This window comes from Aquarana catesbeiana, linkage group LG09, assembly GCF_042186555.1.
Source record: "Aquarana catesbeiana isolate 2022-GZ linkage group LG09, ASM4218655v1, whole genome shotgun sequence".
Taxonomy (NCBI): domain Eukaryota; kingdom Metazoa; phylum Chordata; class Amphibia; order Anura; family Ranidae; genus Aquarana; species Aquarana catesbeiana.
Genome location: NC_133332.1, coordinates 59,928,130 through 59,987,716, shown reverse-complemented (window position 1 = coordinate 59,987,716; position 59,587 = coordinate 59,928,130). Strand labels below are relative to the sequence as shown.

Here is a 59,587-nt window from a genome sequence, read left to right as displayed (position 1 = left end):
CTTGATTTTAAAAAACCAAAAAAAATACAAAACTTGATTTAAAAAAAAACAAAAAAAATAAAAAACTTGATTTTAAAAAAAAACAAAAAAAAAAAAAACTTGATTTTAAAAAAACCAAAAAAAATACAAAACTTGATTTTAAAACAAAAAAAAAAAAAATTGATTTTCTCAAAAACCAAAAAAAATACAAAACTTGATTTTAAAACAAAAAAAAAAAAAAAATTGATTTTCTCAAAAACCAAAAAAAAAAATAAAACTTGATTTAAAAAAACCAAAAAAAATAAAAAACTTGATTTTAAAAAAACCAAAAAAAGTAAAAAACTTGATTTTAAAAAACAAAAAAAAAAAAAAAAAAAAAGCCTGTTTGCGAAAATCAAAAAGCCAAATATATTTTTTTGTGGATTAGGTAGAAATATTTAAATATAATTATATTTTTCAAAATTATTAAGATATCATTATATTTTTGTCTATGAACATTTTATACTAAATGCAGAACTGAATGCATAACAACCATTAATAAAAACATCTCCTTATAGTAATTAAATAAATGTGTGGTTTGTTATTTCAATGCTCAGTATCAGTTTGGTTATAATTGTCAAAAAGTTGTTTACAGTGGCAATGGAGCTTATTTAGACATTTAAAATGAAAATACAGTTGGCACTACAACTGCTCGACCATAACCTAGGAGAAAGCCCAAAAGAAAGGCAAGCAATAAATATAATTCAAGATTTCATCAATATTTTTTTTATTGAAAAAAATTAAATATCCTGGCCCATTGCAATGGCCCCCCTACCCATAAAATAATTAACATATTGCTGTCTAACTTGACGGGCACTTTGGGGGGCCAAGCCAGTACGGACAGTATCCAGGCCCGTAAGGTTGGCATCTATAAGTCCGGCCTCAGGCCCAACTGTGCCTATATAATTCTGAGAATGTTTGTTTAAAAAGTTGTGCAGAATGCAGCACGATAAAATTATAAAATTAAGTTTGTATTCCGCCAAATTAATGGCTGTTTGAAACAGGCGGAACCGGCTGTCCAGAATTCCAAACGCATTCTCAACCACTCTTCTAGCTCTGGCCAGCCGGAAATTAAAAACCCTCCTCTCCGGGGTGAGGGTTCTTTGGGGGAATGGCCTCATGAGGTGCTTGCTCAGAGCGAAGGCTTCATCGGCAATGAAGACAAAGGGGAGTCCTTCCACATTATCCGCATCAGGTGGCAATCCCAGGCCACCACTCTGGAGACGCTGGCAGAACTCCGTCTGGGCAAATACTCCTCCATCCGACATCCGGCCATTCTTCCCCACGTCCACATATAAAAAATCATAGTGTGCCGACACCACCGCCATTAAAACAATACTGTGGAACCCTTTATAATTGAAATAGTATGACCCCGAATGGGGTGGTGGCACGATGTGGACATGTTTCCCATCTATAGCCCCTCCACAATTGGGAAAGTCCCAACGGCTGGCAAAATGGGATGCCACAGTCTGCCATTCCTGTGGCGTTGAAGGAAACTGGGGAATCAAACAAGAAAACCAAAATCAATTAATTTGGAAGCTAACATTGCAAGAAAATTAGACAATTAAAAACATTATTCCCCAGCATCAGTATAACATTAAATAATTTAATTCTTCTGGAATAACTAATATGGAAAGGCACACTTATCAGATTGCTCACCCCCTCTGATGGAACATTGATTACATTTTAGGGGGTTGTGAAATCCCTAAAAAAGATTACTTTTAGGACACGCAGGAATTTAGGGACTAAAAAGGCTACAAGACTGCAGTTGTCGCACTCTGCAGGTGCAGTTGCTAACCAGCTTACAGTAAATGAGGTAATGTAAAAAGGCATTCATGTTGCAAGGAATACACAATCACATGCAAGGGCAATTAATGAAAACACTTTGAGGCTTGCATATGATTTGATGATGGAAATCATCAGAGCTTCTGCTCATTTACTAAAGCACTGGAACAAATGCACTTGTAGAGTGCACATGCATTTTGCAAAGTGCAACATATATTTGCTTTAGACAAATCAACACCACAGAACATTCAAGCAAATTTTTACGAGGGTGGGGGGGGGGGTTGGGAAATCTAGCTAATTGCTAATTAGCAGCACACTAAATACACTCAAACAAAATACATTCAAAATGAGTAGACTAGGTGGATATGTTCCCATCACTGCATGCTGGGGAGGTTATTGAAGGAAAATATACATGCATGACAAAAAATAACAGGAAAAAAATCCAGCATGTGTGAGGATAAAAAGGGGACATTCACACTATATTGCAATGATGGTAAGTAGTGTTTGAAGCAAGAAATACATTACATTATCAAAGATTACATAAAAGAACATGTGATGCTAATAAAACAAAAATATCTTACCTTAATATAGTCCTTCTGCAGGACCTGGATGATGGCAGAACAGGTCTCTGGGATAATGATCCCCAGAGCCTGAGATGCCTGTCGAGAACTTAAGGTCCTGCAGGCTTCTCCCTGTGGCCAAATACCGCAAGGTAGCGACCAGCCTCTGCTCCGGAGTGATGGCTTGCCTCATGCAGGTATCCTGCCTGCTGATATAGGGGGTCAGCAAAGCCACCAAACGGTCAAAAACGGGGTCCGTCATCCGGAGAAAGTTCCTGAAATCCTCAGGATTATTCTCACGGATCTCACGGAGCAAAGGCATGTGACAGAACTGGTCACGCTGAAGCAACCAATTCTTGGTCCATGAACTCCTCCTCGCCCTGTTCATGGACTGGTCTTGGGCTGAAGAATAAACTACAGCACCAAACACATACAATGCACGAGCTCGACGACGAGTACGTACAGGTAACATGGTTTCAAAACGGTGGCTTGTCAGAACGCACTAAACAGAACGCACTGAAGAACAGCAAGGCCTGTGAAGAGCGACCTGAAAATCAGGAACGAGCGGCCAATAAAACAAAGATTTCTCAATGCCAACTGACCAAACGCACTGAAAAGCAGATACAAACCTCACAAGCACAGACTGAACAACAGTTAAAATGAACTGAAAAATACGAGTCTCACAAGCGCGAATCGTCTCTCACCAAACTTCTACTAACACGAGATAAACACGAGATTAGCAGAAGGAGCCCAAAGGGTGTCGTACGGGCTATTGAACTTCCGTTTTATGGTCTTGTCGGACTTGGTGTACGTCACCGCGTACTAGGCTGTCGTACTTTTGTGTGGTCGTGTGTAGGCAAGTCCGTTCGTAAGAAAGTCTGCCGCAAGTCCGCCGAAGGTACGCCGGAAGTATGTCGGACAGGCTGTCGGACTTTTGTAGGTGAAAAGTCCGACCGTGTGTACGCGGCATAAGATTAAAGACCCATCGAAGGACACCCCCAAGCTGGTCTGCGCATGCCCTGAGCACCCCGGAGTTAATGCCATCAGGACCTGCTAAAATTCCTACCTTAAGTCTCCTCAACTGTCTACTAACCTGATCAGCTGTAAAAGACATTGATGTACTTTTCCATAAAGAAGGAGTAGATTTGTTCTTATACAGAGAATACAGAGAACAAATGGTTAAAGTATTCAATAGGGGTGAATCAGAACACACACTAAAGAAGAAAGGACATCTATTATGAGGAATGGAAGATACTTGCCTCAACTCTTCATTCCTACAACTTTGTGTTAAATGTAAAGGAGTCAAAGGCAGGGCCTCCAAATCAAACCTATTAAAAAAATGGTTCAGTTAATTTGCCCTTCCACATCTCCCCCAGTCCCTCCACCAACTGGCTTAAGACCTGTAATGGTTCTCATGCTACTCCAGGCCATTCTAATGCTGCGTACACATGAGCAGACTTTACGGCAGACTTTGCCCGGCGGACTGGATTTCGTCAGACAATTCGATCGTGTGTGGGCTCCAGCGGACTTTGTTTTCTCAAAAATTGGACGGACTTAGATTTGAAACATGTTTTAAATCAATCCGTTGAAATCGAGCCCGGTCGAAAAGTCCGCTCGTCTGTATGCTAGTTCGACGGACAAAAAGCCACGCTAGGGCAGCTATTGGCTACTGGCTATGAACTTCCTTGTTTTAGTCCGGTCGTACGTCATCACGTACGAATTTGATGGACTTTGGTGGATTGTGTGTAGGCAAGTCCATTCATTCAGAAAGTCCGTCGTAAAGTCCGTCGAAAAGTCCGCCAGGCAAAGTCTGCCGTAAAGTCCGACCGTGTGTACGCGGCATTACAGTTTGATGCAAGTCAGTTATTCCTTAATCTTTCAAAGACAGTGCAAATGTTCCTCCAAGTTGTCAGAAAAGATGAGAATATTATCCTTATATGCAGTCACAAACTGGTCCAAAAGCTCTCGAAAAATGAAGTGTTGAAAAGTTGCAGGAGCATTGCAAAGGCCAAAAGGCATAACCAAGGACTTGAAATGCCCATGTCCGGTTCTGAAGGCAGTCTTCCAGACAAGGTTATATGCCCCAGTAATTCTAGTTTTGTAAAGTCTTTGGTAGAACAGAGTTTTTCCTACATTTCAGAGATTAAGGAAAGTGGATAATGGTTTTTAACAGTGATTTTATTCAAATCCCTGTAATCGATGCACAGATGCAAGGTGGAGTCTTTTTTTTCGAAAAAAGAACAGGACTGCCCCTGCAAGAGACATTGAGTATCTAATGAAGTCCTTCTCTAAATTCTCATCAAGCCACTCCCTGAGCACCTTTAATACAGGCTCAGACAAATTGAAAAGGCAGCCAAAAGGTATTTATGTCCCTGGAATCAGTTCATTAGGACAATCATATCTGCGATGAGGAGGTAATTGAACTGCATTTTTTTTATCACAAACATTTCGGAGTTCATGGTATTGTGGAGGCACTGACTACAGTGTGAAACGCGCCAGTTTTCCTGCTTTGTGATGCTGTGGCATGTATTTTTATGATTATACTTAAATAAAGATCGAAGATTACTTTTGAGTGCGGCTGTCCAGGATTTCTCGTTTACTCTCAATCACCAGCATTGCCTGCACCCGTTACTTCCAGCATGGAGAAATGTTTGTTCCTCACAGACCTCTTTCAGAGCGGTGATATTTTTTTTTTTCTCATTGTGGAGGCAGGCTGTCATATGACTGGGTAGTTACTACATCAACTTGTGATTCCTTGGTCGGTTGAGAAAGTGTTTGATAAGGATCTCTACAATGTCCGTCACAATGAGAGGATGTAAAATTTATGGTCCGTGCCCAGTTGATGGAAAGATTATGGGTAGAAAATCAAGGAAGATCCAGAATTACAGGAAACTTTGGTGATGTAATCAGCTGAAAGTTGAGTACCAGAGGATCCATTTCATGAATATAGGTCCTGATGATAGAGGTGAACCATCAATCGTCTTCATTTAAATAGGGCAGACCTGTTTCTTGTTTGAATATTATTGCTTTGGGCAAACTATGTTCATAAAGTTCCCATTGGCCCCACAGTCCAGCATAGCAGAGCAAGGAATTTCACGGCCTACAGAGATAAGTTTAATAGGAATGACAAAATGACACAGTATAGAATTAACCACTTCAGCCCCGGAAGATTTGGCTGCTCAATGACCAGGCCATTTTTTGCGATACGGCACTGCGTCACTTTAACTAACAATTGCGCAGTCGTGTACCCAAACAAAATTGACGTCCTTTTTTTCCCACAAATAGAGCTTTCTTTTGGTGGTATTTGATCGCCTCTGCGGTTTCTATTTTCTGTGCTATAAACAAAAGAAGAGCGACAATTTTGAAAAAAACGCAATATCTTTTATTTTTTGCTATAATAAATATCCCACATTTTTTATCAAAAAAACACATTTTTTCCTCAGTTTAGGCTGATATGTATTCTACATATTTTTGGTAAAAAAAAATCTCAATAAGCGTATATTGATTGGTTTGTGCAAAAGTTATAGCATCTACAAAATAGGGGATAGATTTATGGCATTTTTATTATTATTATTTTTTTTACTAGTAATGGGGGCGATCTGTGATTTTTAGCAGAACTGCAATATTGCGGCGGACAAATTGGACACTTTTGACAACATTTTTGGGACCATTGACAATTATACAGCGATCAGTGCTAAAAAAATCCACTGATTACTGTATAAAAGTTAACACTAGGGGGCGATCAAAGGGTTAACTGTGTTCCCTAGGTGTGTTCCAACTGTAGGGGGGATGGGACTGTCTAGGAGGAGAGAGAGATTGGTGCTCATACTTAGTATGAACACACAATCTCTCTCTACTCCCCTGAAAGAACCGGGATCTGTGTGTTTACACACACAGATCCAGGTTCTCGCTCTGTCACGAGCGATCGCGGGTGCCCGGCGGTCATCGCGCCAGGCCCCTAGTTGCCAAAAGGTGAAGCAGTGTAAGGTAACATCGTTTCACCCAGCCATGCCATTCTGCCACAGTAAAACTGCGACGGCTGGTCGGCAAGCAGTTGACTATATTTTCATGGATTAATTGGGAGATGGACTGGGTAATGGAGATAATTGTTCAGGCGTTATAACATCAGTCACAGCAATTGTTCTTTTGACTTTGTTGGGATAATTCACTGCATAATGCCCACTGCATGAGTCCCCACAATAGAGACATAAGTTCTAAGAATGTCTTCTCTCTTTCTCCAGTGGAGAAATTTATCTCCTAATAGCATCAACCTGCATAGACTCTGGAGTGTCATGCCCCGTACACACGGTCGGATTTTCCGATGGACATTGTCCGATCGGAGCGTGTTGTCGGAAATTCCGACCGTGTGTGGGCGCCATCGGACATTTTCCATCGGATTTTCCGACACACAAAGTTGGACAGTAGGAGATAAAATTTTCCGACAACAAAATCCGATCGCGTCAATTCCGACCGTGTGTGGCCTGTTCCGACGCACAAAGTGCCACGCATGCTCAGAAGAAATTCCGACACGGGACAGCTCGTTCTGGTAAACTTAGCGTTCGCAATGGATACAGCACTTTCGTCACGCTGCAATGTAAAAAATGGTTTAATACAGCGCACTCTCTTCTTCTTTATAATGTGACAAGAATTAAGTAGTTTTGCTGCTCATATTCACACACACTTCTCACAAAGTTTTATTTGTGTTTTTTTAGTGGGATTCCCTCAATATATTGTTATTAGTTGTCACATCTGACAGTTTTATATTTTTTATGTTTTTTTTTTTGTTTTTAAGCCTTTTTTTTTCTTTAATGTTTGGATTTTTTCCAAAGCTGATCTTTGTTCAATGTTATTTTTATTTTTACTCCAGAATATTTTTGTGTGTGTTTTGTGTGGCAAGTTACCCCAACACCATTAATATCTTTTATTATTTAATCTCCATGAGATTTTTTGTTGTTGGTGTCCCTTGTTCATTTCACATTGTATATTAGAAATGTACCTGAATCCTCACAAACAAACCATCATTTTTGAAGTAAAACACATAGGAGAGTATAATTCAAAACAAAAATCCTTTATTAAGGGCTCAGAACCAAACAAAGAGGAAGGCAACACTGGATCAACAGGAGAAATTAGTGAAGCCTGGGACCCCCACGGCAGACATCAATTCTTAAACCTCAAAATTGGTGGCCTGAGGAGTCCATATGTAAGGGAGGGCAGTCTGGTCCGGGATTCACAGAGATCCGGATAGCAGCAGATGACATCAGTGTCCCCAGGCTGTGGTACCACAAGAGGCTGCATCTTTTGGCCGACCAGACTGGATCCAGGGTCCTCACTGTCTGGTCTTCCTTTCACACTTCCTTCCGGGCTGTGGCTGTGCAGTTGGAGATGTGGCAGGAGGAGGAGTAGGACCTGGAGGAGGAGTAGGACCTGCAGGAGGAGGAGGAGGACCATCGCAAAGGTGTGTTTGAGGTGTAATTTGGCCCCTCATACCTTTCGCCAGAGCCTCTGATATGAGGGCCTCACACATGGCTTTTTGGCCCTCCTCCATCCTCTGCATTTTATAGGCTATAATGCAGCAATGTTCTCCTGCCTGGTGTGGGGTGCTCCCAGGACCTCTGTAGCTCTACAAAAAAATCTGATAGCAGCCTCCTCTAGGGTACTCCTCCTACTGCCACTTTCTGTTTCCAGGGGGGGTGGAGGGACCTGCAGATCAGCCAGCCGGCTCGGCCCGGCCACCTCCTGGCTGAGACTTCCCTGTGTATGAAAAAGGGACATGGTTTTAGTTTTTGCATCATCAATCACAATCATAAATTAGTACTCCCAACTAACATCTAGTTAACATCATTGATTGGACAAGCAGAAATATTTAGAGGAATGCTATACCTGGCTCAATCTGGGCTCCTCCACATGTGGCCTGGAAGGCCCAGGTTGGGCGTCAAAAGCCTCAGCCGGGGGGGAAGGAAGCGTGGAAGGAAGACTGGAGAGGGATGGCCTGGGTTCAGTCTGGCCTGCCAGAAAGTGCAGCCTGTCGTAGTACAACATCCTGGGGACATAGATGTCATCTGCTGCTCCGGATCTCTGTGAATCCAGGACTTTATTGCGCTCCTCAGATATGTGCTCCTCAGGCCACCAATGAAAATCTTTAAAAAAGTGATGTCTGCCGTGGGGATCACCTGCTTCACAATTTCACACAATTGCTCCAGTGCTGCCTTCCTTTTTGCTTGGTTCTTGTAATGGGGGTGTTTAATCTCCCACAGACAGGGCAGCTCCCTTAGCATCTCTATGAAGACTGAAATGAAGTCCTGATCTTTCAGTACCATATCCATGTTCACTGCAAGACACAACACAAGACAAAGCCTAATGTCACACCAAACTCTCCTAATCTTGTTACAATATAGGCCTCAATCTATAGAAGCAGTATAGGCCCAAGTTTGTCTCTTACCTTCGTTCTTACGATCGCCGCGTTCAATGCTCCTTCCTCCGCTCACAGATCAAACGTAATACGCACGCGTGTTACGCTTTATATACACTGCGCATGCGTGTAACTCCGCCCGCCCCTGACGTTCTTTCTAGTGTATTCCCCGCCCCTTTTCGTTCGGCGCAGTGGGGGAAGAGCATGATGGCGGACATACAGCAGGTGCGGGCTAATTGTAGCAACGAGGAGGAGGAGGAAAGGGCGGATCCAGGCACGTCCCAATCCAGAAGGAGACGTTTTAAGGCCACAAATATGTCGTTTGGGGAGATGTTGGAGATGGTCGACATCATGAGGAAGTCCGACTATGACGGAAAATATGGGCCTTACCCCAACCCCAATATCCGAAAGGCCAAAATCATGGCGAAAGTGGTCAGGAGTCTAGAGCGGAATTTCGGGGTACGAAGGTCTAAAGATCAGCTCAGGAAGCGGTGGTCGGACCTGAAGTTGAGAGAGCCAGAGCAGTACCGAAAGATCCGGAGAGTGCTGCAAAAAAGTAAGTAGTTGTGCTTTGTTCCTATTCTTTCTGTCTTTATTACGTTCGTTCTGCTCCATATGCTTTGATTAGTTGTAACGTTTCCAAAGGTCAACTTTAATGTTCATGGGCACATTATTCGTTCGTATCAAACATTTTTCTTTCGGCCTCTAGAACACCATTGTTTAGGCCATATGCATTTTCACACATTTTTGGGGGCCTACTTGGATGCCAAATATTTGTTTGTGTAGATGGGTTTGTTACTAGAATGAAATGCAAACTAGATTGTGTGTAAGGAGAGGACACTGAGCAGCTGTTTTCACATCTGGACACTGGAGCACTAGTGTGGGACACAAGAACACCATTTTTATTAGGGGGCCACACAGGTGCTCCAGTGTATACTATAGGGGGGTCTCCATCTGTGAAGCTTGTACCAAACAGGTAAAGTATTGCAGCTTGACAAAGGGCAATAAAAAATATACATCTTGGAACTCGGCTAAAATAGACAATTGTACCACACTTCCAAGCAATGTTTCCTATTTCTATAGTTCTGCCATCAAATATCTGTGTGCTAAGTATACCATTTTTGTTTTACATAGGGGAGAAAAGACTCGGACACCCCTCATCCCAGGAGACCAGAGACCCCCCCTCTCTGGAAGAAGGGGAAATACCAACCCAAGAAGCTGAGCAGGAGGAAGAAGAAGACGTGGTGGAGATTGGCACCACAACAGGTGAGTGTCTGCGACCACAGACTCAGGTAAAAGAGATGGCTGGTGGCAGATTTTTGAGACCTTTTTTTTTGTTCTTTATCTCTTTTTAGGTGATCGTGATGTGAGGGATCCAGAACGCTTTACATCTGAAAGTGCCCAGATACTCATCGGGGAGATCATGGGGTGTAATCTCCAATTGCAAAACATACATCAACAAATCAGTGATGTTATTAAAAAAAATAATAACATCATTGATGTTTTGGGGCGAATTTAAACCCCACAAAATCACCTGTTTTATCGTACCAAACTTTTTTCAATGTTTAGAAAAGCCAAGTTTGGAGGATGCACACAGTGTGCCAACATGTGCTATCTGCCATCACGGGAGATCAATGGACGCGTTTTGGGGGGGCAACCCCTTCCTCAATTATAAAGTAGCGTTGAGGAAGGGCTTGCTCCCCCCAAACACGTCCCTTGATCCCCCATGATGGCAGATAGCACATGTGGACATTTGTAAATTGGTGTGCATCTTCCAAATTTGGCTTTTCCAGGGGTGATTTCCCCCCATCTGAACGCTATATCAAACCCAGTTCCTAAATACTGATGTCTGATATAGCCTTCAGGTTTTACCTAATGTGAACTTTGTAAGTTCAAGTTTTTTGGCTTTCTTGTTGGTTTTACACAGGCCTGTTTTATCTGAAATGGATATTTAGATTTTTCATAATGCTACTGCAAACATTGTTATACAACAAACATGTTGGTTTGTTTTAAAAACCTTTGGTAAATGCGCATGTGATTGTGCAGGTATAAAAAAGTGCCTTACTCAAGAATGTGTGGATTATTGTCTCAACACTACAACACTTTTGGGGTGATGTAATTGTTGTTTTATGCACAAATGGGGGTTATTTCCTAAGGGCAAATCCTCTTTGCACTACAAGTGCAGGTTCAGTGCAGTTGCAAGTGCACTTGTAGTGAAATGTGTTTTTGCATTTAGGAAGTACCAGCCAACACTGTTTTTTATAAGGTTACCCAATCACGACATTTTCTGCACTCAACACATTTCTGTCAGGGTCAGCTAAAACAAACACAAGCAGTAATGTCCACCAAGAATTTCTTTTGGTTGTTTTTTATTTGAAAAAGGTGTCACATATTGTCTGGCATATTGATAGCCCCCCTACCCGCAAAGAACTCCAGGTATCGTAACCGGACATCACGGGTATTCAGGGAGGGCAAGCCAGGACGGCCGCTTTCAAGTGCCGTCATTGTTGATGTATTTGGGATTCCGGCCTCAGGCCCAACTGAGCCAGCATAGTTGGCTGAATGTTTTCGTAGAAAATTATGGAGAACACAGCAGGCAAGTATTATATGGTTCAGTTTATACTCCGCCATATGGATGGGTGTCATAAATAATCGGAACCGGCTGGCCAGGATTCCAAATGTGTTCTCCACCACTCTTCGGGCTCTGGCCAGCCGGTAATTAAAAACCCTCTGTTCCGGGGTGAGGGTCCTCATCGGGAATGGCCGCATCAGGTGGTCCCCCAGCGCAAATGCTTCATCAGCAACGAACACAAATGGGAGACCTTCAACATTGTCCTCTGGAGGTGGCAAGTCCAAGCTGCCATTCTGGAGACGCCTGTAGAACTCCGTCTGAGCGATCACTCCACCATCAGACATCCGGCCATTCTTCCCCACGTCCACATACAAGAAGTCGTAATTAGCCGACACCACCGCCAACATCACTATACTATTAAACCCCTTGTAATTATAATAGTACGACCCCGAGTTGGGTGGTGGGACGATGTGGACGTGTTTCCCATCAATTGCCCCTCCGCAGTTAGGAAAGTCCCACCGCTGGGCAAAGTGGGAGGCCACAGTCTGCCATTCCTGTGGGGTGGAAGGAAACTGTTGAGGAAAAAACAATAAACATTACTATTTTTTCACAGAAACCTGGCAAGCAGATTAGACACAAACATTATGGGTCAACCTCCAGATAGCATTTATTAAGGGGAATTTAACAACAACAAAGTATAAGGTACACCTATCATATTCCCCCCCCCCCTCTCATGGGCCATTTCTAACATTATAGGGGGGGGGGGAACTCTTGGACAGGTAACCCTCTTCACTTCATTGAAAGATGAATGCCTAAATACAGGGTATTACTTGGAACAGCCCCTCCTTAGTTACACTATTGGCAGCCCACTGGACAGGTAAAAAGTGTCATAATACAAAGATATAAATACACACTGTACACTTTTGAGCACATTTGGACATTCTGCTATTACCTATCAAGATCATAATAGGATACAAGAACTTTAAACAGTACCATTGGAAAGTATACAGGCAGGCCCTTGCACTACATGCTTTGGGGAATTAATCCATAAATCTGAGCACTAAAGAGATGGGTATAGTGTGTATGGGTTTGGCAAAGTCAGCAGATAGATGATTGAGGATAGAGAATTGGGATCAGCTGACTTAGCAGTTGGGGGAGGGAGGGTTACAAAAAATTTGGGGACACCACAAAAAAAAGCCTCTGGCCCTCTGCCTGAATTTAAATCAAAAATAACATTTCAAAACATTTTAGGGGGTGTTTGGGGTAAAGCACTACTATGGAGCTGATAAAATACATTGTTAAGTAACTACATGAGGTGAATATAGGGCAGGAGACACCATGCTGGGGAGGTTATTGAAGGGCAAATATGTATGAAGGACCTAAAATAATAATTACATAAAAATCCAGCATGCATGAGGACAAAGGGGACATTCACAGCATAATACAATCATGGTAATTAGGGAATGAGGAAAGAAATACAATATATTATCAAACATTCAATACAATAAAATGTGATATAAAAGGATAAAAATCTTACCTTCATATACTCCTTCTGTAGGACCTGGATGATGGCAGAACAGGTCTCTGGGATAATGATCCCCAGAGCCTGGGGGGAGATGCCTGTCGAGAACTTGAGGTCCTGCAGGCTTCTCCCTGTGGCCAAATACCGCAAGGTAGCGACCAACCTCTGCTCCGGAGTGATGGCTTGCCTCATGCAGGTATCCTGCCTGCTGATATAGGGGGTCAGCGAAGCCAACAAACGGTGAAATACGGGGTTCGTCATCCTGAGAAAGTTCCTGAAATCATCAGGATTATTCTCACGGATCTCACGGAGCAAAGGCATATGACAGAACTGGTCACGCTGAAGCAACCAATTCTTGGTCCATGAACTCCTCCCCACCCTGTTCATGGACTGGACTTGTGTCAAGGTCAGGACCCCAACACCAAGCCCCCGCACAGCACGAACTCTACGAGGAGTACGCATACGCAACATGGCTAGAAAACGGTCGGCTGCTCAGAACGAAGTAACAGAACGCACTGAAGAACAGCAAGGCCTGTGAAGAGCGACCTGAAAAACAGCAACGAGCGGACAAGATCGCACAGAAAACTCCAATACGAACTGACTGCACGCACTGAAGAGCAGATACAAACCCACAAGCACAAACTGAACGGCAGAAAACGATCTGAAAGCCACGAGTCTGAAAAAGCGCGAATCGTCTCTCACCAAACTTTTACTAACACGAGATTAGCAAAAGGAGCCCAAAGGGTGCCTCGCTTGGTTCTGAACTGGCCTTTTCTAGTCTCGTCGTACGTGCTTGACGTCACCGCGTTCTTGGCGATCGGAAATTCCGACAACTTTGTGCGACCGTGTGTAGGCAAAACAAGTTTGAGCCAACATCCGTCGGAAAAAATCCTAGGATTTTGTTGTCGGAATGTCCGAACAAAGTCCGACCGTGTGTACGGGGCATTAGAATCCAGAGAAACTTTTGGATCCCTCTGAACAAACTGACTAGCAGAGAATCGTATGCCACCATTACCTCCAAACATTCCTAGTCTCTCCTTCTTCCTCTCTGTAAGTCTCTGATCAATTAGAATACGTAATTTAATACGAGATTCAAGATCGCCAGACGTTTCTACTCTGTCAAGCTCATCTTTTACTTGTTCAGAGAGCCCCTGGCAGAACTGACACTTTTGTGCCGCTGGGTTCCAGGTGGTATCTGAGATCCAATAGCAGAATTCAGCTATGTACTCAGCAACAAACTGTCTACCCTGCCTCAAACTATGCAACTTTGTTTCGGCAGTAGCGCATCAAAAACCTGATTCATAGCAGCCACAAAAGTCTCAAAATTATTCAGAATAGCACTGTCTTCTTCTACATAAGGGAAAACCCAAGCTAGGGCTTCCTCAGTCAGAAGGTTGATAACAAATAATACTTTCTTTTCCTCAGAAGTAAATGCAGCAGGTTGCATTTTGAAATATATGCAACATTGATTAAGTAAACCTCTGTAATGGCAGCCATTGAATTTGAGTGGTAGAGGCATACATGCATTAGCATAATCTCAGAAATGTAAAGTCCAGCAATTGTTTCTGCAGAGCATGATTTCTTCCTGTTGCCCTTTCATCATACTATCCAGTTTGGCAAATTCGTTTTGATAGGTAACACCAGACGCTTGCAGCTCTGTGATTTGATGCCTGCAAGGAGCCACAGCATTTGCTATTGCGGCCTATAGCGACCATGTTTTGGCCAGATTATTCTGTCACAGTCTGGAAATAGGGTCGGAGGCCAGTAGCTATAGCAGTAGAGCGGAATCCACTGACCAGCTGAATAAGTAAAGAAACAGGTCACCCTGGCGCATGACACAGGCTCACCTGAGGTGCAGAGTCTAAATACTAACTGGTGTTTACCAGAGCTCCTGATGGTGGAGATGGGTTTTGCTGCATGTTAGTATCAGGTCACGGTCCTCAGGATCACCCCACCAGAAGGTGAGCAAGCCGGGTGCAGAAGCAGATAAAGCAGGAAGGGATAAGCAGCCAAAGGCGACAAGTGGTTGCAGGTTGGGAGTAACCAGAAGTGTAGTTGAGGTACAAGCTAAAGGTTGGTAACAAGTGGTAGCAAAGATACGGAAGGCAGCAGGAGTGACACGAGCAATATATTAGCTGGAGAGAGCAAAATAATCTGGCAAACAGAAAGTGCAAAGGCATGGGTTAAATAGGAAGTTCATGGGAGAAGCAAGGAGATCAAAGTTCCACAGAAACAAGGCACATGGCAGGATTGTCCAATAGATCAGATAGGGTGCTGTCCATTATCCCAGTTAGCTCAGCAAGAAGAGACATCTCCAGACGTAGCAGAGGTCCCAGTTTCAGATCCAGGTCTTGAAATGAACACTATTCAGACAGTGGCTCCTGCTACTGTCAGAATACAGTGATCAATGGCTGCAGCTGCTGATTGATAAAAGTTTTCCAGCATATTTTTTTCAATATAGGTCGATCGTTTGAAGGAACATGCTGGAAAACTTTGTTTGATTAACTTTGGTTGAGCAAATATGACCACATACTGATTAAAATTCGGCCAGTCCCTACTGAATCATTTGAATTTTGGATTGTCTATGGTCAGCCTCATGCACACGGGATGTTAAAATAACTTTATGAAAACGCCAGTATCTTTGCAGTGATTTTTTTTTAACTTTTTTCAGCTTTTTTCAATGTTTTTGCAATAGCGTTTTTTAGCGTTTTTTAGCGTTTATTAGCGTTTTTTAGCGTTTTTCCACGTTAGTGTTTTTCAGCGTTTTTTGTTTTTTTCAAATTTTTTTATTTTTTTTATTTTTTTTCAATTGATCAAAAATATTAAAAAACGTTGGTGAGTGACGTTTTTGAGCGTTTTTGAGCATTTTTGACAGTTTATCAGCGTTAGAGCGTTTTTACAGCTGAAAAACGTCTCTCAGGACCCACTGGTCCTGGGTTTTTTTCACAGCTTAAAAATGCCTATGCCATTTGCAGCTCAAAAATGCCTAGGTGGGCATGAAGCCATAGACTAACATAGACAGGCGTTTTTAAGCTGCAAAAAACACTCAAAAAAGCGGCTGTAAAAACGTCCGTGTGCATGAGGCCTTAAAGTTGAATGTTTGGTGGGGGTAGGGGGGGCTCTGTGTTATGAGCAGTTGGATAAGCTGACAAATCATATTTTTTCAATCATTACAGGAATGTCCAGAAGTCATGCAGTAATTACTAAAGTTGTTACTTTTAATTGTACCAGAGTATTTATTGATAAATATTGAAACTTTTTACTGGAGGGGAAACTACAAAAATTATGAAAAAAATTATGAAAAGAGTAAAAAAATTCTTTGTTAAATCCCTGTAACTTTACATTCACCGATACATGTCCACAGTTGACTCCAAGTGCAAGAATTCTGAGATGGCAAAGGTTGTACCTACAGTACCTCACAAAAGTGAGTACACCCCTCACATTTTTGTAAATATTTTATTATATCTTTTCATGTGACAACACTGAAGAAATTAAACTTTGCTACAATGTAAATTAGTGAGTGTACAGCTTGTATAACAGTGTAAATTAGCTGCCCCTTCAAAATAACTCAACACACAGCCATTAATGTCTAAACCGTTGGCAACAAATGTGAGTACACCCTAATGCCCTGTACACATGGTCGGATTTTCCGATGGAAAATGTCCGATCGGAGCGTGTTGTCGGAAATTCCGACCGTGTGTGGGCTCCATCGGACATTTTCCATCGGATTTTCCGACACACAAAGTTGGAGAGCAGGAGATAAAATTTTCCGACAACAAAATCCGTTGTCGGAAATTCCGATCGTGTGTACACAAATCCGACGGACAAAGTGCCACGCATGCTCAGAATAAATAAAGAGATGAAAGCTATTGGCCACTGCCCCGTTTATAGTCCCGACGTACATGTTTTACGTCACCGCGTTTAAAACGATCAGATTTTCCGACAACTTTGTGTGACCGTGTGTATGCAAGACAAGTTTGAGCCAACATCCGTCAGAAAAAATCCTAGGATTTTGTTGTCGGAATGTCCGAACAAAGTCCGACCGTGTGTACGGGGCATAAGTGAAAATGTCCAAATTGGGCCCAAAGTGTCAATATTTTGTGTGGCCACCATTATTTTCCAGCACTGCCTTAACCCTCTTGGGCATGGAGTTCACCAGAGCTTCACAGGTTGCCACTGGAGTCCAAAGGACAGGAGAACAGATCCCTCTATTGAAGCCTGAGGAAGGGACACGCATGTCCCGAATGCGAGCACCGCCTGCTGACCCGACCCGGAAGTGATGTCTACCTGTGTACGCCGTCGTTTGTAGTCCCCATCATCCGGAGGCATTGTGAACCAGCAGTGTGACCAGACGCCAGACAACACCGTGGAGACACAGTTACAACACCAGCAGTGGACACTTCTTTGCCATCCTGTAGTCGGAGCGGATGACATTATATGCCCATCTTTACCACACGTTTGTGAGTGGATTTTAATCTTATTATCTACATTAAAATATCTGTTTTACTGCACTTAGAGGGTGCTGTTCTCCTGTCCTTTGTATATTTCAGAGTTTTTTACCTTCTAAACTTTTGGAACTGGCAGCCCTTCATGGACATTACTATCATTCCTATTTAATCCATCTTCCTTACATGGACTAATCCCCCCAATAAGGACTGATTTATTCCCCTATCTCACCCATACCCCTTGTATATGACATTGCTGTATTCAGAGTGCAACATATTTTCCTTTTGTCTATATGTGCCACTGGAGTCCTTTTCCACTCCCCCATGACGACATCACGGAGCTGGTGGACCTTGTGCTCCTCCACCTTCAGCTTGAGGATGTCCCACAGATGCTCAATAGGGTTTAGGTCTGGAGACATGCTTGGCCAGTCCATCACCTTTACCCTCAGCTTCTTTAGCAAGGCAGTGGTCGTCTTGGAGGTGTGTTTGGGGTCATTATCATGCTGGAATATTGCCCTGTGGCCCAGTCTCCGAAGGGAGGGGATCATGCTCTGCTTCAATATGTCACAGTACATGTTGGCATTCATGGTTCCCTCAATGAGCTGTAGCTTCCCAGTGCCGACAGCACTCATGCAGCCCCAGACCATGACACTCCCACCACCATGCTTGATTGTAGGCAACACACACTTGTCTTTGTACTCCTCACCTGGTTGCTGCCACACATGCTTGACACCATCCGAACCAAATAAGTTTACATTGGTCTCATCAGACCACAGGACATGGTTCCAGTAATCCATGTCCTTAGTCTGCTTGTCTTCAGCAAACTGTTTGTGGGCTTTCTTGTGCATCATCTTTAGAAGAGGTTTCCTTCTGGGATGACAGCCATGCAGACCAATTTGATGCAGTGAGTGGCGTATGGTCTGAGCACTGACAGGCTGACCCCCCACCCCTTCAACCTCTGCAGCAATGCTAGCAGCACTCATATGTCTATTTCCCAAAAACAACCTCTGGATATGACGCTGGGCACCTGCACTCAGCTCCACGGTCGACCATGGCAAGGCCTGTTCTGAGTGCAATCTGTCCTGTTAAACCATTGTGTGGTCTTGGCCACCTTGCTGCAGCTCAGTTTCAGGGTCTTGGCAATCTTCTTATAGCCTAGGCCAGGGATATGCAAATAGCGGACCTCCAGCTGTTGCAGAACTACAAGTCCCATGAGGCATAGCAAGACTCTGACAGCCACAAGCATGACACACAGAGGCAGAGGCATGATGGGACTTGTAGTTTTGCAACAGCTGGAGGTCCGCTAATTGCATATCCCTGGCCTAGGCCATCTTTGTGTAGAGCAATAATTCTTTTTTTCAGATCCTCAGAGAGTTCTTTGCCATGAGGTGCCATGTTGAACCTCCAGTGACCAGTATGAGAGAGTGAGAGCGATAACACCAAAATTAACACACCTACTCCCCATTCACACCTGAAAGGAAAGGAAAATGGCTAATTGGGCCCAATTTGGAAATTTTCACTTAGGGGTGTACTCACTTTTGTTGCCAGCGGTTTAGACATTAATGGCTGTGTGTTGAGTTATTTTGAGGGGACAGCAAATTTACACTGTTATACAAGCTGTACACTCACTACTTTACATTGTAGCAAAGTGTCATTTCTTCAGTGTTGTCACACTAATATATAATAAAATATTTACAAAAATGTGAGGGGTGTACTCACTTTTGTGAGATACTGTATATAAAACTCTGTGATTTGTAGACTACCACACAGGAATCTTTTCTCCTCCTTTCTACACTATATTGCCAAAAGCCTTTACACGCACATGAACTTTAAAGGCATCCCAATCTTAGTTATATTGAGTTGGCCCACCCTTTGCAGCTATAACAGCTTCAACTCTTCTGGGAAGGCTGTCCACAAGGTTTAGGAGTCTGTCTATGGGAATGTTTGACCATTCTTCCAGAACTGAATTTATGAGGTCAGGCACTGATGTTGGACGAGAAGGCTCTGCTCTGAATCATCTCAAAGGTGTTCTATCGGGTTGAGGACAGGACTCTGTGCAGGCCAGTCAAGTTGCTCCACCCCAAACTCGCTCATCCATGTCTTTATGAACCTTGCTAAGTGCACTGGTCCAAATAATTCAATTTCAGTCGTTAGGTATTTGTCATGATTAGTTAATAAAGTTGTCCTAAGCTCATTCCTTTTGTTGTTGAGTTTTTGTAATAAGTTAGAATTTTCTGGAGATTGCTTATGTTCTTTTTCAAGACTAGATATATCTTTTAAAAGGGTATCAACAAATTTTAGCCTTCCTCTTTGATCCCTGGATGCCATCTGGATAAGGATACCCCTAATAAAGGCTTTGTGTGTACACCACAGATTTGTAGTGGATGTAGAGCCATTATTATTAAAATCAAAGAATTCTGTCAATTTGTTCTTCATTGCAGACACATATCTCTCTTGAGAGAATAGAAATGTATTATTCTTCCAAAGGGTTGACGTTAGGCCTTGTTGGCCTGTCGTAATAGATAAAGTGATTGGTGAATGGTCCGACCAAGTGATATTATGAATTTGTGCATCTGAAATTTTTTGTAAGAGCATTTTGTCTGCAATGAAGAAATCAATTCTGGAATACGTTTTATGTACATTAGAGAAAAATGTGTAGTCTTTTTTCAGTAGTATGTAAACACCTCCATGGATCATATAAATCTTCCTCAGCGAAAATATTACCAAGACTCAATCTATTTGTGCGGTCTCTTTTAGTAGTATCTACATTATGATCCATCGGGGCATTAAAATCTCCGCAGATGATAATATGCCCTTTCTGTATTTTCCGTACCTTTCTCAACAGCTAACGGATGAATTTTTGTAGATGCTTGTTAGGAGCATAAATGTTGGCTATTGTGAAAGTAACATTGTCTATAATAGCAACTAGAATTATATACCGACCATGGTCTTCTATTACTGAGTCCAAAAGGTGGAATGAGACTGTCCCTTTGATTGCCGTTATAACACCTTTCTTCTTTTTGAGGTTGTTAGAGCAGAAGATATGTGGGAAAAAAGGATGTGAAAATTTAGGTGCTTTATCTTTCGCAAAATGCGACTCTTGTACACATATGATGTCACTCTGAAGTTTCATAGCATCAGTCCAGAGAGCTTTTCTTTTATGAGGACTGTTAAGCCTGTTGGTGTTCAGAGAAAAAATTTTAAGTTGCAACATTTTTTTAAGGTGTTGATGATAAGTAGCAGCGACATCCTATTGTGGATAAGCCAAGATATATAATGATAATGATCCTGAGTGGAGAGACCAAACTTGAAGGAAAAAAGATAGATTCTCATAGAATGTATGAGTAATTTTGAAATCCCGTTAGAAAAAAATATAAGGAGACAAAAAAAGAAACAATCATAAAAATTCAGAACGTCGAAGAAAAACTTTGAGTCGCCATGCAACTGTAGGGTGCACCAATGTGCACTTATAGATGGGGGAAATTTACCATTTCCTTCTGGGGTAAAGGTTTCCCTGAGAACAGATAGGTTTGAGGGTTTAGCAATATAAGCAGTGAACCATAGTAATCCAGTGAGTTTAGGCATGACCAAGTCACTTTTCTTGTGCGATTTATACTGCAAATTATTTGCTCTTATTTGATCTTCATCTATGGGGAGTAACCCCCATTTCCCCAACAACTTCAGGCCGTCATCCAGTGTATGGATATTGTAGAGGTGGTTTTATAGAATGTGTAAAGAGAAGATGAAGTCTCTTCATAAAACACCATAAAAACAAATAAATAACAAAAACAATAAAAAATTAGGTGTATAGATGTGAGAACACATACAAACGGTGAAAAACATATCCATAACCAATATATCAATTAGGCATGAATTATATATATAAAGTAATACTTTCCAAAAGTGACTCAAAGATCAAACACAATGAGTATACAGAATACCACAGTGTACTGTGTGTTAGCCCAGTGTTCATCAAGGCAAAGCCAGGGTGTGAAGCCATGGGCCCATTAGAGTAGTGAGTATGTGCAAATAATAGTATAAAGTATTCGCACATACTCACTACTCTAATGGACCCATGGCTTTGAGTCACTTTTGGAATGTGTTACTTTATATATATAATTCACACCTAATTGATATATTGGTTATGGATATGTTTTTCACCGTTTGTATGTGTTCTCACATCTATACACCTAATTTTTTATTGTTCTTGTTATTTATTTGTTTTTATGGTGTTTTATGAAGAGACTTCATCTTCTCTTTACACATTCTATAAAACCACCACTAGTTCATAAGGTACACACTTCAGGGTCTGGTACCTTCTCTTTAGATATCACTTATATTTGATCAATAACACTATTTCTTAGCGCCACACTTTATTACTTCATACATTTACAATAGTCAGGTTGTTGTGTTGGCTGCTTCACTATATATATATATTTTTCATGAGTTGGCGCAATTTTTTATTTAATTTCATATGGATATTGTAGGAAACATCATTACGATCAATGATCAATTTGGTTGGGAAACCCCATCTATATTTGAGATTATGAGTACGCAGTAACTTAGTAATGGAATTCAGGTTTTTCCGTGCCAATAAAGTTGCTTGTGAAAGGTCTGAGTAGAAAAAAATACCTGCATATGGATCAGGTAGTGGGACATGTTGTCGTGCGCTTTGCATCAGGAGATCTTTAATATGATAGAAGTGAATTCTAGCAATAACATCTCTCAGGAGTTTTTCTGGTATATGCGAAGGTTTTGGCAATCGATGAGCCCTGTCAATTGTCAGCTCCTGATGCGGGATTTTGGGGAGTAGGTCAGACATCATTTTTTTTTTTAAATCCCTGTAATTCAGTATTTTTGACAGTTTCTGGGATCCCTCTGAATTTTATATTATTGCGTCTGGATCTGTCCTCGATTTCTGACACTTTCAACTTAAGTTGCCTCAATTCTTCTATTAGCTCAAAATGGGAGTCTACCAATTCATTATGCGCGTCAGCGACATCCCCCATTTTATTTTCCATATCATCAATTCTTACTCCTAGACCTTCTATTGCCACATTAGTTTTGTGCATATATGACTGCACATCTTGTTGAATCGCTCCTCTCAGGGACAGAAGCATTTCTTTGATATCTGTATCAAGTATAGGCTGTCCAGATGTGGGGAAGGCAAGCAGTTTATCAGCACAGGGATTATTAACAGGTGGCTGGTCATAATCAGGCAGTGAACTACTGGCATGTTCATCTGAGAGGGAAATCCTCCTTCTTTGTCTCTGAGGTCCAGTAATTTCCTCCCCCATGTCAGGGTCAGACACATATCTGCCATTTTCAGTGTTACCGAGCTCACTGTCTCTGTCACTGAGGTGTGCTGGCTGCTGTTCAGCCCTAGAGTGCTGAGGTAAAGCTGTGCCATTTTTCCTCACAGAATTACTATAGTGATTCCTAAAGTGGAGTTCCACCCACTTTTACAACTCTTCAGCATCCCTCACTAAAGTGTGCACTGTAAACGAATTGGATATTTTAAAAAAAATTTTCTCAGCACCTACTGCATATCTGCTGTATTCATTTTTCACTTCCTCCTCCCTGGCCGTGGCCCATCGCATCATTTCCTGTTTGCAATGCCTTCTGGGAAGGGGCGGCAACTTCCTCTGACACTGTCCTTGCTATGGAAACCTGACCTGAAACCTATTACACGGCTTGTGCTGCACTGAGCATGTGCGAGATCTGCAAGCATGAGATCCAGGAAGAAATACAGTCTGGCTTCAGATGCCCACACTTAAGATGGCCACGGCCTGCTGCAAGTTTATAAAATAACAAACTACTGCTATAAACTAACAAAACAGACCTTAGTTTACAGACTAACTTTACTAGAATACATTAAGCTTGTGTATTATAAGGGTATATTTATTTAAAAAGTATAATTTCAGCTGGAACACCACTTTAAATGACCCCAATTTCCTGGGTCCTCCGCGGTCTTTCCTTTTCCCCATTGTGACACGCTATTACTCCAGATATTCCAGTATCTTTTTGTCCCCTCAATACCTCTTTTAGTTGCCGTGTGTGTCGCTTCAGGGAAAGTCAGTGCTGCAGAGCTCAGCTAGATAGCAGCCATCTTCCTCCACTGCCGGCCACGCCCCCAAGCCTTGTGTCTCTTAATTGGAGAGTTAAGGCCTTGTGTGTTGTGAGAAGGGACTCAGAGAGTTGCCTTTGAAGGGGTGGAATTAGTCATGGACATGAGAGTGAGAATGTGCCAACATGTTTAGAGTACATAAGTCTATAATTTTACTGGTAGGTTTATTTTAACAGTGAGAGACAGAGAAACAACAAAAACATGTTGACAAATTCTTTTAAAAAAAAAGTTATAAATTGATTTACATTTTAATGAGTGAAATAAGTATTTGACTCCTTCGCAAAACATGACTTAGTACTTGGTGGCAAAACCTAGACATGTGCAATCAGTTTCGTAACAAATCGAAATTTGGCCAAATTTTGCATCTTTCGGACATTCAGATGCATCCGAATGTCTGAAGAAAAAAAATAACAAATTTCAACTAAAATGACAGAAATTACAGCGAAAATAACAAATGAATTCAACATGATTCTCTAAAGATCTAATGAAACAAAAGGTCGACTCTCGCCCTGTCTATTGAACTTCATTTTTCGTGGCTCGTCCTACGTGTTGTACGTCACTGCATTTTTGATGTTCGGAATTTTCGTCAACATTTGTGTGACCGTGTGTATGCAAGACAAGTTTGACCCAACATCCGTCGGAAAAAAAACATGGATTTTGCTGTCAGAATGTGCAATCCTGTGTACGTGGCATTACTGTGAAGAAACCTTTCCGTATTTGGAGATGAAATCTCTTTTCCTCTAGACGTAAAGAGTGCCTGCTTGTCCTCTGTGATGACCTTAAAATGAATAACTGAACACCAAGTTCACTATATGGACCCCTTATGTATTTGTACATGTTGATCATATCCCCCCTTAATCTCCTCTGCTTAAGAAAGAATAAATTCAGTTCCTCTAATCTTTTCCCATAGCTGAGCTCCTCCATGCCTCTTATCAGTTTGGTTGCCCTTTTCTGCACTTTCTCCAGTTCCCCGATATCCTTTTTGAGAACTGGTGCCTAAAACTGAACTGCATATTCCAGATGAGGTCTTACTAATGATTTGTATAGGGGAAAAATTATATCTCTCGCTCTCTGGAATCTATACCTCTCTTCATACAAGAAAGTACTTTGCTCGCTTTGGAAACCGCAGCTTGGCATTGCATTATTAAGCTTATGATCTTCCAGAACCCCCAGATCCTTCTCTGCAGTTGTCTCCCCCAGTTGTACTCCCCCTAGTATGTATGATGCATGCATATTCTTAGCCCCCAGGGCATAACTTTACAACATTAAACCTCATTTGCCACCTAGTTGCCCAATTAAATGGTGCATTTAGGTCAGCTTGTAAGTAGGATACATCCTGTAAGGACGTTATTCCACTGCATAGCTTGGTGCTGTGGAATTAATCAGTTGTTGTGGACACATATTGGTCCTTGGATTTTGGATGTACAGATCTGTGCACAGAGGCAGGGTACATAAGAAAATGTTACCCAACACTGCAATTCAAAGAACTCAAGCACAGCTTGTTAAAGTAAACCCACCCACTAAAATATCATATAAGCTTTAACATGATAATATTACTTGGAAGGACAATTTTTTTTCCAGATTTCATTAATATAATAGCTGGTGATACTGATATAAAGGTCCTTGTTTGGGCACTTTGTATTGTAACACAATCTACTGCATGTACTGTAGGTCATCCTTTCACACACTCTCTCAAAGGAAATGCATAAGAGTACAGCTTTCTGTGCTAATACAAATAACAAAGGATGAAAAAAGATCCCTTCCCTCTCCCACAGCATTTTGCTGCTTACATGACATTCAATTATAGTTTACATCTACTTTAGTGCTTACACTCTTTACACTAATCTCTCACTATGCAATTTGATAGCAGCATTCCTTATGCTTTTCCTATCACAGCTAAAACACATTGTCAATATGGCTATCAAGCCCTCACATTTTTATGGTAAAGATGCTAACTTATCCAAAATCACTTCTATTGGCCCCACCAAGTTAGCTAACCCAGGTTCAAAGTCTAGGCGGTGGATTATGTTTACAAGATGTTCAATCTAGTGAATTGCTATGGGGTGGTGAGGCTAACTGAATGCGTCTAATGTAAGAAGCCAGTTTTCAGCCTCATGCACATACTGTTGCCTGAAGGTTTATACTTTAAGGTATTACCAAATCACATGTTATAACATGGAATAATAGTACCTGAGAGGCCCTTTTAGCATGTTTTAATGTGCTATGATAGCTTGCTATCCCATGAGTCTATTTTGCTGTTTCCTTGATAATGGCATATTAGGTTATTCACTGTAATATCACTGCGTACAAATGCACATGATGGTCAAGTGAGCTGAGAAAAAGTGAACAAATTTATTGGTAAATGATTCATTAAAAAGGCTCTGCTATCTGGGCTTCACATGCATCTGATACGAACGAGGTAAAACACCATTTTTTCCTGGTTCTGGAGTTATGTCGATATCTTCAGGAGCCTTATTTGTTTCTAATGAAAATTTTTGCAGTATGGTAGTCAAGAAAAGGAAGATCTCCATTCGAGCCAAACCCTCTCCGAGACAAATTCTCTTCCCTGTGAAAAAATAAATGATCCAATAACATTTAAGATAGCTTCATACTTAAAAATAGCATGAGAAAAATATTACTAAAATTCAAAAATCAGATTTGTGTGTATGTAAATGGCCGTTAGAGACATAGAAATATTATGTGAAGTATTTGTAGAGAAAGAGATTTTTTTTTTTCTGAAGCAGCATCATTGGTAAAATTGAATCACATGTTAACATAAAGCTATGTTAACAGTCTTACGGTGATTTATAAGTATTATGTGAAGTATTTGTAGAGAAAGAGATTTTTTTTTTCTAAAGCGGCATCATTGGTAAAATTGAATCACATGTTAACATAAAGCTATGTTAACAGTCTTACGGTGATTTATAAATTAAGAGAATACAAAGGTTGAAAATCAAAATTTTGGGGGAAAAATGCTGCTCCATGCTGGTTACATGCCTTGAGGTCTTTGCATATGTTCTTGTGATAGAGTTTAGGCTGGCTGTTCTTTCCCTTTCCCAGCATAGATCACAAACCCATGTGCATAGGCCTTCAGACATGTGGCCAGTGCTGAAAGGAGCCACGAAAAGCAAGTTTCTCCAGGATAAGTAACAGTTGCTTTCCTTCTGTTCTTCTATCCTTTACTTACCCACCCTTGCAATCATTTTGTATTTGTACTGAGCAGGCAGATCACATACATAGAAGGTTCCAGGGATCATTTCAAATTAGCAGCAGAAAGAAAATTCATAGTACCAAATTTGAAGGAAGAAGTGCAACCATAACCAATGCGTCTTGGGGCATTTTGAAGGAATTGTAGTGTTGATATTAAATATTATTGCTAAGTGCTTGGTAATCAATATGGTAATAATGTTACATGCCATGTTCCTCAGCAGTTGGTTTTTGCAGGCATATTTGCAGAAATCTTTTCATTACCTGTAGAAAATGGCATAAAGGCATCACTGTTCTTGAAGAGCCCGTTTTCATCCAGAAAGTGTTCAGGGTCAAACATTTCCGGGTGCTTAAAATACTTGGGGTCCTTGAGCACAGAACTCAGCAGGGGGGAAACAATTGTAGCCTGAAACAGAACATTCAAACTTTAGTTGCTTTTCTTGTTAAGCTCTTTAGCAGAGATTTATAAAAGATCATAGAGGGGTTGTGTGCACAAAATTTAGGATTTATTTCATCCAATATCAGCCACAGATATAAACAGTGCTTCTTTTCTTCAGAAAACAGGATGGCTGTGGATTGTTAGCATAAGAGTACATTAGTACAGGAAACCATTGAACCCCTCACTGGATCAACACAAGAATTAAAGAGCCTGTGTTCCATTTCATTAATGGTGTATTTCCTCAAGTTTGAATTTAGCCAAAGTCCAAAAACTGGCAATAATATTACTGGTGTCATCACACACACATACAGTGCACCCATCATATTATATTAAATACAGAGTGTATATTGACTAGTTCCAACTGTGACCAGAGGCACTCCCCAAAATCAAAGCTGGAGTTCAAAAGACCCCTTTAACAGTTCCCGTAATGAGCAAACTAACTGGATATCCCTACACATACATTGAGGGTACACTTTTCACAGCTAAAAATAAAGTACAAACAGAAAAAAGCAACAATTAAAAAAAAGGTTTATATTTTTGAAAATCACCTCCACAATTTTTTACCTGATGGCAAAGTGGGCATATGGACAGCCGTAGATGAACGGATATTCTACTAGAAATGGAGGGCAATCAGTAATTCACTCATACTTCTTTTACTGTCCCAAATCCATCTGCTGATAGAACAGAGCCTTGGAAGCACTCTGCACATTCTAGGTTTGGTGTGTATTGCTAGAGTTTTCTTTTGGGAGGGTGCATGTGATCAGCACAGGGCCTGTCCAGACGTAAAGTTAGGGGTCCTGCAGCCTCATAGGACAGTTAGAGCAGAATTAAAACTCCTCCTACAAGCTTTAACCAGACACTGATAGAAGTCACAAGACTGCTATATATACTGCTGATGAGAATTTATATTTACTCAAATAATTGTTCTGTGTACTGTGGAAGACCAGATATAGTGAATGCAGGCTCCTGGGTTTAATAACACTTTAACCACTAAGCCACCGCCCACCGTCATATGACGGCGGGACGAGGCTTCTGTTGTTCTGGGCGGACGTCATATGACGTGATCGCCCTCCGAAGCCACTAGGGGGCGCGCGCGCGTGCCCGCTGCATCGCTCGGGACCCGGTGCGCGTGCCCGGGGGCCGCGATGTCCACCGGGCACCCGCGATTGGCGAGTAACAGAGCAGGACCGTGGATCTGTGTGTGTAAACACACAGATCCACGTCCTGTCAGAGGAGAGGAGACCGATGGTGTGTCCCTTGTACATAGGGACACCGATCGGTCTCCTCCTCTAGTGAGTCCCCTCCTACCACAGTTAGAATCACCTCCCTAGATCATACATTAACCCCTCGATCGGCCCCTAGTGTTAACCCCTTCCCTGCCAGTCACATTTACACAGTAATCAATGCATTTTTATCGCACGGATAGCTGTATAAATGTGAATGGTCCCAAAAATGTGTCAAAAGTGTCCGATATGTCCGCTGCAATATCGCAGTCACAATAAAAATCGCAGATCGCCGCCATTACTAGTAAAAAATAAATAAAAATGCTATAAATCTATCCCCTATTTTGTAGACGCTATAACTTTTGCACAAACCAATCAATATACGCTTATCGTGATTTTTTTTTACCAAAAATATGTAGAAGAATACATATCGGCCTAAACTGAGGAAAAAATTTGTTAAAAAAAAAAAAAATTGGATATTTATTATTGCAAGAAGTAAAAAATATTGTGTTTTTTTCAAAATTGTCCCTCTTCTTTTGTTCATAGCGCAATAAAAAAAAACCACAGAGGTGATCAAATACCACCAAAAGAAAGCTCTATTTGTGGGGAAAAAATAATAAAAATTTCATTAGGGTGCAGTGTAACATGACCACGCAATTGTCATTTAAAATGCCACACGCTGAAAACTGAAAAATGGCTTGGGCAGGAAGGGGGTGAAAGTACCCTGTATTGAGGTCGTTAAGCATAAGGATTAGGTAATCCAATGAGCTTCATATTTTGCAGGTATTGTAAAAGTTGATAAATTGACCAATCGATATATTGATTTTTTTTGCATGTGAAGACCAGTATAGATTCTTATCTTATGGATTTTAAACATCCAGATTTTCCCACCTTTGGTATTTTGTATCCCCGGAATTCTGTGTCTTTGCTAGTGGCATGTGGCACTCCAAGGGGCACTATGTCAGCAAATCGCTGGATCTCATGAATCACAGCGTCTGTGTATGGCATCTTGCTACGATCTTCCATCGATGGGCATCGGCTCTGTCCAATAACATTGTCTATTTCCTCCTGAATCTTCCCTGTTAGAGATGGTACATCATTAAATGTATATTTATAACAGCGGCAACCTAGCTTTACTTACTATAAGGTACAGGTCATTGCCTAGACAGTAGGATAAAAGGCGGTAGAACTAAAACTTTATATTCTTTTTCCCTTTTCTTTGGCCACTATTGATCACAAGCTCTGACTCCAGTTAATTATCAGCGTTGAGGAATTAGACTGCATGGAGGAATCAAAAGAATGTCTGCATCTGGGGAGTATTAAGATGACTGGGAAAATGAGCTAGACCAGGGGTGTCCAACTATTTGACTTTCTTGGGCCACATTGAAAGAAGAGGAATTGTCTTGGGCCACACATAAAATAAACTAACAATAAGGATAGCTGATGAGTAGAAAAAGTTGGGCAGATCACAAGGTAATAAACACTGATATAGATAATGTACCTATCCGAGTAATAAAACTTTTTTAAAAATATTTTTATTACAAATGTAAAAGCGGGAAACATAAAACGAGTGCAATATTTGATGCTGTTTTTGTTAAACTAAACAATCAATATCTGGTTGGATGGATGTAGTATCAATTCTCAATTAATTCTCAAGGTGCTTATCAGATATTTTGGTTCTAATTTTGCCCTTTGTGTGCTTCATTCTTGAAAATAGTTGCTTACCAATATAGGTGCGGCCGAAAACTGATGACACGAATAAGGCGTGATTGTGAAGAGTGGGATATTTTTCTTTGGGAAGATAAAACTTATAAAAGTCCAGTAAAGAGACACTGTCAAATATTTCTTTGGCTGCATGTATTTGCTAAGTGTAAATGCATTTTTCCAAAAAAAAGTTTACGATTTTGTGTTGGGCCGCATTCATAGCCGTCTTGGGCTGCATGCAGCTCATGGGCCACGGGTTGGATACCCCTGAGCTAGACGTTCTCCTTCTCAGATAACATAGAAATATTTTTTTTATTTTTATTTAAAATGGTCCCAAGAAAAGTGGGGAGAAATGTGTAGAAAAGGGAATGTCAGATAGCCACAATCAAGAACAATCTTTATGCTTTACCAGATTTATGGCTGCTTTGGACAGATTTAATTACAAGTACTATATGCTTATTATTTATGACATAATGTCAATTAGCAATTTTTACATAAGCACAGATAATGCGTATAAAGCATATATGATGTTGTGACTTTGGATTTCCACTTTCTTCTTGGGTGCATTTAAATTCCCGTTATTTGTGGTGGGTATTTTTTTATATCCATATAAATCACTTTGCAGACACACAGTGTATGTATGCACACCTGACAGTTCACAAGCTAACGCCCTACACCCTTTGATACCTCCACTGCGCTTCTGAATAAGTAAAAAAAGTATAATTTAAATAAACTATAGCTGCCACATAATATGTAACAAGTACGTGACTGAATTTAAACCTCTAGAGATAAGAAGAATAAACAGTAGTGCTCAAATAAATAAAAAATGAAAAAAAAAGTAAATAAAAATAAAAATGAAAAATAAAAATGTACTAATGAAAGCAATGATCAATCTAAATGAACAGTAAAAGTATATATGTGTGAATATTGACAATAATACCCTCATTGAAAATCAGTCACAATATGTAAAAAAAGTATAATTTAAATAAACTATAGCTGCCACATAATATGTAACAAGTACGTGACTGAATTTAAACCTCTAGAGATAAGTGGAATAAATAGTAGCGCTCAAATAAATAAAAAATGAAAAAAAAAAAAAATCAAAAATAAAAATGTGCTAATGAAAGCAATGATCAATCTAAATGAACAGTAAAAGTATATATGTGTGAATATTGACAATAATACCCTCATTGAAAATCAGTCACAATATGAATGTGATCTGACAAAAAAAAGTTATTGGTGAACATAAAATACATGAAATCCTAACATAAAGTTCATATCATGTGAATATGTTCTAACAAAAAAAGTTATTGGTGAACACTGTGAGCAAACACATCATATCACATAATAATCAAAACAACACACCCTGTGACAGATGTGAAAATAATGAATAAAGTGTTGACATAAAGTTCATAAATTATGAATATTCCAATAAATGGTCTAAAAAAATCTATAAATGAAAACTCTTAGTTGTTCTTTGTGATCTTCCACCACACCTCAGTGGGATGAATAAGTTGGTTGCGACGAAGCATGTCGGGGCGTGGCTATACAGCAAGCAGCTGAAGCGTGACGCAAGACGTTGTGATGTCAAACGCTGTATCGAATGGTGGAGGCTTGAGACTAGGAGTGGAAGCACAAACACTGAGGTGTGGTGGAAGATCACAAAGAACAACTAAGAGTTTTCATTTATAGATTTTTTTTAGACCATTTATTGGAATATTCATCATTTATGAACTTTATGTCAACACTTTATTCATTATTTTCACATCTGTCACAGGGTGTGTTGTTTTGATTATTATGTGATAGGATGTGTTTGCTCACAGTGTTCACCAATAACTTTTTTGTTAGAATATATTTACATGATATGAACTTTATGTTAAAGCGGAGTTCCACACAAAAATGGAACTTCCGCTTTTCGGAACCCTCCCCCCCTCCGGTGTCACATTTGGCACCTTTCAGGGGGGAGGGGGGTGCAGATACCTGTCTAAGACAGGTATTTGCATCCACTTCCGGCATAGACTCCCACGGGAGTCTATGCCTCTTCCTGTCCCTCCGCGCTGTCTCCTGGGAAGCACACAGGTCCCAGGAGATAGCGTGGACCAGTTACGATGCGTAGCGCGACTCGTGCATGCGCAGTAGGGAACCGGGAAGTGAAGCCGCAACGCTTCACTTCCTGATCCTCTCACCTAGGATGGCGGCGGCAGCTGCCAAGAACCGAGCGGCTTATCGGCGTCGGCTGCCGACATCGCTGGACCCTGGGACAGGTAAGTGGCCATGTATTAAAAGTCAGCAGCTGCAGTATTTGTAGCTGCTGGCTTTTAATATTTTTTTTTTTAGGTTGATGTAGGTGGACCCCCGCTTTAAGCCTTTATTTATCATTTTCACATCTGTCACAGTGTGTGTTGCTTTGAACATTATGTGATAGGATGTGTTTGCTCGCAGTGTTCACCAATAACTTTTTTTGTCAGATCACATTCATATTGTGACTGATTTTCAATGAGGGTATTATTGTCAATATTCACACATATATACTTTTACTGTTCATTTAGATTGATCATTGCTTTCATTAGCACATTTTTATTTTTGATTTTTTTTTTTTTCATTTTTTATTTATTTGAGCGCTACTATTTATTCCACTTATCTCTAGAGGTTTAAATTCAGTCACGTCACAATGTATGTACTATGAAATCCTGGTTGAATTCCGCACATGAAAAATGTTGTATTCTTACTCCAATAGCACATCCAGGTTTCCTGTCTATGACAGTAACTAACATGAGGATGAGGAAAAGAGGTGGAACCTTATAGGTATCATTTATATATGGTATCTAAGGCAGCATGATCTCTAAGCATGATCCTGAGGATCTAATACTTTGATTTGTATTCATTGTTATTGTTTGGGTCTGGTCTGGCATAATATTAAGTCAATGGACATAATTTTTTAGGTTCTAAACAATACTATTTTCTAAAAAAAACATGAAAGGTTAAAAAAACATTGAGGTTGGTGAAAGGAACCACTAACTATGAAGGTCTGTGTGTAAGGAGGTCATAGATAATGGTTAGATCCATAATGTTTTAGAAAGTACATAATAACAACAAACTATTTATAAAAAAAAAGAAAACATTTAAAATATCAGTTCATTCAGAGGAAGTCAATGCTCAGTGGATTCTCCAATCGACCACCACGTCACTACTGTGTCATGTATTGACTGGAGGTTGCTAGAAGGAACTACTGAACTGTCGGGGACACAGAATATAGACACTCTTATGCCCCGTACACACGGTCGGATTTTCCGACGGAAAATGTGTGATAGGACCTTGTTGTCAGAAATTCAGACCATGTGTAGGCTCCATCACACATTTTCCATCGGATTTTCCGACACACAAAGTTTGAGAGCAGGATATAAAATTTTCCGACAACAAAATCCGTTGTCGGAAATTCTGATCGTCTGTACACAAATCCGACGGACAAAGTGCCACGCATGCTCAGAATAAGTAAAGAGATGAAAGCTATTGGCCACTGCCCCGTTTATAGTACCGACGTACGTGTTTTACGTCACCGCGTTTAGAACGATCGGATTTTCCGACAACTTTGTGTGACCGTGTGTATGCATGACAAGTTTGAGCCAACATCCGTCGGAAAAAATCCTAGGATTTTGTTGTCGGAATGTCCGAACAAAGTCTGACCGTGTGTACGGGGCATAAGAAATACTGTTTCCCCAGAAGAATGTGAGGGCTAATTCATCAGCAATAGTGCAGTGTTTTGGCAGTGTGGACAAGAGGAAATGGAGTATTTACATTATTTTTTTTACAGGTAGAAGCCTTATTTTAATTTTAAGACTGGCAACATGGTTGTTTTAAGATGAGCATATACAATTTTTTTTTTTTTTTTTTTTACGCTAGATTACTTTTTTTTTTTAAACCAATTCTTAGCACAGTAGGTAATTAGTGTTATTAAAAATTAGCTGATTTGTATTAGTGAAATTGATCATAAAAAAATATCCACAATATCCACAAGCTGGTCAAGGTCTCCTTACTTGTCACCTCTTTGTGTTTCAGGAGGATGAGGAAAGCATTCTTTAAAGTTACGCTAGTGGTTTCCACTCCAGCAAAGAAAAGGTCAATGACTGTCCCAAACATGTTATCAAAGTGGAATTCAGTGCTTGGATTGTCCTTCTCCTGTGGATAGTCCAAATTTCAGCAGAGATGAGTAACTATTACAAAAATTTTTACCACATACATCCCCACATTGGATTCCGGTTCTGCCAATTTTCCATTTATGTTAATGATTTTGTATGTGTTTTACTAAAAATAAAACACATATATGATCTGGCCACCAGTTACACCACCCATCACATCTGGCATAGTGCTGTAAACATAAGGCTATAATCCCTACAGAAAAAGGAGTGATTTGTAGTCCCTTGCTCTGCAGATGCTATTGATTGAAAAGAAAGAGACACCTGCAAAACAGTGCCATACACTCCTAAAATTGCACCCCGGTGTTGGTTGGTCAGGAAGACATACAGCAATGTGGGGAAAGATACTATGGAACTTATGAGTAAATAAAAAAAGGCAAATATGTGGAGTCTTTGTATTTTACTATGCTGGGTCGGGTTCTCCTCCTGTAGAAAAAAGCCTACTATAGCCAAGGAGGCCCATAGTGACCAATCAAATTCGCCTTGTAAAATATCTTTCTGTATCTGAGTGGTTACTTTAGAACAATAAACCAGCTCTCAGTATTTACCCTAGGGTTGCTAATTTAGGATTAGATTTGGAGAAACATGGCTCATCCACATTGTTACCCTTTGGCATCCACCAACAGAATGAATAAGTCTCCTTAGTTTATATTTTTAAATATTAATGTTTTTCCAAGGCTCCAAAGGGGTATTCAACTCTGATAATTCAATGAACATTTATAACAATGTGAAGGGTTTACCTTTAATATTTAATGTGTATGTCTTTACATCTGTATCTCTTGGCTTTTTTCAGTTTTATTTTGCCATCCAAGTGACCAAATCAGAGAATCGCTATACAACTTTACTGGAAAAGGAAACTTAAGCTGGCCATACACCTATAGATTATCTGTAGATTTTCTATGGTTAGATATAAAATGTGCAACAGATCTCTCCATGTTCGCTAAACTGTGTGGATGGAGGAATCCCCCACTTTTTCTATCTAACCATAGAAAATCTGCAGATAATCTATAGGTGTATGGCCAGCCTTACTAGGCCCCTCCCACCCTCAGTTTAATGGTGCCATATCATTGTGGTCCTCTTCATGTTTAATAGTGTGCATTTTTCACTGGCATTATCTAAACCCATCAAGCTGGAATCCAAGAGTCATCAAGCTGCAGATGGATTTCATTTTTTTGCTCATTTTTGGAGGTCCGTAGTCATAAACATCATCCACAAAAGGATAAGTACTAAAAACTGTCTACATTGTTTTTAAAGCAACATCAAATGTAAACTTTTGAATTCCAGCTACCCATTTTTCAAAACAAATTTTAATCTGTTTAGTACTTTACAGTGATGAGAGGGAGTCTAATCAGGTTACTTAGTGCTGATAACTGAAATCACATCATTTAGATATCCTGCACAAATATTGTAACAGAAAGTCCCGTTCACACTAGCCACAAGCTAAAATAATCAGTTTTAGTGTGCTCACTAAAGGTTCTTTGTGTTTACTTTTTTTTTTTTTTTTTTTTTTTTTACTTTATTGAAATATCAAAGTGACATTTCATTGATTCCTATGAACAGTGGAGGAGCTGCAGTGTGAAAATGGCCAGTGACTTCAGATAAACTGCGCTGTAACTGTTTTCGATGTGCTTTTGCAGTGACTGGTGTTGATCAAGTACAGAAAACGCTGGAGAAAGCACATACTGTGAACGGGCCCCAAAATGGTCAGACTATGAAAATGGAGGCTGATAGTACAATGTCTATCTCACTACATATCCATATCAATGACTCTAATTGGGCTTTATTATATGAAGCTAAATGCATGTGATGACTAGAGACATAGAAAGAGAAAAGTGGTCATGCTGTCCATTGAGCAATGAGAATTATTGGGAAAATGTTTAATTAATAGTTCTGGACAAATGGAAGAATTTGTTCTTCATTTACTTTAAATCACATGCTTGAATATTATTGGTTGCATTTTAATTTCTCTTTGTGCATGAAATGGAATAGAAAAACAATTGCAAGTAGATACCTTACCTCCTCCATTTTTATCAGGAAGCTGTCAATAAAGTCCCTTGGACAGGCCATATCGATTGTCTTCTTGTGGTTTTGCACAGACTCAAGAATGAAATCTTTCATTTTTTCTGTGTTTTTGAAGACTTTCTGATGAGGCCCAGGCAGAGCATGCATAGTTTTTGGGAATATATTGAGTAGCTAAAAAAAAAGGGTAATTGTTTTCTTTCAAGAACAGTCAATAAAGAGAAATTACAAAAAGTTGACCACTATGATGTGATAGCATTGTGTGACAATGACATCACATAATGGGAGCAGATATATTAACTGAAAACATGCAGGCTCTGTATCCCTGTAAAAAGTTTGAAGCGAAAAACCTGCGCTATGGGAATGAAATATATAGTGATATAAAAAAATATACAGTAGGGCTGCTGCTATAGTGTAAGGTGAAAACCCAAAGTGATGCAAAATGAATAAATATTAAACTTCAGCTCTGCTCCTGTAACTTAAAACAATACAATATCTAACATTCAAATGCCTATACCAACATGTATAGTGATATAATATAATAAAGTGCTCAGTGCAATTAAAGTGCAGACAAATAAAGTGCAGTCATATAAAGTCCATCCAATGTGGTGTGCTGAGCTTGTGAAAAGTTGAAATGGTTCTCAGGTGACTTTCTGTGCTCCCCTCCTGGGTCCCCACTCACCAGAAAAAAGCTTTAAATACGCCTGTAAGTATATTTAGAATTGTATCTCCCGTCACTGGTTGGAGTTGGTGTGTATTGCCACTATATAGGGACGACTCCTATCTTCCACGATATATATATATATATATATATATATATATATATATATATATATATATATATATATATATTAAAAGCATATAAGGTGTCCTAGATCCTTCCAAGCTTTCGGGCTGATCGGACATCCATTTTTTTAGCGTATGGCAATAAAAGGAAAATAATATATAGTGTAATACTACAAGGTTTATTTATAAAATCCAAAAAATATTACACTTATATCAAAAAACTTTAAAACGCCACCTTGGCATGCAAACGGCCCTCACATGCAAAAGACGCCACCTTGACATGCAAACGGCCCTCACAGGTTCTCCTTAGCTTGACGCGTTTCACCCCTCCCACTGGGCGTCATCAGAGGTCTAATATTTTTTGGATTTTATAAATAAACCTTGCAGTATTACACTATATACTCTTTTCCTTTCATTGCCATACGCTTAAAAAAATGGATGTTCAATCACCGTGAAATATAGATATAAATATATATATATATATATATATATATATATATATATATATATATATATATATATATATATTTATATATCAATACTTTTGAATCTATATTGGTGGAAGATAGGAGTCATCCCTATATAGTGGCAATACACACCAGCTCCAACCAGTGACAGGAGATACAATTCTAAATATACTTACAGGCATATTTAAAGCTTCTTTCTGGTGAGTGGGGACCCAGGAGGGGAGCACGGAAAGTCACCTGAGAACCATTTCAACTTTTCACAAGCTCAGCACACCACATTGGATGGACTTTATATGACTTCACTTTATTTGTCTAAACTTTAATTGCACTGAGCACTTTATTACATTATGCATTATGTCACTATACATGTTGGTATAGGCATTTGAATATTAGATACTGTATTGTTTTAAGTTACAGGAGCAGCGCTGAAGTTTAATATTCATTCATTCTGTATCCCTGTACATAGCTCTTGCTAAGAAACACATTTAAACGTTGTTTGTTTATTTATCTACACTCCTCATTAACATCACCAACTGTGGAAGGGAGTTTCCTCATCCTTATCACTCTAATGCTGCGTACACACGGTCAGAATTTCCGACAACAAATGTTCGATGTGAGCTTGTTGTCGGAAATTCCGACCGTGTGTAGGCTCCATCGGACATTTGCTGTTGGAATTTCCGACAACAAAGGTTTGAGAGCTGGTTCTCAAATTTTCCGACAACAAGATTTGTTGTCGGAAATTCCGAGCCTGTGTACCCAATTCCGACGCACAAAATTCCATGCATGCTCGGAATCAAGCAGAAGAGCGGCACTGGCTATTGAACTTCATTTTTCTCTGCTCGTCATACGTATTGTACATCACCGTGTTCTTGACGTTCGGAATTTCCGACAACATTTGTGCGACTGTGTGTATGCAAGACAAATTTGAGCCAACATCCGTCGGAAAAAAATCCACAGTTTTGTTGTCAGAATGTCCGATTGTGTGTACGCGGCTTAACAGTAATAGTTGCATAGTTGTAAGGCTGAATAAAGATACCAGTCGTTATCGATCAATCTAAATGTGTGTGTGCATTTTCTCAAGCCCTGATAAAGGAGGTCCCCAAGATATGTTAGATATGCTTCACGCCACATTTTTGTTACATATCCTGTCAACTGTCCCAATTTTCCTACAGCTGTAACAATTTTTGTATTACAAAAAAAATGTCATTCAATAGTAAAAAAAAAAATGTACAATACATTTGGGGCCTTTTTTCCTATTGAAACTGTTCCAATTTTCTACAGCGTACTCTTGACATACACAGTAATAATTCCAATATCAATTTAGTAAGCAGACTTACAATACCCCATGGAGAAGCAATGGTAGAGAAGAGTTCCTTCAGCAAAGACAGAAGAGTCATGAATTTCTGATCTTCATATTCATAGCGTTCTCCAAAAACAATTGAGCAGATAACATTGGAGACTGCCAAACGCAGAAGATCTGTTGGGTCAAATGGAGAGCCTAAAGAAATACCAAAAAGAAGGACTTCCATATTAATGCAAGAACAGAATATTATGAAGGCTTACAGTAAATTAATGATAAATGTACTGTTAAAACTTAACAGTCAGGCAGACCTGCTAATCTATTGTTGGGGAATGTGCCAAATTTTTCATAAAAGGTACTGTATATCCTAAAAAAGACAATTATATCACCAACCTCCATTTTTCCAGAAGCTTTCTCCCAGGCAGCGGGCCTCCTCCTGGATCCGCTCCTCAATGCTTCTCTTCCCCATTCCAAAATCCCTCAAGGTGGTGAGTGTGAAGCGCCGTATCTGTTTCCAGCGTTCCCCATTACTCAGGATCACACCTTTCATTGTTCACAAATAGAAAAGTATTATAAGTATACTTTCCAACATGTTTACACACAAATTCAGGACACTGGTATGGCAAAGTAATAACATTCTCCATTAGACTGGTAAGTATTTTTGAAAATTTTAATGTAACGCAGTTTTACATTTCACAAGCTGTTTTATAACAACCCAGTTTTCTCTCAAGGAGGAACATTTACCAACAAAATTATCTGTTCTCAACATTTTCTTTAATACCCCACGATTCTCTCTATGAACCTAAGACATCAAGTATTTTCCTTCCCTTCAAGTTCACACTATTTTCCCCTATTGCTTCTCCAGAAGAGATTTGACTTGAGTAGCTCAGTGCTTCAAGGCAATAGTGCTAACTACTAAGCCACTCTGCTACCATTATAAGTGTGGAGTTAATTATTGGGTCCATAGGCTTGAACGCACCTATCCAGCATTCTCAGTGACTATGAGTGCAAGGGTTTCTCCACCTCCATTAATTTGTGGTGCATGGACTACCTCTTGCTCCAGAGCCTGTGAACAGCCCTAGGATTCATACCATTAAGGAAAGGGATGATTACTGGTTGGAAACACTCCAACCATGGATGGACCACTGGGCAGCGCTTGCACAGTATGCAGTTATGCTGCTAGGCTGCCCTGCAGCCAGCATGATCTCTGAATATGCATTCAGTGCAGTGGGGGGCTTTGTGACAGACAGAAGAGTGCATCTGTCTATGGACACTGTTGACTGGCTGTTAATTTGTGGAAATGAACCAGTTTTTACTGAGACTTTTGATTAAATATTTAAGAAATCCTTCTACCTTCCATTTTTTTTCATTCAAAGCTGCTCCTTTCACCAATACAGGCCAGAAACATATCTCAGATGCTGGCGCTGCTACTATTTCCATGTCTGGTCTATATGAGCACAACCAACTACCATAAGTACATCCCACCACCTGCCACTGTCAACATCTTTTGGCACAAACTCCCTAATACAAATTTATTTTGGGGTGGAAATCAATTATATTGTGTTGCTGCTGCCATATGTAAACCAAGCAATTACTGTATGTAATAGTAAAGTAAATAATTAGACCTGCAATTTATGTTGTTACTGACCCTATGCCCAAGAGTCTTAATGTTCTTTAATTCTACATACAGCTTTAGGGTATCACCTAAGCATGTAATTTAAAGAAACTGCTTTTTTTTTATGTTGCCTTTAAGCCACTACAAAATGGCCTCTTTTCTTCAATATTTTTTTTCTTTGGTACATATCCACCAGGATATTACTGAAAACAAATATTCAGATTCCACTTTTCAATAATGTTTGCTGATTGTTCACCAAACTGAACCCTGGTGTGTTCATCTAGCTCACAGTGTTAGAAGGCCTGGCCACTGTGTTATTGGTCTCTAGTAGTCCTTTACAACATGTTTGTGGCTTCTAGTAGTAACTTGCAAGATGTCAGCAGTCTCTATGAGTCTTTTATAACATATCTGTGTTTTTTAGTAGTCTCAAGTAACAGGTTGGAGGTCGATAATAGCCCTAGGCAACATCTTTTTAGCCTGTGGTAGTCACTTGCAACATGCTATGGTATCTAGTAATCTTGCAGCAAGTTGGTGGACTCTGCTGGTCTCTCTTGGAACTTATCAGCAGTCTCTTGCATTGGAAAAGGCAAAATAGAGTTCAGCCTCTGCCAAAAATACAGTTCAGTCTCTGCTGACAGTCCCTGGTTGCTATGAGTTAACTGCTTCTGTTTGGACACAATTGGCTGGCTAATAATACCTATTAAGCCATCCACCACATGGTAAAGATATGCTGACTAAAAGTGCAAAAACCTGTGGAAAAAAAAACAGTTAGATGATATACTCATCTTTCCTTGACTTCTGTATTGCAAGTAGTGACGTTGACCTTCTGCTAACAAGATTCCTGGGAATGCTGTGTAGCCAATATCTCACAAAAAGACACTGCAGCAGTGCTGGCTGGTGCTCCATTTTCGGGGGGTGGCAAACAAACTTGCCCCCCCTCACCGCTCGTGTAGGTTGGTTAGTGGCATGGAAGTCTGCATGTGTTTGCTGTAGTTCCAGAGGAAAGTCTGCCTCTGAGTCCCCAGTGTCAGGCATTTTTATTTTACTCACCGGCCCCTGCTGGAGAGAGGGAGTGTGCTCCATGTCCTGTTTGTCCCATGTCCCAAGGCCGCTATGCTGCCGTCTCCTGTGAGCCGTTTTGGCTGTGCAGAGTTCTCCAAGCAGCAGGAAGCTCCCTGTCATCTCGGCCCTTCGGGCACACAGTGCAGGCTCATCTCTACTGGCACAGTTGCTGGGCACTGCTATTTAGTCGCTGATCCGCACTGGAGCTTTCCGGTCAAGCGGCCATACTGACTAATGGCCAAGCTTCTCCCCCATTCCCAGCCAATCGGGTCTTGGGACCCACTTCCTGATTGTCCGGGAGGAGATGCAGGAAGACATTAGTGAATGTTAATTCGCTAATTTCACACAAGTGGGTGGGCTCAGGGCGCAGTGTTCTGCACCCTGAGCCCACCCTTTTTGAAGCCAATTGGAGCCTCAGGCTATAATCACGTGCTTAAAAAAAAAATTGAAATCCATGCGTATAGCGCCCTGAATGGAGAATAGGGGCCGGGCGTATGGATTGGGGGTTCGGCGCCCCTAGAGAGCGGGCTACCACTACACTGCAGCATAGTGCAGAATCACCTACTTGTGAGATTTAGGCTACTAAACATTCTCTGAGATCTGGCTGGATGCAGGATGAAGTCACTCTCACCTAGGCGCCTCGGGAGGAGGCCAGGGAAAGGTAGGTATATTATCTAAATTTTTTATGCTCCACAGGTTTTTTTTGTTACTTTCTTGCAGTGGTTTGAGGAAGGGGAAGGGGGAGGAAGACACCTTGAATAGGCAGACCTTGTCACTGAAGTGCAAGGTTTACTTTAAGATAAGCGTTGATAGCATAGATATTGATTTTTTGCTAAATATGTGTTAGCCTTTGGTAAAATCTAAGAAGAAAGAAATAGCATAATGGCATTGCGCAAGTGCTAGCAATGAACATTTAAAACATGTTAATGTTACAGTTAGTTACATACAAAGTGAAACTCACCATAATCTTTAAAAACCAGAGTGGCTAAATCAGTCTTTGCTCTGTCACTGAATGCATCACTGCGATCCACAAAGGCTTCTTTTACACACTCGTAACCGGCTAGAACAACTATTGGGTCATTGGCCATAAAGATGGTAAACACTGGTCCATACTGCTCACTTAGCTAAAAAGATATATGAAAGTGATTGCACTGTAGCAATATACACAGCATGACTCTCAAGGTATACCTGAAAAAAATGGCCCTAGGGTCTGTACTGTAAAGAGCCCATTTGGTAGAGACTAGATGCTTAAGGAAGATCAATGGTCTTGTCAATGGTCTAATGGAGTATTGCCAATAGTAAATGATTATGTTGGCATAGGTCAACTTTAACCGCATTGATACTGGGCACTTTTACCCCCTTCCTGCCCAGGCCAATTCTCAGCTTTCAGCGCTGTCACGCTTTGAATGACAATTGTGCTGTCATGCAACACTGTACCCAAATAACATTTTTATTATTTTGTTCATACAAATAGAGCTTTTTTTTTTAATCACTACTGGGTTTTTATTTTTTGCTACATAAACGAAAAAAGACTGAACATCTTGAAAAAAAAAACTCATTCTTCTTTGTTTCTGTTATAAAATGTTGCAAATAAATAATCTTTCTTTATAAATTTAGGGCAAAATGTATTCTGTTACATTTCTTTGATAAAAAATAACCCAAATCAGTGTATACTGTTGAGTCTGTAGGAAAATTACACAAACATATATATATGAAAATCGATCAATCTTGATGTACTGATGTCCTGTCTCCATAACACTCTTATGCCCTGTACACACGGTCGGACATTGCTGGGACATTCCGACAACAAAATCCATGGATTTTTTCTGACGGATGTTGGCTCAAACTTTGTCTTGCATACACACGGTCACACAAAGTTGTCGGAAAATCCGATCGTTCTGAACACGGTGACGTAAAACACGTATGACGGGGCTATAAATGGGGCAGTAGCCAATAGCTTTCATCTCTTAATTTATTCTTAGCATGCGTGGCACTTTGTGCTTTGGATTTATATACACACGATCGGAATTTAACCGATCGGATTTTGTTGTCGGAAAATTTTATAGCCTGCTCTCAAACTTTGTGTGTCGGAAATTCCTATGGAAAATGTGTGATGGAGCCTACACACGGTCGGAATTTCCGACAACAAGGTCCTATCACACATTTTCCATCGGAAAATCCGATCGTGTGTACGGGGCATTAAAGTGAAAACCTCAGACATGAAATATTAACAAATCATATCCCTCAATAGTGTGTACTTGCCTCAATTGTGAGCACTAAGTGTCATTTATGTCTGCTGCTTTATTCCTCTTCTATCAGCATGAATCACTTCTGACAATTTTTCCTGACACCAAGAGAAAAAAAAGATGACAGGGGAGAGAGCACCAGCAAATTGATATACTCAGCTGTGTTCCTGTTTGCTGTGTGAAGGGAGTTGTGTTCCTTCCCTCCAATCAGCTGTCAGAGCTCTCCTCACTGAGCTCTGCAGAGTGTAATTTCAGCTCTCTGTCCCCTTTTTTCTGACAGCTCATACAGGCTTTATAATTTCTTTGAATGTATGTAGAGAAGAGAATATGGCAGATTAACAAGTACAATTTATGTAGGAATATTTGTTTCATCTGTGTATGGCCAGAGGCCAGTAACTTCCTTGAGTATACTGTATGTAAGGGTTTACAACCACTTTAACCACTTCCATACCGGGCCATAGTAACATGACGCCGGCAGGGACATCTCCTCCCTCCGGGTGGACATCATATGACATCCCGGGGGAGGGGTGGCAGCTCAGCGATGGGGGATGAGGCGCGTCCCTCGAGACACAGCCCATCGTCGATGAGGGTAAAGAGCCAATAAAAATGGCTTTTTGCCATGTGACCGACTGTGTTCAATCACAGCCAGTCACAAATATCAACAAATGTCTGTAGTGCTGCTTCCGGGTTCTTCTCCACAGTGTGTGAGGAGGAGATCTGGAAGAAAAATGTACAGAGATGTGCCTGATTGCCCCCAAATAAAGAGGACCTGTCACCAGCATCAGAGAACCTGTCACCAGTATCAGAGTACCTGTCAAAGCCCATTAGAGTACCTGGCACCAGCCCATCAGAGTACCCGAGTACCTGTCACCAGCCCAGAAGAGTTCCTGAGTACCTATCACCAGCCCATCAGAGTACCCAAGTACCTATCACCAGCCCATCAGAGTAACCAAGTACCTATCTTCGGCCCATCAGAGTACCCGTGTACCTGTCAGCAGCCCATGAAGAGTACCCGAGTACCTGTTGCCAGCTCATCAGTGTACCCGAGTACCTGTTCCAAGCCCATCAGAGTACCCGAATACCTGTCACCAGCCCAGCAGAGTTCCTGAGTACTTATCACCAGCTCATCAGAGTACCAGAGTACTTGTCTGCAGCCAATCAGAGCACCCGAGTACCTGTCACCAGCCCAGCAGAGTTTCTGAGTACCTATCACCAGCCCATCAGAGTACCAGAGTACCTGTCACCAGCCCATTAGAGTACCCGAGTACCTATCTGCAGCCCATCAGAGTACCTGAGTACCTGTCAGCAGCTCATCAGAGTACCCCGACTACCTGTCACCAGCCCATCAGAGTACCCGAGTACCTATCACCAGCCCATAGAGTACCTGATAACCTATCTCCAGCTCATCAGAGTACCCCGAGTACCTGTCACCAGCCCATCAGAGTACCAGAGCATCTGTCACCAGCCCATCAGAGTACCCGAGCACCTGTCACCAGCCCATCAGAGTACCCGAGTACCTATCTGCAGCCCATCAGAGTACCCGAGTACCTGTCTCCAGCCCATCAGAGTACCCAAGTACCTATCTGCAGCCCATCAGAATACCTGAGTACCTATTTGCAGCCAATGCCTCATAGAATATACGTTGGGGTGTTTGCTTTTCAAAATGAGGTCATTTTGTGGGTAATTCCACTGTCCTGATGCTCCAGTACCTTCAAAAGTGTGATCGGTAGTCAGAAAATTATATGTGAAATTTACGCCTGATGGTGCTCCCTGCATGTTGGGCCTCTGTATGAGGTCAGGCTATGGAAAAGTCTCACAGATGTGGTATTGCAGGAGTAGAAGAATGTATTTTTGGGTGTAATTGGATATCTTATAAATTGACAACTTTGTATAAGAAAAATAGGTTTTCATTTTCTTTCCACATTTTCCAAAAACTTTTGGAAAAAAATGACATGTTCAAAAGACTCATTATGCCTCACAGAATATACAATGCAGTGTTTGCTTTCCAAAATGGGGCCATTTTGTGGGTAATTCCACTGTCCTGGTGCTCCAGGACCTTCAAAAGTGTGATAGGTAGGAATGAAATTAGATGTGTAATATATGCTCCTAGAACGCCTGATGGTGTTCCGTGCATGTTGGGCCTCTCTGTGTGGCCAGGCTGTGAAAAAGTCTCACATGAGGTATTGCAGGAGTAGCAGAATGGATTTTGGGGTGTAATTGGAAGTATGCTTATGCTGTATGTGAGAAATAACTTATTATGACAATTTTGTGTAAAATATATATATATATATATTTCTTAATTTTCCCAAGAATTGTGGGAAAAAATTACAACTTAAAAAAACTCACCATGCCTCTTACTAAATACCTTGGACTGTTTACTTTCCAAAAAGGGGCCATTTGGGGGGCCTCAAGAAATTAGACAAGCCGTCAGTACATCATGTGTGATCAATTTTTAATGATTTTCACTATAGCTTGTAGACTCTATAACTTTCACACAGACCAAATAATATCCACTTATTTGGGTTATTTTTTAGCAAAGATATGTAGCAGTATAAATTGTGGCCCAAGCAAAAATTATTAATTAGCAAAATGTTATAATAGAAACTAAAAAAACGTTTTTTTTCAAAATGTTTTTACTTATATATCGCAAAAAATAAAAAAAAAACTGTGGTGATTAAATACCACTAAAAGAAAGCTCTATTTGTGTGAAAAAAAATGATAAATATTTTGTTTGGGTACAGTGTTGCATTAACCACTTCAGCTCCGGAGGATTTGACTGCCAAATGACTGGGCCACTTTTTGCGATTCGAACACTGCATCTCTTTAACTGACAGTTGTGCAGTCGTGCGACGTGGCTCCCAAACAAAATTGACGTCCTTTTTTTCCCACGAATAAAGATTTCTTTTGGTGGTATTTGATCGCCTCTGCGGTTTTTATTTTTTGCACTATAAACAAAAATAGAGCGACAATTTTGAAAAAAAAGCTATATTTTTTACTTTTTGCTATAATAAATATTCCCAAAAAGTATATAAAAATTTTTTTTAGGCCAATACGTATTCTTCTACATATTTTTGGTTAAAAAATCACAAAAAGCATTTAATGATTGGTTTGCACAAAAGTTATAGCGTCTACAAAATAGGGGATAATTTTATGGCATTTTTATTAATATTTTTTTTTTACTAGTAATATGGCGGCAATCAGTGATTTTTTTCGTGACTACGACATTATGGCGGACACATCGGACACTTTTCACGCTATTTTGGGACCAATGTCATTTAAACAGCGATCAGTGCTATAAAAATGCACTCATTACTGTGTAAATGACACTGGCAGTGAAGGGGTTAACCAGTAGGGGGCAGGGAAGGGTTTAAGTGTGTCCTAGGGATGTGTTCTAACTGTGTGTGGTCTGGGCTACAAATGATACGACAGTGGTCACTGCTCCCGATTACAGGGTGCAGTGATCAGTTTCCTGTCAATAGGCAGAACAGGGTGATGCCTTGTTTACAACGGCATCCCCCCGTTCTGCAGCTCTGTGACACGATCACGGGACACCGGCGGACATCAAGTCCGCGGGTCCCGCAGGCACGGTCACGGAGCTCACGGCAGGGGCGCGGCGCGAAATTCAAAGTGACGTGTATATATACGTCACTTTGCACAGCCATGCCATTCTGCCAACGTATATCAGTGTGAGCTGATCGGCAAGCGGTTAATGAGTAATTGTCATTAAAAGTGTGAGAGCACTGAAAGCTGAAAATTGGTCTGGTCCTGTATGGAAGTGGTTAAAAACCATCAAAAACCCTTTTAATTGTACCTTCCCTATTGACTCCACCTAAGAGACTGGCACATTCCCATGCAGACTGGACTTTATTTTATTTTTTGTTATTGTGAATTTGTATTCCTATGTGCTCACCCAGAGCCAGACTGGGGGCTCAGATGCTATCTTTGCAGCTAAAGCACAATACCCACATTTATGGGTGTGACCCACGTTTTCTATTTGAGCCATAATATTAAAATATTGGCACTAATGGGACTTTTGTATAGCTTGGGTCTGTACTAGGGTTGCCACCTGTCCAGGATTCACCCGGACAGTTCGGATTTGGAATAATGCGTCCGGGTATCAGATCGCCTGAAACCTGGACACATTTTTCAGACTGGACTATGGCTTCCCAGCAGGGTTGCTGGCTGCAGTTGTGTAAGCCGAAAGTGTTGTGTTTCACTCTCTTTCACACTGCCCAAAGCCAGCAATAACAGTCCCCCCCCACACACACACACACAGATGGGAGAGGAGAAAAGGCTCGATCTGCAATCCCCCCACACACACACACAGATGGGAGAAGAGAGAGGGCTCGATCTGCACCCCTCCCCCCCCACACACACACCGATGGGAGAGGAGAGAGGGCTCGATCTGCACCCCTCCCCCAGACACACACACACACAGATGGGAGAAGAGAGAGGGCTCGATCTGCACCCCTCCCCCCCCCCCACACACACACAGATGGGAGAGGAGAAAGGGCTCGATCTGCACCCCCCCACACACACATAGGAGAGAAGAGAGGGCTTGATCTGCACCTCTTCCACCCACCCCTACCCCTCTGTGTCTGCCCACACTCCAATCCATGGTGCTGTGGCTCAGAAAAGGAAAGTGGGGTTGGGAAATTTAAAGTCCAGTAGCCTCAGATACATCTGGATGAGAGGTGCTGACTGCCAAGGGGTGAGTGAGCTCACCATCCATCCCTGTCTGTGACTGAAGTCCCCCCCTTCTCTCTCCTGCCTTTGAGTGAGTACACTAAGATGAATCAGGGTTCTTAGAGCACCCCTTACATCAGAGTTCCCCTTTACACCAGAGGCCACAGTGTTCCCCCTTCAATCAGAGTCCTCTCTGTACATCAGAGTTCTCAGTGTTCCCCCTTAAATCAGGGTTCTAAGAGCACCCCTTACATCAGTGATCCTTCTTACATCAGAGTCCTCTCCTTACATCAGAGTTCTCAGTGATCCCCCTGAAATCAGGGTTCCCAGAGCATCCCTTATGTCAGAGTCCCCAGAGTTCTCCCTTACATCAGAGTCTGCAGAGTTCCCTCTTACAATGTAAGGAAACTCTGTGAGTTCAGATGTATAAGGGGAACTCTGTGGACCCTTTTGATTCATTTAGATATTAATTTAATTTAAATTTATAGAAATTCAATTAATTTAGAAATGAATTTAGAAATGGTCTTTAATTGCAAAATATATGTATAGTTTATACTATAAAAAAAAAATTGCTGTGCACCACTAAAGTGTTCGGGTTTGACTTGAAAAAAACGTGGCAACGCTAGTCTGTACTCACCTTTACCAAAGACTTGGGCAATTCCTTAGTGCTCATATGCAGCATAGTGCCCAGCAACGGAAGTGGGGGTGGTCCGGGGGGCATATCCTTCCACTTCATTTTCCTCTTAGTTGTGAAGAAGTAGACAATAAGGCTGATAAAGACAGCCAAGAGAAGGGTCCCTGTTATTCCCAGCTCCATTGTCACTCCAGGTTTGCAACCTACATGCAGGAAGTGTTAACATAAATATAACCATTATATATTCGGTAATAAAATGTTATCTTGCAACTTGTCCTTCGCTCTCACGTAAGTCCAATGTACAGTTTGCAGACAGCCACATGCAAATTACATCACCTTTGATATACACATTCAGCATGAATTTGATTTTGTTATTTCAAGGGTTATTAAGCTAAATTAAGTTTAAAAAATCTTTAATATTTGAAATAACAGCTTTTCAAAATCATGCAGTGTAGCCTGTATGTGATTTTATATCAATGCATAAAATATTGGTAAAAAAGTAATACTTACAGTGCTAAACAGAGAATTCTTCTATAAGCTCTATTGTGCTGTCTGTATATTTTCTTTGAAGCTCATGTAACAAGACTTCCGGGTAGCCAAGCCTGGGGAATAAACATTTCTATGGCGAGGAGGGATGGGCTCTAGCTACAGTACCAAGAGAGGGAAGCATAATACTGATTTACACACACACAGAGACACACATATACTGTATGTAATATACTGCATATATATAAATAAGTAAATCATTTTTTCATGTAATCTTCACATGTCTATATATGTTTTTTTTTATATTGCTTTAACCACTTAAGCCCCGGACCATTTGGCTGCCCAAAGACCAGAGCACTTTTTGCGATTTGGCACTGCGTCGCTTTAACTGACAATTGCGCGGTCGTGCGACGTGGCTCCCAAACAAAATTGATGTCCTTTTTTCCCCCACAAATAGAGCTTTCTTTTGGTGGTATTTGATCACCTCTGTGGTTTTTATTTTTATTTATTTATTTATAAACAAAAAAAATAGCGTACATTTTTTTTGCTATAATTAAAATCCCCCAAAAATATATAAAAAAAAACATTTTTTTTCCTCAGTTTAGGCCGATATGTATTCTTCTATATATTTTTGGTAAAAAAAAAATCGCAATAAGAGTTTATTGATTGGTTTGCACAAAAGTTATAGCGTCTACAAAATAGGGGATAGTTTTATGACGTTTTTATTAATATTTTTTTTTTTTACTAGTAATGGCGGTGATCAGCAATTTTTACCGTGACTGCGACATTATGGCGGATAGGTCGGACACTTTTGGCGTGGTTTTGGGACCATTCACATTTATACAGCAATCAGTGCAATTAAAAATGCATTGATTACTGTGTAAATGTGGCTGGCAGTGAAGGGGTTAACCACTAGGTGGCGCTGTAGGGGTTAAGTGTGTCCTAGGGAGTGATTCTAACTGTGGGGGGGAGGGGCTGTGTGTGACACGACACTGATCACCGCTCCCGATTATAAGGAGCGGTGATCAGTGTCATTAGGCAGAAGAGGGAAATGCTTGTTTACATCAGCATTTCCCCGTTCTTCCTCTCCGTGAGATGATCGCGGGTATCCCCACGGACATCGGGTCCACAGGACCCGTGATCACACTCACGGAGGTCGCGGCGCGTGTGCAAACTGCTTCTTAAAGGGCAACATACAGGTACGTTAATCTGCCTGTACGTGCCCTTCTGCCGATGTATATCGGCGTGAGTTGGTCGGCAAGCGGTAATGGTTTTATATGATAAAATAGATTTAGTAGATGCAGCAGGTTCCGTTGGATATGGTGCGTATTTTCAAGGTCAATGGAATGCTTAACCCCCGGCCTGCAGACCAGGGTACGGCTAGAGTTGCCACTTTTTGTTCAAGTCAAACCTGAACACTTTAGCCATGCACGGTAAATTCTTGTTTTTAAGGGGGAACACTGTGGTGTAAAGGAGGATTCTGATGTAAGGAGGTTTATACTCACTAAACCTCCAACTTACATCAGAGTTCCCAGCATTCCCCCTTGAGTTAGGGTTCCCAAAGCCCCCCAAACATCAGAGTTTACAGGGAACCCCTTACATTTGAGTCCCCCTTACCTTAGTGTACTCACTCACTTGGAGGCAGGCGAGAGAAGGAAGGGAGGGGGGAGACTTTAGTCACAGACAGTGGATGGTGAGCTCACTCACCTGAGGATGGAGGCTCAGGCATTATCACCTTTCATCCATGACGTATCTACCAGTTTCTGAGCTTCAAACTTCCATCCCACACATCCCTTTCCTGAGGCACAGAATGCCGGGGATTGAAGTGTAGGTAGGCAGAAAGAGGGGTAGAGACAGGAGGGAGAGGAGCAGATCAAGCCCTCTCTCCTCTCCTGTCCATGTATGGGGGTGGGGCCAATGTGCACACCTACTGTATGCACTCGGTGGTTGTGTTACTTGGGGAGACACAGTCCATTTTGAATATTGTGTCTGGGTTTCAGGTGGTCTGAAACCCGGACACAAGATTAAAAACCCAAACTGTCCGGGTATATCCCGGACGGGTGGCAACCCTAGGTACGGCAGGATTTCGGCAAAATTTGTTGCTTTTGAAACTGTTTCTTATTGTATTGGCGGTTGAGCTTTGGGGCTAAGCCTTTAAGAACAACAAAGTACGATTTAATTGCGATAATATGGGCGTGGTATTGGCGATCAATAATATCTCGGCCTCTTCTGCGCCAGCTGTGTGGCTTTTACGTTACCTGGTTTTTCTTTGTTTGAGATTAAATGTTTTTATGTGTGCTGTGCATATTCCTGGTAGATACTTTTGCCGCGTACACACGATCGGAATTTCCGCCAGCAAAACTCCGATGAGAGCTTTTTTTTGGAAAATGCGACCGTGTGTATGCTCCATCGGTCTTTTGCTGGCGGAATTCCAGTCAGCAAAAGATTGAGAGCATGTTCTCTATTTTTCGGTCTAGAAAAGTTCCTATCCGAAAATGCGATCGTCTGTACAAATTCCAACGCGCAAAATTCCTACGCATGCTCGGAAACAATTCGACGCATGCTCGGAAGTATTGAACTTCATTTTCTTGGCTCGTCGTAGTGTTGTACGTCACCGCGTTCTTGACGGTCGAAAGTTCAGAGAACTTTTTTGTGACCATGTGTATGCAAAGCAAGCTTGAGCGGAATTCCATCTGAAAAACCATCCAAGTTTTTTCCGATGGAAAATCTGCTCATGTGTACGGGGCATTTGTCTCATTTTCAGTGGGACGAGTTTTCGCGTGTTGGCACAGGAAGCGGAGCAGCATGGCAGGCCTTGTCCACGGCAGCTATGGGAGATCCCATTGGAGTCACCACTACACCCTGTTCCAAATTATTATGCAAATTCTATTTGATGAAATATTTTGTTTTTCAGTTTAACTCATGGATGGCATTGTGTCTCAGGGCTCTTTTGATCACTGAAAACAATGTGATAATTAGATTGCCAGGTGAGCCCAATTAAAGGAAAAACTACTAATGGAGGGTGTTCCACATTATTAAGCAGAGCACCATTTTCAAGCAATACGGGGAAGAAAAAGGATCTCTCTGCTGCCGAAAAGAGTGAAATAGTTCAATGCCTTAGACGAGGTATGAAAACATTAGATATTTCACGAAAACTTAAGAGTGATCATCGCACTATTAAGAGATTTGTGGCTGATTCAGAGTTTGACGGGTTTCATGCAGATAAAGGCATATTGAGGAAGATTTCTGCCAGATCCATGCATCGGATCAAGAGAGCAGTTGCTAAAAGACCATTTCATAGCAACAAACAGATATTTGAAGCTGCTGGTGCCTCTGGAGTCCCACGGACATCAAGGTGTAGAGTCCTCCAGAGTCTTGCAACTGTGCATAAACCTTCCATTCTGCCACCACTAACCAATGCTCTCAAGCAGAAACGGCTGCATTGGGCAGAAAAATACATGAAGACTAATTTTCAAACAGTCCTGTTCACTGATGAGTGCCGTGCAACCCTGGATGGTCCAGATGGATGGAGTAGTGGATGATTGGTGGACAGCCACCCTGTTCCAAAAAGGCTGCGACGTCAGCAAGGCGGTGGTGGAGTCATGTTTTGGGCCGGAATCATGGGAAGAAAGCTGGTCGGCCCCTTTAGGGTCCCCGATGGTGTAAAGATGACCTCTGCAAAGTATGTGGAGTTCCTGACTGACCACTTCCTTCCCTGGTACAGAAGGAAGAACTATGTTTTCCGTAATAAAATCATCTTCATGCATGACAATGCACCATCTCATGCTGCAAAGAATACTTCTGCATCAATGGCTGCTATGGGGATAAAAGGAGAGAAAGTCATGGTGTGGCCTCCATCCTCCCCTGACCTCAATCCTATTGAGAACCTTTGGAGCATCCGCAAGCAAAAGATCTTTGAGGGTGGGAGGTAGTTTACATCTAAAGAGTAGCTCTGGGAGGCTATTCTGACATCTTACAAACAAATTCAAGCAGAAACTGTCCAAAAACTCACAAGTTCAATGGATGTAAGACTTGTGAAGCTGATATCAAATAAGGGGTCCTATGTTAAAATGCAACGTGACCTGTTAAAATGTTTAAAAGTTAAAATGTTGTTCAAAGAGTGAAGGAGAGGAGAATTAAGAGAAGTGACCGCCAGCCCGGCAGAAGTAGAACAGAAGTGGCCGCCCGACTCCCGAGACCGGCGCTGATGGCTGTCACTTGTCCATGCAGAGACCACACTGCAGTCCTTCCAGCTGACCTCAGCTCTGCCGCATCCTGCACCTGCAAGGTCATTTATTGTGACAGAACAGGCCCTGTTGGGGTTAGTGTCCCTCCCAGCCATTGTCTGTTAAGCGCCAGATTGCCCTCCACACTATCACAGCCACACTATACAGTGAGGTAAAAAAGTACTTGATCCAACCCTACTTTCCCCCCTCCCCATTTCTACAAAGCTGTCACCAGATCGCTCCCTTCACATTCCCATACCCCGCCCTCCTTCTCCCCCCCATTCTCCCTACTAACACCCCCCTCCTATCCCCCCTCCCTTTACAACCACTATAATACACCCAATGGTCATAAACATGGCCATCAGCAGGACTGTTGACCTTGAAAACATCAACCAACCACTTATAAATACAGGCCTTCCGACACCGGTAACACTGGAAACACTGGAAACACTCCCACCATATCATTCCACAGAATCTCAAACAACTAACACATCAGGATACAAGCTTACAGCTTTACCCACAGCACAACTAACATTAAGGCAACCACTATCCTGGTATAGCTTGAATATTCTCTAGCTTTAACCACTTCCCGCCCGCCGTATGCAGAATGACAGCCGGGAAGTGGTTCTGTTATCCCGACTGGACGACATATGATGTCCAGCAGGATAACATGCCCTGGGGGTGCGCAATGCGGCAAGACTGGCACACCACATCTCCGATCAGAGGCTTCTTACCAGGCGATCAGCTGTGACCAATCATAGCTGATCATCGCGTGAACCAGGAAGTACCGATAAACGGCATTCCTTGGTTCGCGCAGACAGGGAGAGCCGATCGGCGTCTCTCCCTGTCCGAGGGGGGGGGTCTGTGCTGATAATCAGTACATTGATTATCAGCATGGCCCCCTCAGATGTGCAAATCAGCTACCAATCAGTGCCCAGCAGTGCCCCAATAAAAAAGCCTGCAAGTGCCCACCACAATGCCAATCAGAGCCCACCACAGTGCCAATCAGTGCCCACCACAGTGCCAATCAGTGCCCAGCAGTAACACCTGACAGTAACACATCAGTACCTCATCATCAGTGCCACCTGTCAGTGCGCTTGTCAGTGCCCATCACAGCCACCTGTCAGTGACCATCAGTGCCGCCTGTCAGTGCCCATCAGTGCCGCCTGTCAGTGCCCATCAGTGCCACCTATCAGTGCCCATCAGTGCTGCATATCAGTGCAGCCTATTGGTGCCCATCAGTGCTGCATATCAGTGCCGCCTATCAGTGCCCAAAGATGAGAGACATGAGACCAAACAATGCAGAAGAGCTGAAGGCCGCTATTGAAGCATCCTGGTCTTCCATAACACCTCAGCAGTGCCACAGGCTGATAGCTTCCATTCCATACCGCATTGAGGCAGTAATTGCTGCAAAAGGGGCCCAATCCAAGTACTGAGTACATATGCATGCTTATACTTTTCAGAGGTCCGATATTGTTCTATGTACAATCCTTGTTTTATTGATTGCATGTAATATTCTAATTTTCTGAGATTGTGAATTTGGGGTTTTCATGAGCTGTAAGCCATAATCATCACAATTATGACAAATCACGGCTTGAACTATCTTGCTTTGCATGTAATGAGTCTATCTCATATATTAGTTTCACCTTTTAAGTTGCATTAGTGAAATAAATGAACTTTTGTACGATATTCTAATTTTTTGAGTATCACCTGTATACCATAGTTTGTAGACTCTATAACATTCACACAAACCTATTACTATACACTTATTGGGATTTTTTTTTTTTTTTTACCAAAGACATGTAGCAGTATACATTTTGGCCTAAATTTATGAAGAAATTTGATTTTATAGGATACGCTTTATAACAGAAAGTAGAAAATATTGGGGTTTTTTTTCCCAAACTTTTTAGTCTTTTTTCGTATATATAATAAAACATAAAAAAAAAACAGTGGTGATCAAATACCACCAAAAGAAAGCTCTATTTGTGTAAAAAAAATGATAACTCTCAATGCGTACTGTGTTGCATGACCAAGCAATTGCCAATTAAAGTAGTGCAGTGCTAAATAGCAAAAAATGCTGCGGTCATGAAGGGGGTAAAGCCTTTCAGAGGTCAAGCGGTTAAAGAGACTCTATCATGTTGTTTATTCATTCCACAGTTGAGGCATCTGTGTAAAGCCTGCCTTTCATCGACCCACTGATACCTCTCCAGCGCTTCTCCACCACTCCTTTTCCTATCCCCAAATACCTGGTGCTTGGAGGTATTGAGGTATTGTCTTCTTCCCTCAATGCAGTGCTCAAGAGGGAGTGATGTCATTGCTCTTTCTAGGCTCTGACACCAGTCAACATCGGTTGACTGGTGCCAGTGACTTCACACCAGTGACTTCGGATAAATTCGTTCACTGACAGCCAAATTTGAGAGGAAATTCCAATACCTATAATTTAATATTTATTATTAGTTACCGTATTTATTGGCGTATAACATGCACCTTTTTCCCCTTAAAATCAGGGGAAAATCGCAGGTGCGTGTTATACGCCGATCCCCTGCGATCCTGACCTGTCAGAACTAAAAAATCGCCGACCGCGATTTGAAAATGCCGCCACCGGCGCCGAAATACACAGTGCCGGTCCTCGGCTCTTCTCGGCCACTTTCGGTTTCACTCGAGCGCCGCCCGAACCTAGCCGAGTATACTCGGCTAGTTTTGGATAGCTCCGCTCACCGCCACGCCCATCCCGAGTGGAGCCGAAAGTGAACGAGAGCCCCCGAGAAGAGCCGAGGACCGGCTCTGTGTATTTCGGCGCCGGCGGAGCCATTTTCAAATCGCGGTCGGGGATTTTGAAGCTCGGAGGCTTCAGCAAGGCTGCACTGGGGCAAGGCTGGACTGGGGCAAGGCTGGACTGGGGCAAGGCTACAATGGACACTGGGGAAGGCTGCACTGACATGGCTGCACTGACATGGCTGCACTGACATGGCTGCACTGGCAAGGCTGCACTGACATGGCTGCACTGACAAGGCTGCACTGGCAAGGCTGCACTGACATGGCTGCACTGACAAGGCTGCACTGACAAGGCTGCACTGACATGGCTGCACTGGGGCAAGGCTGCACTGAAAAGGCTGCAATGATGGGCATTTAAATGTAAGTTTGTTCCCTTCAAGTTCCCTCCTAAAAGTTTTTTTTTCCTTAAAATTCCCTCCTAAATTGGGGTGCGTGTTATACGCCGGTGCGTGTTATACGCCGATAAATACGGTAGTTATTATTTCAGATTTTCGGGTTTTCGAGTTTTCATTCTTTTGAATGTTCAGATTTTCATTCTTATTCTTGGATTTTTACATTTGTTAATTTTAGAATTTTTAAATTTATGAATTTTCCAATTTCCGAAATGTTCCAATTTTTTAAAATTTTCCAATTTCCGAAATTAAGAATTTCCGAAATTACGAATTTTCCGAATTTCGAATTTTCCAAAATTACGAATTTCCGAAATTACGACTTTCCGAATTTCGAATTTACGAATTTACGAATTTTCAAATTTACGAATTTCCGAAAATTCGGAAATTCGTAATTTCGGAAATTCCGAAATTCGTAATTTCGGAAATTCCGAAATTCATAATTTCGGAAATTTGGAAATTCGGAAATTTTGGAAATTGGAAAAATTCGGAAATTTTGGAATTAACGAATTTGTCAAAATTCTTTAAAAAACAAATTTGGAACTAAACGAATTGCATTTATCTAAACGCAAGGTTAGGTTATGGGTATATGGGGTATCTCAGCCAATGGGCAGGGGTTTTCTTGAATCCCTTAGCCTGCTGGGAGAGACCATATATTTGGGTGGAGTCAGGTGATCTGCGTTCTGTGCCATTCGGAAGGCTGTCTGGGTGGATGTGTGTTGTATTGCCTGGGTTGCTAGGCCAGAGATTGGGCCTATCCTGGTCACATCTGGCTGCTAGGCTGTCTGAGGACCTATTCAGAAGCAAGAGAGCATCGTAGGGTTGGGATTGCGGCTTGCAGTCCAACCAGAAGTGATGGTTCTGCCAGCCAGAGAAGCTGTCATGGTCAGGGGTAGAGGGGAAGCTGTCGCCACTAAAGGGACCGACCACCTTATTACCAGGGACCAAAGTGAGTAACTGAAGCAAGTACCGGAGCAGCATTCTCACCAACCAGGGATGGTGAAGAATCGGGAAACTTCAGTGGGTATCAAGCCTGGGACCCAGCCAGCAGAGGTGACGCTTGCAGATCAGCCTTGTGTGTCAAGCCAGGGTCCGAGCAGGCCAGTGGGGTGAAGCTTGAGAGGTATCTTGAGTGCCAAGCTAGGGACCCAGCAGAGAAGTGGGGGTGATGCTTGAGGACGATACCACCGTGAAGATTGGAGGAGCTCAAGGGATTCAGTGGCAGTGAATGAGAGGGTCTAGTGAGAGACCAGGAGCTCAGTGGACTGAAGAACTACAAGGAGAGATTGTAGTGAAAGGGAAAGGAAATTTTTGTGTTAGGAACTGTCAAAGACTGTTGCCATAGGAGACAGCATTCCTGCACGTGCAGATGTGGCTTCTTGTTTGATGCCTTTCCCTGCATGACTGTCCTCCTGTTGAAGTCTCGGAGCCTGCCAATAGAACTTGCAACTACCTAAGGGTGTCCTGACCCTAACCCTCTGTCCTCCAAAAGTTTGTTAAGAGAAATAAACTCTCTTTTGTATTCGAGAAGTGTCTGGCGCTAAATGACTTTAATCATCTTGCACCCACCATGCCTCATAACCCACTATACACAGAAGGATGTCAGCTATCTCTGGCCCTGGAGGTTCTCATTAGACTCAAGGAGGCCTGGGACCTTGCTACATATATGGCTGTATAGTTTTGAGTGCACTTGTCAATCACAGGCTATTCAGCTGTTTTGTGGGGACTTTATCACAGATTATTTTGGACATCATTGATGATACACTGTAATATCGTTATTGCACTTGTTAACCACAGTTTTTGTTTCCTATCATTTGCTGTACACTGCATATTGTTACTTTTATTCATTTTTGTATAACCACTTGACCTCCGTAAGATTTACCCCCTTCATGACCAGGCCATTTTTTGCACTGCGTTACTTTAACTGACATAAATTAAATCGACAAATAGAGCTGTTTTTTGGTGGTATTTTATTTACATGTTTAATTTTTTTGTGCTATGCATGAATCTATCCACTGCATATAGGGGGTGGCAAGGATAGGGAGGCCCGGGCGCCCCTAATGGACGGACTGCCCCTGGACACCGCTGGAGCAGGTGAATAGGGTGTTTTGTTTCTTTTGAGATTTAATAAAATATGACCCTTTTGCTATAGTATTTTGGCAAAATGAACACGAGGACTGGGGGTGAAGGGGTTTTATATTTCAACAAAAGAGACAACAATGTTTGGCATTTGAGTGCAGTAGAGGCAGCGATGTCAGCTCTCTACAAGAGGTAAGGTGCACACTGGATATATGACACGTCAACAGTTATGTTTCTGTATTTGCAGCTTTTTTAAAGCAGTATTAAACCCAAAACCAAAAATAATGTTTTGTTAAATAAAGTTTTCAGATCTGGCCAGTAACACACCTCCTCGTATTAGTGAGATACAACTCTGGAGGATTGAGAACAGGAGGAACAACAGACAGCAGCCTTGTCAGCCTGGAGGGGGAGTGTTAATTGTATTAGCAGATTTAGGAACACTAATGCCCCGTACACACGGTCGGATTTTCCGACGGAAAATGTGTGATAGGACCTTGTTGTCGGAAATTCCGACCGTGTGTAGGCTCCATCACACATTTTCCATCGGATTTTCCGACACACAAAGTTTGAGAGCAGGCTATAAAATTTTCCGACAACAAAATCCGTTGTCGGA

At 41.4% G+C, this 59,587-nt stretch overlaps 1 protein-coding gene across 1 annotated transcript; it reads right to left on the bottom strand.

The window, feature by feature from the left end:
• Nucleotides 1–25,766: 25,766 nt before the first annotated feature.
• Nucleotides 25,767–49,653, bottom strand: LOC141107705 (cytochrome P450 2B4-like). The gene is made up of 10 exons (XM_073598622.1): nt 49,530–49,653; nt 49,023–49,222; nt 42,415–42,577; nt 39,170–39,319; nt 38,814–38,974; nt 36,221–36,397; nt 34,046–34,187; nt 29,199–29,386; nt 26,910–27,051; nt 25,767–26,004 (listed from the first exon to the last, which is right to left on the bottom strand). The coding sequence occupies exons 2-10, from the start codon at nt 49,200–49,202 to the stop codon at nt 25,823–25,825; spliced, it is 1,485 nt and encodes a 494-aa protein (XP_073454723.1). The 5' UTR covers nt 49,203–49,222; nt 49,530–49,653; the 3' UTR covers nt 25,767–25,822.
• Between the last annotated feature and the right edge of the window lie 9,934 nt (nt 49,654–59,587).

Coding starts and splice junctions, on each gene's coding strand:
- LOC141107705 (XM_073598622.1), bottom strand. CDS start 49,202: ATGGAGCTGGGAATAACAGGGACCCTTCTCTTGGCTGTCTTTATCAGC. Junction 39,320..42,414: donor TCTGGTTTTTAAAGATTATG/GTGAGTTTCACT, acceptor GAACAATGAAAG/GTGTGATCCTGAGTAATGGG. Junction 29,387..34,045: donor GAAACACAAAGAGGTGACAA/GTAAGGAGACCT, acceptor CATCTCTAACAG/GGAAGATTCAGGAGGAAATA.